The sequence below is a fragment of the Lutjanus erythropterus genome, chromosome 17 (assembly GCF_056507025.1).
Source record: "Lutjanus erythropterus isolate fLutEry1 chromosome 17, fLutEry1.hap2, whole genome shotgun sequence".
Taxonomy (NCBI): domain Eukaryota; kingdom Metazoa; phylum Chordata; class Actinopteri; order Lutjaniformes; family Lutjanidae; genus Lutjanus; species Lutjanus erythropterus.
This window is the reverse complement of record NC_139333.1, coordinates 29,862,944-29,923,891: the sequence shown is the minus strand read 5'-3', so window position 1 is coordinate 29,923,891 and position 60,948 is coordinate 29,862,944. Positions and strand designations below refer to the sequence as shown.

Genomic DNA, 60,948 nt, shown 5'->3' with positions numbered 1-60,948 from the left:
TGATCTTTCCTCCATCCTTCTCTTCCTCCACTTGATTCCTCCTTCTGCCCAAAGCTGTAGAGAAACATCTTGTTGTGTTTAAGGTTTGTATTTTTTTTTCCTTTTTTTGTCAAAGATTTTTTGTTTGTGTTTTTGTCCTTTGAACTGTCTGTATATTTACAATGTATCAAGTTGGTTCTTGTGTAAAAGTATTTTATCAAACAGTATAAAATATCTAATATCTTAGATCTTTGGAGGAAAAAATAACATACCTTCTTAATATATTTTAAGACCTAACAAAAGAGATCTAAAGCAGTTAATCTGTGATATCCAGCATTTCATGTTCAATTTTTTTTCTGACAGACTGGGACAAGCCTCCAGGAACATGTTGATGCCATCAAGAGCCGATCTCAGCCCTGTGATTGATTCATGGTTTCTACCCTGGTAAATTACTATACCTGAAATGTTCTCAGACAGGATGTTGTTGTGCTTTAGGCACTTTTTTGGACTTCTGGAAACACCTAAACAAAAAGCATGCTGAGCAGATTGAGAGTGAAGTAAGAAATGATGTAGAATCATCTCACTTTACCCAGTTTTCCTTTTGGTTTAAACATCAAAATAATATTTAATGTTTGATTCTTGCACAAAACCTTTTGTGTAACTGGCTCCTGACTTGTTATATACATTCTAAATAATATCAACAATCAAGGATTTTTATTTTCATTTTCACGATGCATTTATATACACGAGAATTAAATTTCATTTCTTGATCAGTCACTGCAGTGCCATAGAAACATCAATAAAACAACAAACATCATAATAAAATATAAGCATTATAATAAAGTAATAAATTGGAATAAAATCAGATCAGATAAAAAACAGTCCATTCTCTTAAAGTGCATTCAGTCTCTTGACTTGACAGGTGACTAGGTGAGTGTGGGTGTGTCAGTGGGGATGGGGGACAGTCCGTTATTAAGTCTTACAGCCTGGGGAATGAAGCTATTCAGCTTCTTGCAGCTGATGCTGCTGTATCTCATGCCTGATGGCAAAAGGGAGAGGATGTGGTGGGAGGGATGGAGCAGGTCCATGATGATGGAGGTGGCTCTACTGATGCACCGCAGCTGGTATAGCTCCAGCAGGCAGGGGAGTGGAGCACCAATGATTTTGCTGGCTGTCTTGACCAGTCTGTTAAGCTGTTTTTTGTCCTTCATGCTGCAATCAATCAGACCCAGAGTTGTCTCAAATCTTTAAAAACCCACCCTTGTTTGTACATAAATGTGGACGTAATTTAAGAGATCATCTAGTCCATGCAAATTTCTTTTATAAAAGTAATCAAAAAACTCCACGACAAACTCTTTTAAGCCCCTTGACAAATGGAAATTATCGACGTGGGAGTTGCGCCCAATGCCATAACACGGTTAAATCGACACATTTCTATCATCCCCTCACGGGGAAAAAGTTTCCTATAAAGTCTGTAATTACTTGTGCATCAACTCATGTAATTTATATGGTACGCTGCCCATGTGGTCTTGCATACACTGGTAAAACAACCAGAAAACTTAAACAAAGAATAAGCGAACACAAGAGCGCGATCCGTCGACAGGACAGAGAATATCCGGTGGCAGCTCATTTCAGTGACATGAAACATGACGTAGCTTCCCTCTGCTTTTGCGGCATTGAGCATGTTTCGATGCCACCTAGGGGTGGAGATCATGACCTGTTACTGAAAAGAAGAGAAGCATACTGGATATTCACGTTACAAACCCTATCTCCAAAGGGACTTAATGATGAACTTTTGCTTAATGTAATGTTATAAATTGTTTTGTATTTTTCTGTATTCTTCCATATTGGAAAAATGGTTAGTTATTTGGAAGATTTGAATGATTAGATATCTTATTTGTTGCACTCTGGAGTTGTGTATTAAGTTCTCACCTTGTTTGCAACTGCCTTTGACTAATAGATGTTTTTTGGTGAGAGAAGTGTATGTATGTATATACGTAGGTACGTGTGTGTGTGTGGGGGTATTGTGTGTATGTATGTATGTTGTCACAGCTCCATTCCCCCAGTTCCCTCCTGTCCCTCTGCCCCAGTAAATTTCCACTCTCCCTGTCTCTGCTCCACTCTACCTGTCAGCCACTCCCACCTCATCAGCTCAACTCCACTCACCTGCTGGCACAGCTGCAGCTCGTCCCCAATCAGCCCTGCTCATAAGCCTCTCCTGCACTCTCACTCTTTGCCAGATTGTTCCTCAGCATTCATGCGAGACTCTCCAGCATTCCTTTCCTGCCTGACCTCCTGTTGCCGAACCTGTCTGCCTCTGACCTGCCTGCATCGCCTGTCTCCCGGTAAACTCGCCAGCCTTCTGTCCCTGACCACGACTTCTGCCTCAGCGTCTCTGGTTTCTGTCTGCTCACCTGGTCCTGACTTCTCCGCCTGTTCCCGTCTTCGCTGCTGCTCATCCCCTGTCTGCTCTGCTGCATCATCGGCCTGCACTTTTGGTTCTGGACTCCTCGCCTCGTTGACTTCGTCTCCTGTAAGCCCCTCTCTGTCACTCCTGCCTGCTGTTGATCAGAACTGTACGGGTCTGAGGGTTCACGCCCTCCCCCTCGGTTCCACATTCAGGCTCAGCTTGACCCAATCCTCCAGCCTGAAACCCAGAGACTTTGTGTGGGCCCTGAGCCTGAAGAAAGAACTGTTTTCTGTGTTTTCTCATCTGCTCGAGTTCCTGTTCTGCTTGTGTGTGAATAAAAGTCTTTACCAACGGTCCCAGAATTCCAGAGTGCTGCGTTTGGGTTCTAACTACACCCGTCACATATGTATACTTTTGTATACTTTTTTTATTTAACAAGTCACTTAGACCCTATTTCCAGTTTCTAAATAATTGTGGTTAAAAAATGTTTTCCTTTTGATATTGATATACCTATGTCCTTTTTTGGAGATTGATACACTTTGGAGTATGATGCACAAGAGAATATTGATACTTGTTAGGCTGGATTGGTCTGTATATATGTATATTTTTTATGTGTGGGGTAGTACAAGAAAAAAAAGAAGAAAAAAAAGATTATTGTGATCTCTGTGGGCGTTACCCAATTTGATGAGTTTCCGGCCCTAATGCCGGGCTGATAACACCTGAATTCATTTCAGGTGTTGATCAATCTCAGCAGTCCTCTGATTGGATGCTTGGAACTATATTTTTTAATATTTAATATTCAGCTTAAAGCTTGCAATTGTTACTTAAGAAATCGAAGAGTTAGCTGTTAATGAGGTCTTGGTTGTCAGATTTTAATGTTGGCACTTGAAAACAATAGCATCTTTAATATCATTGTATTTGAGATTTAACTAAATAATTCTACTAATTACTGTTGTAGAAAAGAGTCTTTCACGGATCAACCATTAAGTGCTCTCTCTGATTGTCTGCAAGCTGTGCATGAGCTAAGTCAAGAAATCTATATCGTGATCTATTTATTGAACATACAAAATTTACATTGTCGTCTTTGTCATTTGTACCTAAAGTAGTGGTATGGACACCATGGAGTGAAAAAGAGAAAGAAGCTGTACACAAACACCTGGCAAGATTTCTGGAGGAGCGCAGAGTTCCCTGGAAAGAAGAGTGCGTGCGGGCAATCAACGCGGAAGCAGCCCTGAGTGACAGATCGTGGAGAGATGTCAAGAACTTTGTGTACAATGCAGTCGTTACTTTAAACCGAAGAGCCGCGATACGTAAACTTAATTACTGAAAATTTAACTTGTATTAGAACTTAAGTGTTCAAAGTTTTAATGTTTGAGACAGTTGCCAGATTGACATGTTAGTTACATCCTACCACTGCAAATCTGCATCAGAAAACTAAGCACTTTTGCTCAAGTACTGTGATTGAATGAATGTATTTGCACTTTACTTTCCATTGTTGACTACTGTTGCATTATGTTCATGTTGTGGTATTTAATCAGGTTAATAAGAAAAGACAAACAGGTAACCTGACTGAAACACTTAACTAAAGGTCTGTTCATAGCAACTTAAGTAGTGAAGCAGTATTAATGTATGGTTAAGACAGTAACTGGCTACTGATATTACATTACATGTTCGTTATCTGAAGTTGGTTTGAAGTGGATGCAGTGAAGTGGTTTTTGTTTATTTACATTTTTATATATAAGTTTTGTTTTTATATTTTCATTGCAACAATTAATTTTTCATTTACAATTAAATTCAAGGTGATTGCACTTTACTTTGCACAACTACACTTCACTGAAGCAAATGTCCCAAGCATCAGTAATGTTGGGTCTCTGTTTAAATAAACAGAGTTTTGTCAACTGACATTGGCATTTTTTGCCACTTTGTTGGAAATGGTAATGTTACGACTGATAAATGTACCTGGGTGAAAAAGGAATAAGGGAAAAGTGAGACAAATGTGTAAAGAAAGGTTCTTTTATTAACAAATTAAGTGCAAATTGAAGTTAACAAATGTATTGCAGAGTGACTGCTCTTGCTGCCAATCACTGCAGCTTGAAGGGGGTGGGGGGGCAGAAAACTGAGCAGAGGAGAACACAGTGGTACATAACAGGTATGATATTAATATGTATCACACTGCAGCAGAGCAATATTTGTGCAGTTTAAGTGCAACTGTGTTTTTTCTTTTTTCATAAGTGATGGAGGGATAGAGCAATAATTTTAGGTGTTCTGTTATTTATAAATCTAAACCCATGCAATTCTTTTTAAAACACATCCACAATGATAAAGTATGTCCAATGTCCATAGTAAAATATAAAATGTGAGCAAATAATAACTACAAGCAAAAAACACAAGTTAATTAAACTTGTCTGACCAGAAATGGATCCAGCATCGCCACCATGAATAGGTCCTCTCTCAAGTGGTACCAAACTTTTTCACAAAATATCTTTCCTTTGTGCTTTTTAAAAAGCTGAGGTGGAAACTAGAGTTAGGAGGGCGCCTAGTGTTTAAATATAGTATCACTTTGTCTTTAAATCTAGTAGAAAGGGTGGTCCTCACTCCTAATCTGAATTTATCTGGATCTCACTTCAATGCCTGTACAGGAGTGTGTGTGTGTGTACGTGTTTAATTTATTAGATTAAGTTAACCCTTTTGTTTTATTTAATTTGTTAACTTAATTTTGCACAATTTGTTAATCAAAGAACATTTTTCTTCCTTCCTTTTTCTCCCGGTTAAATTTATTTATTGTTACACCCCTCATCCCCTAGCCCAACTTGGGGGTCGTAACATTTGTCAAATTTGCGTCAAAAGCTTTGAAATTGTCCTGAGACACATTCTGTTATCGAGTTTTCTTCAGTTCTAATCAATAATGAAGAACATATGAATTTGTGAAAATAATCTGATCAAATTAGTTATGTAGGTTATAATTCCTGCTTTTAGTTTTTAAATGTATATGTGTTATATATGTTCTCATTAATAATGGCTTGTTGATATAATATTACAAGTTTAAACCAGATGACAGAATGTGCAGCACCCACTGTGTGTCATGTCCAAGAAGTCAGGATAAGTTATGTTTAGTTTTTGTCTTGTGTCTATGTTGTCTCGTGGCTTCCTGTTTTATTTTGACACCTAACTCTCCTCTCGTTTCAGGTAACTTGCTCCTTCCCCCTTGTGTGATCCCACTGGTCTGATTGTCTGCCCTGCCCTGATTGTTTCCACCTGTTTCCCATTACCTCATGTGTGTGGGTATATAGTCTGTGTTTCCCTTTGTCCTGTGCCAGTTCGTCTTGTCTTGTGTGCCAGAGAACCCATGCCTGTTTGCTCCACAACCTTTGTCAAGTCAGGTTTCGTATTCTTTGATACTTTGTTTTGCCTTATGTTATTTTGATACTTTGCCTTGTTATTTTCCTCGAAAGAGTGATTTTGATTTCTTCTGTGTTTATGGTATTTTTCCTCATCAGAGTGTTTTTTGTTAGTTTGAGATCTTCCTCGATTGAGTGATTTTCCTTTGATACTTTGTTATTAAAAGATATTATATTTGACCTCGTCTCCAGGGTCGTGCATTTGGGTTCAGTCCTAGTTCGGTTGTGACACTGTGGAGGGAATTTATGATGTTAAATGTGTTTAACTCCTACAGTTTGACAATTCTGGGTGCTGAAGAGACATCTAAAATGACAGTAACATCTGTGTCAGGACACTGTGCTTCATACCATTCTCACAATCTGAAAGTGATCTTCATAACACTAATAACAAATTATGTTGCTCTAAATGACTCTAATTTACTCCTTCTGACAGGACGGTTCACCCCAAACCTGTACAGAATTTATTCTCGTAGTCCTTCTAGCTAACAAACAGGGCTCAACCAGTCTACCAGAACCTGCCCATAACGGGGTCTTTACTGGTCTTGATATTGGCTCCCCAATACAAAAATAAATGAAGACTAGATTAACATTCACTAACAAATATAGCTAACTATAGGTTAGCTTTAATACTGCTTGCAAATACTACAGACAGCAGTACAATTTTAGTTGCATATGTGTTCAGTTCTGGATTAAAATCACCAAGCAAGGCAGGTAACCAATGTTCAAATCTCCCAACCTCCCAGAAAGAAAGAAATATCATCCAAAATTTTAAAGTTAATTTTAGCTAAGCTTTACCATCTCTCTCAAGTATATACAATTTTTGTCAATCTCATACCTTTTATGAATATTTCTATTATTCCCATGATGTTTTTGCATTTCCTTTAAACTTAAATAAGGTAATGTTCCAATTGATATTTGTGTTGATTGTTTTTCTATTAGTTTCCATTTAGTTTTCACTTTATTATTCATCCATTTCAGTATTATATCTATTTGTGTAGCATGAAAATAAGTAAATAAATCTGGAAAGTTAAGCCCACTCTTTTCTTTAGGTTGTATTAGCATACTAAGTTTTTTTCCTTTTCCTTTTATAATTCCAGATATAATTTGAAAGCATTTGATTCCATCTTTTAAAACTACATTGTGGAATGGGTAGTGGTAACCTGGAATAAAAACAGGAATTGGGGAAGGATCATCATTTTCACATTTTCTACTCTACTCTGTATTGGTTCTGGTACAGTTTTCCATCTATTTAAATCTTGTCTCAATCAATTTCTTCCAAAACTTGATAATTATTTACATAGAGGTTCTTTATATCTCCAGTAAGGTAAAATCCCAAATATTTAATTTTCTTTAAATCCCAATTTATATCTATTTTTAAGTTCTTCTGATATCTGTTTCCTAAGAGTTAGTGCTTCACATTTACCTTCATTAAGCTTATAGCCAGAATGCTTACTGTATTCTGAAATTGTTTCCATTAAGTTTGGTAAGGATTGGTCTGGAGAGGTTAAGTAAACAATCACATCATCTGCATATAATGCCAATTTGTGCTGTTCTTCCTTTATCCTTACCCCTTTAATGTTATTATTTTTTCTTATATTTTCAGCAAGTGCCTCAATACAGATTGCAAATATAATTGGTAACAGAGGGTCTCCTTGTCTTGTCCCTTTATGGATTCAAATTTTTCTAGACAGTGTGCCATTGACCTTTACTCTTGACATTGGATTTTTATACATTATTTGAAGCCACTTAATAAATTTTTCATGGAAACCAAAACTTCTTACAATCTCAAACATAAATGGCCACCACACTTAGTCAAATGCTTTCTCAGCATCTAACGTCAAGAGTAGAAGTTTTATGCCATTGTTCTGAGCATAATCCATTATATTTAGAGTCCATCTGATATTATTTGACAACAACCTACCTGGTATAAAACCACACTGATTATTGTCTATAATCTCAGGCACAATGGCTTTTAATCTTTTAGCTATGATTGATGTTATTATTTTATGATCAGTGTTCAAATCAGGCAAAGTCATGGTCATCTATAACCTTTAGGACCCAATTGGTGTTTCCTGCTTTTGGTGGGTGCAACAGTGGGAGACATGGTCTGGTAAGTTTTACATTTTTTGATATTTTAATAAAACAATGTTGATATCATCACAGTCACAGCTTTGACATTTCAAATCCATCTTCCCATTATAATAATCTTGTTAAAGAATTTTTAAATAAATGTTACCTTTTTAGTTCAGGTTAGCAGGCTAGCTAACAACTGGGGAAAAAACAAAAAGGCTCCAGTGTACAAGACACTGTTAAAATGTCTGACGGAGGTGAAACGTAAGCTGACGGAGTTGACAAGTGCTTATAGAAAGTCATTATATGTAAAGGATAACAGCTACATATGTTAATTAGCTAGCTAACATCAGTAGGTCATCTCCCAATTAAGGTCCAACTTGTATTTATTGCTTTTATCTGTACTGCAGGCAAGCATGGCTGGAAAGAAGCAGTCAGTGTCAGTGGAGGAGCAAAGAAAGAGAAACAGGGAGTATCAAAGAAAGAGAAGAGAGAAATTAAACCGTGATCCAGACAGCAGAAGGGAAAACCTTGAGAAGGAAAGACAGAGTTCAAGAGAAGAAAGTGAGGCAAATAGGAGAGCTGGGTGAGAGGGAGCAGAGGTGTCAGAGAAGGTATTGGAGGGATGCTCAGAGAAGGTCTAGAAAATGCAGGGCTATGCAGAATGCAGTGCAGCAAGAAGACACACCCCAGATAGTCCACTAGACCAAAGTATTGAGGAGCCAACAATGAGCAGACGTGCTCTTGCAAGTGAGAGGGACAGAAGAAAAACTAGGAAGAGGCATTAGGGAAATAAAGGCTTTACATTAAAGGACCAGTGTGTAATAATTACAGGAATTTATGTACATAAATGAGATATTATATATAAGTATGTATTATTACATATATAAGTATTTATTATTACCAATCAACGTAAACTCATAATCTATATGTTCCCGTTACTTTAGAAATAGCCATTTATAGTTACATACGGTCGGGTCCACTTACGGAGATCATCATCCTGCGCAGTCTGCGGCATCACAGAGCGGACAAACTGCACTAACAGTGAGTCTTGGGAAGCCCATGGCGACCTTACGTAGACGCCGCAGCGTAAACACGGAAGTAGACGGGGAGGATAGACGCAGGTGATTGCTGGCAGACCATTTAGCGTTGTGAACCTTGACTGGCACAGTTTTGACAAATGGAGGATCATACATACACTGTACCAGAACAAAAAGCAGCAGACAGTGAATCCCCGTCATCCAAGAAGCGGAGACGCGAAGAAAGTAAACGCAAGCATGACAGGAAATGGCAAAAACACGAATCAACATCGGCATAGCGTTTACACGATGGAAATTGCTGATGGAGGACAAACGTTTTCACAGTGACGCCAAGGTTGCCTGTTTTCTGCTGGACAGGTAATTCATCCTACACACATAATTGTAGTTTGTTGTGAGATAGCTCGCCATTTTGCTCATTACTGCTTATACTGTAAAAAGGCTCAATTGAAGAGCCACTGCCTCTGAGGAAAGACACAAAGGCAAGTAGAGTACAAAATTCTTCCTCACACCAGATTCCAGTCAGAGAATCATCCATTGGAGTACAAAGGATCATTCATTCTATGCTACAGGATCATGTAACCTCTCACATCAGGAATGATGAGATGATTTGTGCACATGGAGATACATTATTTGCAAAAAAGGGCCGTGAACAAAGTGCCAAGGAGATTGACAAGCATGTCAAAAGTCTTAAAGACATTTGTGATGCAGATTTTCAACTGGCAATTAAAGCAGCCAGGCATGTGTCAAACTATAATGAAAGCAAGAACGAATTATGGAAAGCCATCTACAGCCGTTAAAATTGGCTTTTCACTCAAAGGGGCAACAGAGGCCTGGATAGGCCACTGTTTGATGATGTCTGATGTCAAAACTGAGAAGAAGGCAAAAAAGTTCAAGGAGTTGCTGGATAACTCCTGGTCCACTTACATGTTGACTAATGTTCATGGCACAATTAAGCAACGGAAGTGGGGCAAAGAAGACAACGTACCTCTGACAGAGGATGTAGTCACTCTCCAGAACTACCTGCAGAAAGCTGAGGATGACGCAGAGGCAGAGTTAAGAGGGTATGTGAGTGCTAATTAAGCGAGAGCCCTCTTGCACAAATAATTGTGTTCAATAAAAGCGTGAAGGAGAAGCATCACATTTAACCCTCGAGACATATCTAAAAGCAGACACTGGCCCTGTGAATAAGGGCATATATGAAACTCACCGGTGGAAAAACAACTGAGCGCCAGACTGACCCATTTGGTGACACAAGGAAAGAGAGGCAGTCAAGCTTTTGTGCGCTCAAGAAGTAAGATGGGGACCTTTCTCCCTGACTGACCATTTCTGTTTGCAAGGTTTGGCACAACAACCAATCTTCGTGGGTGTGACTGCCTCAGAAGATATGCAGAAGAGAGCAAGGCCAAAAACCCAGAACTGCTGAGGTCAACAAAGTTAAGGAAGCACGTTGTTACCCTATGTCAGCTTCTCGACCTCAACAATCAGGAACTCAAGCAAGTTGCTCGTTTTATGGGACATGATATCAGAGTCCACTGCGAGTATTATCAGCAGACAGATAAAACATTCCAAGTGGCCAAGATTGGCAAACTTCTGTTTGCGATGGAACATGGAGCAGACTCACTGAAAGGGAAGAGTCTGCAAACACTGGACTCTACTATTATTAATGTATATACCACTGATAACACCTTTTTAAAGTCATCACTCTTCCAATTACACTGTCTGTCTTTCTCTCTATCTGTCTCCGTCTCTCTCCATCTGTCTTTCTGTCCACTATGTGTATATCTTTCTCATATATATATATATATGTATGTCGGCGTGCCACATGGGCAGCATTGGCACCACGGCATGTATTTGTCATGGTTTTGGTTTTTTGTTGGTTATTTCCTGTTTTATTTTGGTAGTTCTGGTCTTCCCTCGTGTGTCTTTTTTTACTTCCTGTCTTTGTCTGTTTTCCCTCTCTTTTTGATTGTCATGTGTTTCACCTGTTTGCCCACCTGTGTCTCATTAGTTCTCTCTACTTTAGTCCCTCTGTTTCTCTGTGTCTTTGTCAGTTGGTTGGTTGTTCCTAATGTCGGTCAGCTTGGATTCCCTGTGTTTCCCTTCGGTGTGTCAACCGTGCTGTTTTTCCCCTGGACCGTTTTTTGAGTTTACCTTTGTGGATTCAGTTTCATTGGTCTTTGAATTTTTACCTCCCTGCATCTGAGTAAGCCTTTGTTTCTTTTGTTTATATTCATTAAACTTTTTTTGAACTGCTCCCCACTGTCTTGTGTTGTCTGTATTTGGGTCCTCCACCTCTTGAACTGTAACAGTATTTCTTTTTTTAGGCGCTGTGGTTCTGTTTCGGTCGTGTCTAGAAGGTAACTGTATTTGCACAACTGCAATTGCAATTGCAAGAATTGTGTCCGTTATTTGACTGAAATGGTCAAGTCACGTGATCTTTCGGTTCTCTTCTAGACAGGACTCCTTGTCTGTGTGAAAGTAATGACAGCAGGCTGTCTGTGAACAGCACGATTTCATATGTGCAGCGTTTTACAGAAAGACATCCTTGGTGCGGGCAGTTAGGTATGGGCATTAGGCATTTGTTTTATCAGGTAAAGATTTGTAGTAATTGTAGTTAAATGCTGAAAGGTTTCAACAAACTATGAAACTGTCAGTGCTAATGGAAGAAATGATTAGTATGCAATTACAATGTTAAATCTGTATTACGGTGTATTAACAAGAGTTAAAATAAACAAACATAGGAAAAGGAGAAAGCAGGACAACAGTAATAGTTGTAATAAAATAATTATTGCGGTGGGTTTGCAAAAGCAATGTATGTGTTTGTAAAAATAATGCTGTAGTTATGGGCAATTGTTTCCATGCACATGGGTGGAATGTGTGGGTGTGTAGAAGAGTAAGGGAAAGTGATCTGGAACTAATCTACATGTGCGAAAGCGGAGCTGTCGCCAGGTAGTCGTGGAGTACAGCACCGTGTGTAGACATATTGTCTTTGCGGCTGTGTGTGTGTGTGAAGAGGTTGTCTGTGTATCAATGGAATTGGAGGAAACACGGATTGGAAATGTGTGATCATATTTTATGCTATGTGTAGACAGGCGGAGTTATGTGTTGTTGTAAATGTGATAGTGAAACATGTCATTAGATGATGTTGTGCTTTTTTTTTTGCCTCTGCAGTGTCTCATGACGGTGAAGTGTGTGTTCTTCACAGTGGGGTTGAGAGGGTGTAACTACAGGTGTGCCCTGCACAGGCAGTGATGTTTTCTCTGTGGAATTAATATGCTGCTCTTTAATTTCATTTATGATGTCAGGAGACAAAAATAAAGGTTTTAGTAACAGTATAAGGGAGAAGCTACAGTTCCAAGTCCTGCGTCAGTACATACAGTACAAGTGAAATTATGAGGCTGATCAGAGCCGATATAGGCGTCTGTCCTCAGTGATTTGATCAGTGTTCAGCTCTCAGTCTATCAGTTTACAGCTGACATAAACCTACATCTGAGCCACCACTTGTGATCATATTCCATTCTAGGCCAGAGGGAAGACCCTCAAAAGTGCTTTAGTTTTTGAGATACTTTACCTTATCTGAAAGACTTCATCATTCCCTGCTGTCCCGCCAGTGCACTTTGCTCCCAGAATGCAGGTCTGTTAGTGACTCCCAGTATCTCTAAAACAGACTGGGAGGTAGAGCCTTCAGTTACCAGGCTCCTTTACTGTGGAACCAGCTCTCTCCACAGGTCAGAGAGGCAGACACTCCATCTACATTTAAGTCCAGGCTTTAAACCTTCGTCTACGACAGAGCTTTTAGTTAGGACTGGTTCAGGTAGCCCTCAACCATTTTATAACTACAGTGCTATAGGCTTAGACTGCTACATGGAGCCCTGTCCTCTCCTCTCACACATTTTGAACTGTCATTATCTGTTGCACCTTGTAGTTTGGCCTTGGTGTCTCTGACTCTGAGTTTTCCACAGATCTCTTCAGAGTTCTATCCCCATGCACCAACCGCTGCCTGCATCATCTCCTTTCCCCTGCTGTTAAACCGGCCTGCACTTCCTGTTCATGAACCAGTCTCAGTCTGCCATCCAGTACTCCCATTAAGCTGCTCTCCCTGCCTTTCCTGCCCACCAGAAACATGACATGTTTTCCATATTCTCTAAGGTCTCCCACATATGAAATGGATTCTTGTTAGAAAAAAGAAAATTTAATTTGTACTGAAATACAGTACTTGAGGCCACCAGACTGAGGTGTGAAAGTTGGTAGGAGTCTTTTTTTTTCATTTATCTCCTGTCTCCAAATCAACTGATATTACTGCAATAATAATAAAGAAAAAAAATCACCTTTGGAGGAATGTGCCACAGGACTGACTCCAGAAGATGCTCGATGCTTTGCTGATGGCTGTTTGTGTTGCTTGCCTGTTGAGGAGTTTTTATTCCCGACAGCACCTGCAATAGTTTCCTCTGCTGATGGTTCTATGAAATACATACACCATTTGCATTATTTGAAGGCGGAACTGTTAATCACATCAGAATACACATCACCTCTACTAGTGCTGCACAATTAATCTGGACCATACAGTCTATGATCCGGACACACATGCTGTGTGCAGCAGGTATGGTCACGTAACTACCCGATCTATTGTGATTTCGTCTAGGTTCTTTCCATGAAGCTCAGCCAATCTCCCGCTCTCAAAAGCCAGTAGAACTTTACTGATCCTTGCCAGCTGCAGTATCTTGTCTGGTAGTCTATAGAACTCGTGGTGGTTCCTGATGTCATGACCAAGAAAGCTGGCTAGTTGATCCATGTCCGTGTCAGTCATGTTTAGCACTGTTGACAGAGTTGCTGCATGTTTTCGCAGTTTGGTTGATGACAATGCCTTGGGACACTTTGCACCACATGCCTTGGCAAAGCCATGGATGCAGTCTGAGCCATGTAGAAGCGACATAGTTGCAGGTCTTGCAAACACATGAATATTGTCCTGAAGAACCCCACAGGCCTCTCTTTGCTGAACGTGGAGTTCCAAAGCATGAAGCATTTTCGGGGTCAGAAGAATTGGAACTGGTCTGCCTTGCTTTCCTCTGGTGACAATTCTGAAGAAATGTGAATGAGAAATTTTTTCTCCACTTCCGACAGCGCCCAGTCCAAATCCTCATGGTATCAACATGTGGTTGGGATCAACATATTGTAATACCAGCTCCAAAGTCCCAAGCAAACTTGAGATATGGTCATTCCAAGGGATAGGGAAAGTTTCCTGAGTCTGTAGCTATACATATATACACATCCTCATCAAATGTTACCTTAACACTATGAATGTTCATAACATTCTTAATAGGGACTCGGAAGGAGCAGTACTTACCATATTTGGAAGATGTGTGGGTGTGAGGACAACTGAGTGCAATACTGGATAAGGACCTTTAGGGGGGGATAGTGAGGGAACAGTGTGTGTGTGTGTCCTGATGGAAAAACATAATTTATGGGCCAAAGCTAAAAACTTCACAGGCACCTTCAGAATGGCTCCTGCGTCCATTTAAAAGGCTTCCCGTAATGAGGACCTCAATTTTGGTCCCCGTGCTGTCAGAGGTCCCCATGGCGTTACTGTGTAAACAATGTCCCCATAATGATAGTAATACAAGCGCACACACACGTGTTTACACACTTACAGACTTAAAAAGAGACTCAAAAATGTGGTCAGTCTGCCTTTTAAGTCTTATCATTGTATTGCATTTATGAATTTTGTAGTAAATGTTCATGTGAATAAAAACATGTAACACTGTCTGCCTTTCTTACTTTTTTAATTGCTGGCAAAATATGTAAATTTCAGCCAGAACAGACCACAGACAATGCAGAACTATTGCCTTCTTTCTGCCACATCATAAGGCAGTGCAGTAGACAAGGCATGTTTGAACTGAACCAGGAAAAGTCTCTTTAGTATCTTTCTATAAAAAATGACCACAATTAATCTTCTATTGAAGCTCACAGCTTCTATGAAATAGCATATTCAGCTAACCTGTCTAAATAAAGTCAGAATTTTCATCACATATACATTAATTCAAGTTACTATATTGAAACCTGTTACATTTAGCTCCCATTCCAATCAATCTCCTAATAGTTCAAAAAGAAGATTCAATAACTTATGGGTAAGAACAATGCAATGCTTGTTGAGACTAAGAGCAGAGTATGAACCTATCATCTTAAACCTCATTTTCTGAAAGAAATTGCAGCAGGTACTGTGAATAAAACAAGAAGAGCGCGGGGTTGAAAAAAACATGCTCATTTAACATTTGGCAGCATTGAGCAACTTAGCATAATCATTTACAAAAGTTCAACTGATATGGAATTGTACCTGGGCCATAGTTTGCATTTTAAAGTTCTATCGATTCATCTTCCTTTTCAATGCTATAATTCTGTTGTAAATGTAGTATTTGATTGCAACCCAGTCTTCCAGAGCTACCAGCTCTGCTTGGAGGCAGACGGCCCAGTCCCCTTTACCTGGTACTTTGCATCTTGTTATGAAATGTTGTCACCTGTCCACTTGCTTCTCGCCTTCCCAGCTGTCATACATGGAAACAAAAAATCTCTTAAGAATTTAGTTTAGTTAATAATGTGAATACAAAGTGCTCTTTAACCTTGCTTTCTATTGAAGAACATTCAGGTTACTTGGGATACACCACTTGAAATGCTGTGTTCTGCTGAGAACCTAAAAGGATAAAATAGAATATGTATTGTGATTAAAGCACACATTTACATACTGTCACAACTGAGAAGAATTAACTTTTAGTACGTTCACTTCAAACATTTTGTATTTGGGTGCCTTTTATATTTTACCATTTCTTGGTTGAGTGTCACTGATGCTTAAGTGCTCACCATGTTGTCCAGGGCGGTTGAGGCAGAAGTGCCCTCCATGTTGTCCAGGGTGGATGATCATCCTCATGCTATTGTACTATAACGCTTCTGCATCCAACTTCCACAGGACAGACTCTGACTATCCCTGGTGTTCAGTTTCTGCTGCCAAATCTTAATTTATAAGCCTTTTCCTTTCTGTTGCATCTTTGTCTTTCAACCATGGTGCATGAACTGGAAACAATACATGAATGAGAGAAATTCAGCTACATTTGTAGGCCCATGGATGTTCTAAAAATAATGTTCTTGTAAAATAAACACCTTGAAAAGAATTAATGTACATATGACAAAAAGAATGTTTGTTTTTTGCTTGGATTAGCATACTCACAGAATTATTCACTCCGGTGATCAGACTCAAAGTCATCTGCTTCTCTCTCTCAAATATCCTTTTCTTAGCCTCATCATAATGTTCCTCACAATGAGCATGATGCCGCTTTACATTTTGCAGATGACGGCTTGCTCTTAACTATTCAAATCAAGAATCAAATGTAAAGAACATTAGTCTTGCTTGAGATTCTACAATATTTCCTCATATAGTAAATATCTCCAAAGAACATGAAATATTTGAATGAATAAGAAGAAATCTGTCTTACCTGCTCTGCAGATGCTGTCTGGTGGAAGGGAACACCTCCAGTGGGCTGGCTGTCCTTAAACTAAATGACAGAAAAGGTTTGTTTGTAATTACAAAGTACTGTAACTGGAAATTATGATGCAATTCATCATAATTCATCATAATTGTTGTTAAGAAATGAAAAAAAAAATCATTAAAATTGACACTAATGATGAATTAACATACGTGTCACACACTTTGTGTCATCTCATATTGAGACAAAAAGGCTGCAGTGAGGTTACATGCAGGGCACACAGACCTTAAGGAACATAATTCACAGGAGGATCTGGGCTCATTATGCCAAACTCTGTAGAACCTGTTAACAATCTACAGTATCTGCTAACCAACAATATGATGACAATGTAACACACTCTACAGACGTTGGGTCAGACCATATGAGGACGTCATCTTAAACACACTCAAATCTTTCACAGGCTAAAACAATATGAAGACATGACGACTGAACACATGTACAGTCCATGTTCCTGACCTCTAACTTGTCTTGTTGTTGTCCAAGAAAGATATAAAGGTTGAAATCAGGTTTAGTAATTGCAGCTGATCAGCTGTTAACAGAAATAGACTTTTAACCAGTGAGAAAAAAGGTCTGAATGATAATGTTTAGGGCTGCAACAATGAATCAATAAAATCAATAAAAAACAATTATCAAAATAGTTGGCAACAAATTTCATTATCCGTTCGTTGTGTTCTGCGATTATGACATTGCTTGCTGCATTGCAGAGCTGTTCACATTGCATGGCGTCTGCTGAGCAGAACATATGGCGGAACACTGGAAACATGCCAGAGGCGGGGAAAACTATTTGTCCAAAAACAACCAAAGTATAAGACCCCTCTTTGTTGATTAAAACTAGGAACTACATTAGCTGCAAATAATCACAGTCTCAATGTCAAAGACCCAGACCACCTCTGTATGGAAAAAAAGAAATACAATTGAAACACTTTTTAACACTGGAAGCTTAATCAGGCTGTAATTTTACTAAAAAAAGAAAACGGAAGTCAAAACAGCAAATGAAATGCATAATGTACAATGAAAAAAATAAAATGATAATGTGAAATTTAAAGAGAATAAATAAAAAAAGTGTCATTTAAAATGCAAACTTGAAATCTGAGCAAAAATTGTAGAGACAGAATTTATTAAAAGAAATTCTTCCAGACAAGTGTGGTCATTTCTACCACTGGGTGTAGTAACCTTTTTTTTTTTTTTGAAGCAAACTTTTTATTTTATTTAATCTTTAATTTACCGAGAATAAACCCACTGAGATTTTTTTTATACCATTTTCACCATTCAAGGAGCAAACAACATAAAAATACCTGTTATTTATATATGTTGTGCACTAACATTGTCAATTTAAAACAATATTTTGTTTTTTAATATAGTAATGGAAATTAAAAAAACATTTTTCTAATCTGATCAGTTGAGTAATCAGAGAAATAATAACCCCAATTATTAAAGTAATCTTAAATTGCAACTCTAGTAATGTTCACATAGTATTCATAGATAATGATCTGTAACATACCTTTATAGTCATTGATCCACTGGACCTTTAAACAAGGCTTGTCACCTCCAGATAAAATAAACTGAGCAGCCTCAGGAGGAAGTCTGGCTCTTCTTTTTGACATGCTCTTCACTTTGCCATGTGATCTGCAACCTGCAAACATCTACATGAGAATATGACAAAAAGTCAGCAAGACAAATACAAAAAAAGACAAGTAATTATTTTGAATCAAACAGGACTTACAAAATGGTATTAATCTTACCTTAAGTCATAACTCATTTGTCAGTCATCACACGCAAGCTGGCACCAATCACGGAAGTTTGGCAGAAGTGGGTGGAGCGCCTGCCACTCATTCACAAACCAGGTTCTGACATCACTGTTGATGAGCGTCTCGTCGGTTTTATGGGATGGAGTCCATTCAAGCAGTATATGCCAAACAAACCATCTAAGTGTGATATAAAGATATGGACAGCATGTGATGTGAAGACAAGTTATGCCTGGAACATGTGAGTGTACACAGGCAAACCAGCTGATGGTGTTCCTGAGAAAAATCAGGGGAAGAGTGTGGTCCTAGAAAAGACAGCAGGGCTGCAAGGACACAACATTACCTGTGATCATTTTTTCACCAGCTATGCTGGTTATCCAAACATGGAAGAAGATAGTTTGTGTCCACTTGTTGTAGTTACACTACAACTATGATTAAAAAAAATAATCAAGTAAAAGGAACACAGATAAAGAATAATATAAAAAACCTAATCATTGAGGTTAGAAGACCAAGATTATAATTTTACTCCCAAATTAATGATTAAAAGCCAGACTAAAAAGATACATCTCTTAAAAATTCCAAGAGAGTTTGCCAATCTAATGTCCAAAGACAAAGAATTCCACAGTTTGTGGGCATAAAAACAGAAGGCACTCTCACCAGAACGTCTGTCGGACACATGAGCAACATTTAAAAGAAAAGCAGTGGAGGACCTCAGTGATCTGGCTGGAACATAAAATGAAAGAAGATCCTGAATGTATGGAGGAGCGAGGTCATTAAAACTTTATAAATGAGTAAAACAACTTTAAGAAAAAGTAGTAGTAGTTCTTGTGCACCACGAGTGAAGGTGCCAACCGACTCTGTGCGTGCAGTAGAAGGATGGTAATAAGATACCAGTTTCTTTGCCACCCCTGTGTGAGCTATGGTCTCAGTCTGGCCACCCCTATGAAAATTGTCTGGCTCCACCACTGGTTTCGCACCGCCCAAGACTATTGTGATTGGTTTAAAGAAAAATAAAGAAGCCAAATAATGTGTGGATCCAGACATTTCTCCAGTGATCACATAGTACTGTATAGGTCTGACTAATGATAATTTAAAAATACTCAGTTGGCATTCAACAATTTATAAAACTGTTTCCTTTATACTTAACTGATGCTATTATTTACAGCAAGATGCAATTAATGCAAACTGATTTCAAGTTTTTTATATGGACTGTAAAATGTCAGCAGCCTTTTATCTCCTGCAAGTAATTTCATTCTGTTTAATGGAGAGGAATTGGCAACCTGACACATGTACTGTGCAAACATAAAAGCCTTTATTAGAGAGTGTGAAAACACAAGACAACAGCACTGAAATTTGAAAGGAGAATGAAACCTGATACAAACAAAGCTGATGTTAAAATTGACTTAGCATTGTTGGTACATGTAATAGTAGACACAGTATGTTCTAGGTGGGTCGCCCAGGAGGCGTGCGAAGAGCTGGTATAATAGCAGCACGGGATTAGTTATCTCTGTGACTTTTGTTATGGTGGCGGCAGTGTAAACACCCACCCACCTGATGTCTCTGGTTGGCTTAACATGAAATCTTACTCTACCTTAGCCAATCATCATTACTTAGGCGGTTATCTTGCCCCTGCCCTCCCCCCTCACCAAAGGGAAAAAAACACACACATTTGCAGCTCCTGTGTCTGTGTGAGCCAAGTCGGATGACAGCTTCAGTGAGTAGCTTCATTAACGCGCAGTAACGGCGTGTTGGTAACGGTAACGGTGTTGTAACGATAGAAAAAGTAATTAGTTAGATTAACCGTTACTGAAAAAAGTAACGCCATTAGTAACGGCGTATTATTTTAACGCCGTTATTCCCATCACTGCAAGAGGACATGGTGTCATGTTCATGTAACATTAACATTATTATCTGTAAGCTCATGGTTTAAAATGACACATGCTATCAATAAATAGAGACAATAAATACACTACAAATTGTACAAAAATGCAACGTGCAAATTGTTCTGTGCAAATTCTGCTAATAAAGTGCAAATGTTGCTATCAAAGTGCTGAGTGCCATTATTAATGTGCATAGTTTAGTTGTTTGTGACTACTGACTGATGACTTCTGCCTTGTGAATATTGCACAGTGTGGTTTGGTATTAATTACACTTTATAACAAAGTGTCCTTTGTTACATCCCTCACCTAGTCACTAACTTTGTCTGCACACACACACACACACACACACACACAATAGAAGACATCAGAATGTCAGGTGGCTGTGATGTCATCAAAGGGAATTTGATGACATCACATACCCTGTCCTTTGATCTAGCATGGACTCTATGATATCATCGGTGTTATAACCTTATCACCATGTCATTATCAACATATTTTGACACAGGAATTTTTGAGAGAATTCACTGAATCTTTGAGTGCACATCAGACCTTCAACCTGATTGTAACTACAACAAGTGGACACAAACTAGAAGATTTATGCCTATAGGCATCACATTCAGACTTCGGCTGTCACTTTTTCAAAAAATTAATGTTGAACGAATTTAAAATGACCTATTATTTGTTTGAATAAATTTAACCCCCCCGCAAAACCTGCCTGCTCCCCTTAAACACCACAACACAACCTCATTATTTTTGTTACTTTATTAACTTTACAGCCTAGAACAAAGTTAAAAGAAATGTGTTACACTTTTCAAGCTTAGTCTCAAAGTGCTACAGTATTCGTAACATAGACGACACAGTAGGATGAAAAGCCTCCCTGAATAGAGACTATACAGCTCTAAAGCTTTGAAATAAAAACATAGCAAGGTAAAACATAGAACCAATAGTCAAGCTGAACGGCCCATCTTAATTTCTGATATTATTTGCCAGAAACACAAGTATATCAACTTGATCGGGATCTGTTTTTATTTACAATATTACCTTCCAACGAGAACACACGCTCAGAGCGCACAGACGATCAACAGTCAACCTGATTGTAACTACAACAAGTGGACACAAAAAAGTATGTTCAATTTACATGAAAAAAAATATGTACATCGAATACATATCAAAGTTATGTTTACTAAAAAATATTTCTTCATGTTCAATATAGGGTGGCATGGTGGTGCAGTGGTTAGCACTGCCATCTCACAGCAAGAAGGTCCTGAGTTCGATCCCCTGGCTTGCTGGGGCGGGGCCTTTGTGTGCAGAGTTTGCATGTTCTCCCCGTGTCTGTGTGAGTTCTCTCCGGGTTCTCCGGCTTCCTCCCACAGTCCAAAGACATGCAGGCTAGGTTAATTGGTGACTCTAAATTGCCCGTAGGTGTGAATGTGAGTGTGAGTGGTTGTCTGTCTCTATGTGTTGTAGCCCTGTGATGAACTGGCGACTTGTCCAGGGTGAACCCCGCCTCTCACCCAATGTCAGCTGGGATAGACTCCAGCAGCCCGCGACCCTTACGGAATAAGCAGTTACAGAAAATGAATGAATGAATCAATGTTCAATATACTGGATTTGGATAGTGTTTTGTTATGTTATCAACCAATCTGTTCAAGTAGGTCTCACACTATTAAGTTTTAAAGCTTCTGCATACTTTTCTATTTCTGTATGTTGATTTCTGTTATTTAAATAAATTCATCCAGCCTAATCTCTCAACTACAGCATTTACTACCATAACATTTTCAAAAAACTGAGTCATGAAGAAAACCATTTGTTTAAACAACAACAGCTGCAGTGTTTCCTCTATCCTGGTCCTCAGAGCTCACTGCCCTGCATGTTTTCGATGTTTCTCTGCTCAAACACACCTGATTCAAATGATCAGCTCGTTGTCAGGCTTCAGCCTATCAGGCAGAGGCTTCATGACGAGCTGCATCTGAATCAGGTGTGTTGGAGCAGAGAAACATCTAAAACATGCAGGGCGGCGGAACCAGAGGACCAGGATAGAGGAAACACTGAGCTGTATTTAGTCAAAGAATAACACAACTTTAACACTGGACTACAAATCCAGTTTTTGGCTCTATAGAAAAAGAAAATACAATCACAGCCAAAAACCACCACATGTCAGTGGTATGTATGTACATACGTATACATGCACACATGTACTATACAAATAAACACATCTCACTTGTTAGAACAGAGAACCCTTTTCTTTACAAGAACAACACTTGTTGACCATGTAATCAAGAGTGAATAGCACAAACACAATAGTTAGAGTAATGCAAATAGTTCTGACTTGCAATTTTTCGTCACACATGCTAAATACTGCCAAAAACATACATGAAGGCAGTGCATGTGAGTTGCACATATGCAGTACCAATGCAGTTTATGCACTCATAGGTCCCTATCTCACGCTGATCGAAAGTGCGAGGGGCAGTGGATTTAATTTATTCAAGGTGTGTCCAAATCCACCTTTGTCATCTTGTGCCAGGGGTGGGAGTGATATTTTGACCTGTCCCGCCCTTTCCTTTCAGGTAAGCTCACTTCGAGCAAATATATAAAACATAGCTGTTTTATAAATATGACATAATAAATACATAATATAGGTGGAGAAAAAAAGACAAAACACGTGAGCCCAGATTGTTCAGTTAACTTATACTATACAATACTATACCCATACTTCACAAATAAACACGTGGTGGATAATATGTTCAAAGGACACTTCACTAATCGACACTCCTGTGGAGAATAAAGACTCATGTAAATTAAGGCGTTTGATGATTGTGGAGCCATTGCACCGCCAGCGCAAGTGACTTTGCTATCTTGCACCAGCACAAGTGCCATTTTTACCATGTGTGTAAGATAGCAAACGCGTTTGCGCTGGGTCTGTGCCGCTGTGGGCGGGAGGTCTAAACATGAAGGTAAAACCAAGGTGTGGCCCGGTGTGTTTGCTATCTTCTGCTCAGCACATTGGAGTAAAACGCGCTTGCGCTTTAGACCAGCCAAACCCTGGTCAAAGCGCAAAGTCTGTGGTGTTTCAGCACAAGATATCACCTGGTGGGCTTGGCTGATACACACACACCTCTTCACAATCACAAAACACCGTCATTTACAGAAAAAGTTATGTGTGCTTCTGTCAGAGCTGCTTAGACAGATCTGTGCGTAATTTTGTGCACTTCAAACTTCAGAAACTGTCTCTGATTGTTTTCACAGCGGGACAGAGGAGGGAGGATGGGAGGAGGAGATGAGGATTAGGTGGGAGAGGAGAAGAAGGAGGAGAACAGACCGCCACGTATCTGCTCCTCCACCTGGCTCAGGTGGGCCAGCGGAACCGGGAACCATTGCAGCTGGACTGGATCTGTTGGCCAACTAAGTTATTTTTCTGTCCATTTTTTATTAATAATAGGATAGCTAGAGAGTTGACAGGAAACAGGGCAGAGAGAGAGGGGATGACACGCAACAAAGGGCCGAAGGCAGACATCGAACCAGCAGCCTCCATACATGGGTCGCACGCTCTACCAAGTGAGCTAAATGTCCACCCCTTTTCAGATGTTTTAACATCCATCAACACTTTGACAAAGATGAAAGCCGTATTTGACCAATCAGCTACTTTGAAACTGCTGGTTCAAACTGAATTAGCCATTCCAGAACCAGAAGCACAGATTTTGGACAGAAAACTCAAAATTAACTCTCTTTGCCACATATTTCATGACTCGTGGTCAGCCATTCATCTCCCTCTTCCAAGTGACATTGAGCCATCCACTGTCCATGACAGCCAGGAGGTAAAGTTACACTTGATTTACAAAGTTTTGTCATGTAAAAGAGAAAACATATCATATGTAAGTGAGTAGTGGGTTAAGTTGAATTGTTAAATGTACATTGAAAGGAGATGTGGTTTTTTTCAGGTTTCCCATTTTGTGTTAAACAACTTTCCTCTCCCCCAGAACATTGCTCCTGAAGCTCCTGAAAAACCTTCATAGTACTCCCTATATTCCACATAACATAGCTAGAATGACTAGTCTGAAGTGGTTGATCAGTCAAAACAGGAGGATGTCTTAAAATGCAGGGGTTAAAATCAGGTTCTTTAGACATAAGTGGAATAGAGGATCTGTAGCAAAGGACAACATTAGGAACAAAGAAACAACAGTCTCCCTTAGGGAGAAATAAATGTTTTGGATTGAATTGAAGGCAAATCACAAGAAGTCACTAAATAAAACAACAAATCACAGAACACAACTAAAAAAAACTACTGCAAATAGCCTATCAATGCAACTAAAGCAGAAAAGACAAATGCATGAAATGCATCTACAGCTTCTACAGATGCATGACAAGAAGAAACTGAAAGTACAAAAAAGCAGTATTTCCAAGTATGCTGCTCAGGGACAGTAATCTCATTTAGCTGTTCATCCAGCAGCACAACTCATTCTCTCATGGAATGTGCATGTGGGACTGACAGTGTATTTCTATGGTTATGGGATCTAATCTGTAAGAAAAAAACATGAGAAACGTAAAAAAAAAAAATTGCAACAGAGAATCTACAAAATTTAACTAATTTATAAATTACAACGTCATGCATTCCAGTCTGGGACACAAACTCTACTTTTTCACGTTAAAGACACAAGAAATCCAGTCATCCACTGGTCAACCAGCAGCTGCAGTGGCATTTCAATGGTGTCAGTTCAATCAGCAATTAGCTGTGTCATTCACATTTAGAGGTTGATGTTTTTCTGCTTTTGTTGTTTTTCTGCTTTTGTTGCAGTTAAAAAGGAGGCCCATCAGAGCAGATGCCAGAAAAATGACAGCAGACACAATGACTGCCAAACTCCCAAGTACCATCCAATTGGAGAGTTTGAACAAATTAGAGGAGACTGTCCTGCATTCAGGAAATAGAGTCCCTTCACCCTCTGTTTTAAAGACACTCACCTTGGAGCAGAGAAAACACAACAGGCTGCATAACAATGACATGATCAGTCTCCAACTGATGCATGAAGAGGAGGGCACAGATGACCAGATGATCCAAACGATTATACTGCAGCCAAAGGGAGTTATGCTGTGGTCTAAAAAGTCAATTAATGTTTTTCATCAAAGGTCAAAGGAAGACATTGCCTTTTTAATTACACTCCCAGTGGCAAAGTAGACAGAGGGGGAGAGCACACCTTTTTACATCTACGAGCTTGTCGTAAGAAATCCAATTAAAGGGTGCTCTCCTCTTCCAGTCGCCACTTTTGTGACCTGTGAACACACCACGGCATCTGTGTCCTATTTTCTTGCTTGCTTCATGACTGACTTCACCAAGGAGCATGGGCCAAGGGCTAGAAAAAGAGCCATCATGTACATCTGTGATGGCTCTGCAGTATTAATGCAAGCCATTGCTATAAACTTTTGCGGCCTTAGCCTTAACAAGCTCTTGGCGCAGTACTTTGAAATTGTGACTGGACAAGCAAAGGAGCACACAACTGCACTGCCTATCCTTCATAGATGTCTTAGTCACATCATGAAGAATGCTAAGGACCTCTGCAGAAAACAGTGAGTGATGCCTTTAACTGAATGTAATTTTGTTATTTTAAATTACAATATAGTGGCATACAGATTGTAATAACTTTGTATTGTTCCTCCTCACAGTGCTCCTGAACATAATCACTTTTGCATGCATGTCTTCGGGCTGATGACACAGGCTTCCACTCTGAAAGACCTGGGCGAAGTGCTGGTTAGTGCCACTGTGCTGCTGTCAAGCCCCTGCAGTGGTGAAAATGTCGAGAAACATTTTCAGAACCTGCAGGTGCTTCTGACAGCAGCTGCACAACCAGACACTGATTACTTAGGTGTTCCTGAGAAAGGTTGTGGTAGGTCATCATTTGGAGAAATTAAAAAATGAAACATGCTATGTAGTTCTTTTGTGTTGGCCTGTGTTCTGTATGCTTGGAGGATTTTCCTTTTGTTAGTATTGCCAACATAAAGGTATGGACTGTTCTGATGAAAGGTAATTACTCTGGGAATTTGTAGTTACTGTAGTGCATGCACAAATTGTGTCAATCCCCAACACACTAATGTGTCTATATAAGGACAACACATTTTGTGTTAGTTTTAACATAATTACCGTTTTGAGAGTTTTAACACAGTGACTGTGTTGAATATAACATAATGTGTGGTCAAAATCACAGATGACTTGTTCTTCTTGTTCACGTAGCCATAATCAAAGCTTGATATTCTATCGTTGAGCTGCTCCAGTGTGAACAGTTTGTCCTCATATATGAACTGTCGCAGCATCAGCTTTACTTCCAAAGGGGCAACACCTTCTAATACATCATGCATAATGTCAAGACAAATGCCCTCTGTCACATGAAAGTATTTCAGAGAATTCAAACAGGAGTCCTGCTTGACACCTGTGGAAGAGGGATCATTCAGCATTATATGTTGTTGATAACTGTCCTTAGTGCGCTTTTCAAGCTCATCTTCTCCAAAGACATGTTGAGCAGTGTTTTTGTCAGCTAAGCAGAAGTGGCAAATGCTGTTAGCTGAGAAACTCTCCAAATACCCACAAAGGGAATGACAAGCAAGGTTGTCAACTGTCAAAAGGCAAATGGCAGTTCAGGTTGACCTTTGTTAAAGGACATTAAATGTCTGGAAAGTCAGTGTATAGTAGTTGATATCAGTGGATGTAGTATTTTATTAAACCCGTAAGTCTCTCTGTCTGTAGAATTAAAAAGAACAGACAAATGAATGTTATACTCTGCGAGCAAGTTCCTCAAAGAGAAATAGACAGCTCCAATTTTGTTGATTTTGGTTTTGGAACCTAAGGGATTAGTGTTTTCTAGATCATTAAAATTAAGTTGTATCTGTAAGGCATCTGGATATCTACAGTACAGAGGATGAGCAGCAAACTGGGCACCATCACAGTAGTCTTGCATTTTACTATCCATACTTCAGTTGGACTCCATGTGAACAGTCCGCATTTTCTCACTGCTAAAAAGAAATCCGATGGTGTCGATGATAGAAATATACTGAAATGTGTCTGAAATCGTAAATCGTAATTAAGCTCAGCTTTCCACCCTGCATATCCAGTCAGGGAGCCTTTCTCAGTCAGGCAGGGATGCTTAGACATGAGAGCCTCTCCGATGTTAAACTGTTTATCAGTGACATAAACTTCGTACTGGACTATTTCTTGCACCAGTCCCTCAAGAACGTTTGACTTCAGTTTAGGATCTGGAGTAAGTAATGTCCCCTTTTCCCTGTATGCTGCATTGCCCCGCTCAAGTTTCAGCTCTGCATCATAACAAAACTGAGGAACATGGAAGCTGCTGGGCCAAGATGACCTGGAGCTGGATGACTGATGATTCTGGTGAAGAGAGTATGTCAGTGTCAACACGCCCTCTAGACAGGGACAAGGATTCTTCAGGAACATGATGGTCCAGAGCAGCAGTGGAGGTGGAACACTGGGGAGCTAAGGCTTCTGTCATGGGAATTACTCTGATTGTGCCTCTATTCTGTACTTCATCCATTGAAGTGAGATTCATAAATTCATTTCCAAATAATGCATCCATAAACTGAAGTCTGAAGTTACAGTCAAGGCCACGTTGTCTTTGTACCTCGCTAACATGGACTTACAGAAAAACTAGTTTCCTGTAGTGTTGGTAAATGTTAATTTCCAGTTCAGGCTACACTAATGTATATTAAAATTTAAGGGCTCAGCTGTGTCTTTACAAGTTTAACCAAAAGATGAATCTACAAAGACAACACTAATGTCCACAGTTCTAATATAAATACTTTGTAATTTACACAAACAGTTTTGGTCATCTCTTTCAATCTTGACAATACAAGTAGAAATGTTGGTGTACAGTCCTGAAAGTTACAGTTTGTAGTGTTCAAACAAACAGACCGACACTTCAACAGCTTATTCTGTCTTCATCAGAGTTTTCTTTGACAAAGACAGAAGAAGCTATCAAGACACTTTTCTGTTTGAACTGAAAGCTAAAAGCTCTTAGTTTCTCATTCGATGGTATCTTTAGAAAAAAAAAGATGATCAGATATACATGATTTATTTATTGCAGTGACACAGATATATATTACACTTGTACAACAAACAGGACTACACAGGTAAAACAGGTATATTAAGTCATGAACAAGTGATGTAGACAGGAAAATATATGATATATACTGTACATCTTAAGTTATTTTATAACTGCAAAAGGAAATGTAGGTGAAATACATTTCCCTGTACACATCTGCACTTTTTCATTACAACTTTTATTTTCTCTGTTGGGTGAAGCAGGGTGAACCGATGAAAGTAGGAGGGACCTTCATCTGCCCGATCAATTCTGTAAAGGACATATTAGAAAAAAAAATTGTAAAAAGAGAATTGTCATCAGGAAGTATTACTTACACACCATTCAAGGATCATTGAAAATATTTTCCTCTATGTCCTCCTCAACAATACTCATGTCATGTAAGCTGTAAAAAAAATAAATACACAAATGATGAGTATATTAAAAAAGATGAGATGGCTCAAAGATGGTATGACAAGTTAGCCGTTAGCTTTGCTCAAGGCTCTGAATTTCTGTGGCTTCTGCAATGACATCCAAATGCTCCTGTCTGTAAAGAATAATCACAGAATGTTTCTTTATATGTATGGACAGTAACAGTAAACATACACTTTTAAAGAAAATGGATTCATCTGCTACTTTATTAGGTTTTCAAATATGTAAGAACCACAATAGTTTGATAGTGAAGACTTGCCTGTCTGTCCCACTAGAAGCACCAATCATAGACAATGCTGGAGCTATGATATTAAAGGGTTTTCCCTTTATAGGAGTAAATGTTGAAGGACTTCTCTCATAGCTGTAAAACATCAAGAAATGAAGTGTTAGGTTACAGAGTGACACACAGCTGTAATGCCTCCTGTTACATCATACAGTGCTGACAGGAATGGCTGGCTGACACATACAACATTAGATTATACCTATATATCATAAACCAGCAGTCAACTGCAAGCGTATCAGATAAAGTCAGCCGCATGTCTGCTCGCTAACATGCAGCTGTAATCATGTGTCACATAAACAACTGACACACTTTTATAGGTGATCATTTTCTGAAGCTGTGGCTTTATCTCAGTAACTCCTCAAATCTTTACCATATGTTTGGTGAATACTTGTAAATTTACAGTCATGGTAATAAATACATGAGGGGGAGGATTACTCGTGTGAGTAAATAGTGTTATGCCTGAGGCTTTGTTATATTGTTAGCTAGAGCGAGCTCACAACAAACTACAATTATGTGTGTAGGATGAATTACCTGTCCAGCAGAAAACAGGCAACTTCAGCATCACTTTGAAAACCTTTGTCCTCCATCAGCAATTTCCATTGTGTAAACGCTATGCTAATGGTGATTCATGTTTTTTGCCCTCTCCTGTCATGGTTGCGTTGACTTTCTTCGCGTTTCCGCTTCTTGGATGACGGGGATTCACTGTCCGCCGCTTTTTGTTCTGGTACAGAGTATGTATGATCCTCCATTTGTCAAAACTGTGCCAGTCAAATGGTCTGCCAGCAATCACCCGTGTCTATCCTCCTCCTCTACTTCCATGTTTACGCTGCGGCGTCTACGTAAGAGTGCAATGGGATTCTCTAGAGTCACTGTTAGTGCAGTTTGTCCACTCTGTACTGCTGTACAAAACACGGTGGCGCAAGATGGCGACCTCCGTAAAAGGCGACCCTTACCAAAAAGTAGTATACTCAAGTATACTTATAAGTATACCTTTTATGAACTAAGTATACTTTCTGTGAACTAATATTTAGGTAAGTATACTTTTCAGATTACTTTGAATGTACTACCAGGAATATACTTAACAAAAGTATACTTAGTTTATACTGACGAGTACACAGACAAAGTTTAAGTATACTAGCCTATATCCAATAGTAGTTCAAACTTAGCACAAGTATATAAAAATGTTGTACCTGCTTGCATGCAACATGGAGTGTTATTTTACTGTATTATAGCTGGCTTGTTGTATAGCTATTTCTCACATTGGCTGCTTTGAGGTAGTTGCCATAAAACATACACTGTGAGTGAACCTGTAGTGTACTGCTTATACTTTACTACATTTACACTTAAATACTACTATATTTACCTACATACTGTTTATAGGTTCAAGGTTGTCACACACAAGGTTTGGAAGTACACAATGCTCAAATCACACTTCAGCTCCTACTTAAAGTACCATACTTCTTTCTTTATAAAACACATTTAAAAACAACAACATTGTGCCAAAGTGCTTTACAATTTAAAAACATGAAAATGCACAATGCACATAAATCATCACAATCTAGTTAAGTTCATGTACATTTGGCAACATACAAATGATCAACTTCAACCAAAACACATTTCTTCTGGACCATTTGGCCAGATGGCACAAACATTACCAGTCTTCTCAACAACATTAATGAAATTACTCTCTACCCCAGAAATGAGCATCAGTGTCGATGTAGGACTGGGTGGTACGTTGTAAGACCTGTCTATATGATGACAGGAGTGTGTGTGTGTGTGTGTTCCCGCATTTATACATGCTTTGGCAGTTATTTTTATCTGTACTGTTAAACTTGACTTGAAAAGATAATCAGTTTAGGTAATGGTCCAAGGTCTCAGTGGGGTGAAAGAGTGTTTTCCCGCCTGGTCATTCATATTTATCTAGTTTGGTTCTCTGTTGGACCTCTTGAGCCAGGCTTGAAGGGGCCCTACACCCATAATGAAGGCTGTATATTATTGATTTTTCTTTTTGAATGTTATAATAGTAACATAATATAGACTTAGTATTATAATACAGACAGAAATATAATATATGACTGATTTGGTATATGTGATACAATAATCCATTGTTAGTATTTGGTATCTACGAATGACTCACACTGGCCTTCTGTTTGTTTTCAGCATCTCACATTCACAAGTTGCAGGGCAGTCTAGTCACGTTCATGCACATTCAGCAATGGGATAACATACAAATGATCAACTTCAACCAAAACACATTTCTTCTGAACCATATTTGGCCAGATCGCACAAACATTACCAGTCTTCTCAACAACATGGATGAAACTACTCACTACCCCAACTTGCGGGTCTTTACACACTGGCCTTCTGTTTGTTTTCAGCATCTCAACTAAAATACAAGAATGTTTTTCACATTCACAAGTTGTAGGGCTTTGATGTTCACAGCTGCTTTTAAAAACCACAAAGTCGCCAAGCAAGCAAAATGTGCCATCATTTAAGCGTGCTGCGTTGTTAGATCTTTTTTTTAGCCTTTCATACCTTTCACTATGGTACAGCACCTCATCAATCAAAAAACGTCTATATGACCAAAAGCAGTCACCAACCGTAAAGCGGTTACCCAAAGATTGACACAAGTTTTGAATGGCATGCCTATTTGTCACATTTGCTCTCACAGGGGGATGCCCAAACCCTGTAACACTTTCATTCAGTACCTCACATTTTTCAGTTCTTCGTTCATTAAAGTGCATTTTTTCAACAAAGGACTGAACCTTTGGAAATGTTATCTGTTTGAACCTTTTTGGCAACTCTCTCCACAAGAGGAACTTCGAAGCAATTTGGGAGGGGACATATTGGGTTCCGTGAAAATACTTTAGCAGAGTGCCCATATTAGATTCAAATACAAATGTTGACATAGCCCATAATGGACCCCAATTTCTTACACTCTGGTGGACATGTGTTAGCAAATGTATGTTGAATGACATGTTGTGTTCGCCATAGAGTCTCTGGAATTGTATCACAAATTTCTTTAGAGACAGTTCAGACATGAATGTACAGCTAGACTTGACCTGATCTTGTAAAAGTGTATACATGCTAAAAACGAGTAAGAAAAAATGGTTCCAAAACCGGGCAGGGAGTATGCCTTTTAAAGCAGGCAGAGCATAAAAGAGGAGAAACGCTTGCCACTCTGAAGCTTTCCAAAATTTCCTCTCATTAAGCGATCTTGGGGTCCTTGTTACCTCAAGAGGAGGTTTTATTTGTTTCAGTCGTCGATTCACTTCCTCTATTTGTCTGCCGATATACCAGGGGCTCTTGTGGTTTTTGGTATCAAACCACAATGAAGCTATCTGACGAGTGACTCCCAAGCACACATTGTGTTGGTACTCTGGGACAAAACCATTTATCAACTGGAAGTGCTCATTAAAGGAGATGGCCCTTTGACTCCATACACTGGGGTTTTCTCTGTACCAACCATTGCATGCCTGTAATGATCTTTTTAATTTCTAAATTTAGGTTCTGGTTGTTGGTAGGGATAGTTTTTACCGCCTTCATGGTAACAAAAGTCACAACCATAGCGACCATTGAACTGCTTTGTGTTATGCAGCATCGGACGAGCAACCGAGTCACAGCTGGAGATTAGAACAAACACTTTTGAGATGCGATTGTTTCCCTGAACATCTCGCCATTCAACACCTTCCTTCTCTAACAGTGAGGCCTCTTTAACAAAGGGTGTTAGTAATGTAAAAGATGGTTTACCTTGCCCAAACCATAAGGCTGACACCAAAACATGTTTTTTCCTCACTTCTGGTTTTAGTTCTATTACCTGACACTGGATGGGCCAAATGCTACATTTGGAACTCTTGAAGACTGGTGCACCATCACAGTTCCAAATATGAGACAAATCATCCTTTCCGAGAACTCCTGTGTCACACAGTTTTTGATATTCTTGACCAGACTCTATGTCAGAAAAAACCCCAGTGATTGTAGTTTTCTCATTAAGAGTTACAGCATGTTCTTCTAGAAGTTGCTTAATCTGTCCATGCAGTGGCAAAACAGTAAAGTAAATGCCCTTCTTTAAATTTGCTTCAGCGTCAAAAACTGTGTTACATGAGTTACACTGGAAGTACTGGAGCTGGACTACAATTATGCCGTAGTCTAATTAGTCTAACCATATACAGTTGGTTAAAACTCATTCCTTAGATCAAATGTTCTTTGGAGGAGCTTGTCACCTCCAAGTCGGAGGTGCACGATCGAACCCTGATGTTTTCAAATTAGTATGTAAGCACTAACAAGATACACTGTGAAAGTGTCTGTGAATTGTAGCAGATTGACAAGATACCTCTGAAGATCCAGACATTGCACCCCTGGAACCCTTGCCCAGGTTTCCTTGGGAATGCGCCAAGTCCTCCTCTCTCTTTCTCTACAGGTTTACCAGTGAAAAGAAAATGAATTAAAGAAAGTCACTTAATTACAAGGGCATATTTAACACCAGGACATATGAATGGCAAATTCAGAATCCAACCTTGCTATACTAGCTTGAAGCTACCTTACTTAAGCATTTCAGTTAGCTGGGTAATTAATCATTTTCATTTATTGACAAGACACTTGCCCATTGGTACTACTTTTGAATTGAAATTTCTGGAATAAAATATCAGGGCCATGGGTGCAAAAGTGCAAATCCATCATCTGTGAAAAAGGTGACAAAGAGCCCTTACGCACATAGATCAAATTAATTTGGATTGAAAACGTTTATTTTCACCAAAAGGTAACTAATTTGCACCCCTGCATATTCAGTGGAGACCAATATGTCCTTTTAGGCCAAAGTCCTAGCCATTTTAGTGCCATAGTATCCAAATGAATAGATGAAATGATGTTCTATGCAGTAGAGCCAGAGAAATGCACAAAGCTGGAAACTCTGGGACTACATTTGTTGTTAACTAGGATTCTTGTATGTACATCAGCAATCACACCATTTGATGAGGACGATGATGACATACAGCTGATTGTGTATTAATTTGTGTGTCTGGATTGGCTAGGTGTTTGTATATTATACTGATACTGATGTGAGATGTGTTGAGGTAAAGTTAGTAAGAATCCCTGGTTTGACAACCTAACGTTAGTCTAGTACAGTGCCATGGTTCTCAACCTTTTCAGGCTGTGAACTCCCAAAATCATATTTGAACTTGGGACCCCCCCACCCCCCTATTTGTTTTACTCTTTTCCACAGATAAATATTGTGAAAATAGCAGATCTACAGGCTCACAACGCCTTGTGTTGCATGTCATTGTGAGCCTGTAGATTGGCTATTTTCAATTTTTGCCTTATTATTATTTTTATTATTATTATTATTATTATTATTATTATTATTATTATTATTATTATTACAACAATTTGGCCAATGTTTTTAGCAGAGTTTGTTGATTACTTAATCACTTTTGAAGCAGTATTTTTCTTTGAGGGTCTTACAAGTCCTTAAATTATCAGTTCACTGTCATCTGGGGACCCACCCATAATCCTGTGGGGACCCCCCTGGGAGTCCAGACCCACAGGTTGAGAACCACTGGTCTAGTACGTCCTTTTCAATGTTGGTTTTCTCTGGAAAATAAACTCAGCTCACAAAATGTGGCACAGGTCGCTGGCACTAGCTGGCTAGCAATAACAGACAAAAACGATGGGGTCTTGTAATGAAAAGAATGTGTGATCGTTGATACCGATTTTATAGGGTAACACACTTTGGCTAACACCGGGCCAGCGCTTTCGGACGATGTGTGTGTGACACATGACTCTGATCTATCGGTCATGTCACCTGGAATATTATCAACGTAATGTACCTTTCTTTCCCATCTGTACTTGGTTCTTCTAGGAATCTTGTCTGATTCGCTCTCCAAATACTTCTGATAACCTCCACGTCTTTGAGCCATAATAAACTGTGCTCTAGCTAGGTAGGCTAGGCTAGTGTGAGCTGCGTGTCGGGTCTTGTGCACTGCGCATGCGCCCCAGAGTCCTTTGCTACGAAAACTGAGGAGTAGGGAAATTGAGCGGGTAATTCTAGCAAAGACGGTTATCTTTGATTCTAGCAAACGCGGCAACTAGCTACGCTTATAATTTTGACTTCACACTTGAACAGTCATGGAATATGCACTGTTTTATTTCAAATCTAACAAGACCGTGGAGGTCGGACCAATAAAATTCATCAAGGATGAAGATATGAGTAAAGTTGACACATTGGAAACTATAAAAGAATGCCCTAATCTGAGGGATGATGATGGGTGGATAAATGTAAAGTGGACCAGAAAGGGGAAAAAAAAGAAGAAGGAAGAATATTATCTTGCCAAGGTCTTGCTGTTCAGTGGTAAGTAACTGAATATTGAATATTGTCTGACTTATTGTACTAGGGTGACGAAAAACCTTATCTTTTACTAGCTAACTGCTAGCTTTTTTTTTTAAACACATTGTGTTCTCCCTGCTCTTCTCGAGAGTGGGGCAATGTAGAATACTACGCACTGCATGGACATCTCCCAAGCCGAGGGTCGATGCAGCTCGGGTGGATGTCACGCAGCTGCATTCCCACTGTCGAGCATCAAACCTGGTATGAGCAGGTTGCTGCTGCGCCGTTGTAGATAGCTAGGCTCATAACAGAGACTGACACCGATTTCATAGAGTAACGCACTTTAGCATAACACCGTCCCATCGCTGAGAGTGAATGCCTCCAGAGTCTCTTGATCACCAGATCATTTTCACCTGGTGCAATTAACCAGTGTCACCAGGCTGAGAGGCACACCCAGACCTACAGCACTCAGCCAGAGGGGCGCGGCCTGCAGCTCAGCTGAACAATAATGTATTGGACCATTAACATTGATTTTACAGATGGGGGTCCGTGGGTGTCAATGCACTGCTTTTCAGTTTATCACCCAAGTTTGATATTAACTACAAAAAGATTAACTACAAAAAAACATGCAATTAAAAACAATTAAAAAATTTTAACCTTTCATTATTATTACATATATCATATTATCTATTAAAAGAGTCAGCTTGATGACTGGTTAGTCAGATCTGCATTCTGCATTTGGATTTAATAACTCTAGCTAAAGTCACTTTTTCTCCATCCAGATGACTACAGTGACCTTTGCAAAAAGAGGGAAGACTGGTGCCAAACCGGCGCAGATATCTGGGAAACAGGAAAAAGAAAAATAACACCCCCCAACAAGTTGGCTGACCAGGAGGACACACAAGGGAAAGAAAGGTGATATAGGGTAATTGTATCGAACATAATGTTATGATCTAAAAAGAGAACCATGAGGAATGATCATGGCATTTTTAAGCATATTGGTATTAGTAACACAAAGTTACTGTAAGATCCATAAGGCTCTATGCACCAGATCCACTACTTCCTGAAAGGAAGACTGTATATACAGTATATTTCCTGTCCTTTACTTAGGCAATAAGGCACGACAGGCAGTACTATATGGGTTAAATAATGTTACAGCTCAGGGGTTTCAGGGGAACCCCTGAGCTGTAACATAGTTGGTAAATGGACTGCTGCTTAAATACCGTTTTTTTTTTTTTTTTTGGCACCCAACGGAAAAGAGAGAACTTTACGATGACCTCTCATTCACCCATTCACAGACACATTCATACACCAATGGCAGCAAGCTGCCACGCAGGGCGCTAGCCACGCCCCATTGGGACTCATGGTGGGTTAAGTGCCCTGCTCAAGGACAATTTGACATGCAGACAGTAGTAGCCAGGATTTGAAACAGCAACCCTTTGGTCTATCATCATCAAAGAGTGGCAAAAAACGTCTAAAATTGGGAAAAAAACCAAAACGCTTTTTTACAAGCACGCGCGTGCATGAGGGCTGGTCTGGTGAAATCCCCGGGCTGAAAATGAGTCCCACCCTGACCCTGCTGCCTACGTAATATGGTTGGTTGCTTCAGGGCTGCTTAAACGCATTCCTATGTAAAAATAGCGGAAGATGTACTTCAAACGCCTTGTGAGCTCTTAATAAGTCACATTTCTTATTATTTTTGAGCTGACATGATGTGAGAACTAAGCAGTGACATGGCAAAAAAGTTCTGAAGCCGGTGCTATGTGGTTATGAGAGGATCAACATCGCTGTGCGACTGCTGAGTGGCGAAGCCCACAGAGGCAAGAGGCAGGTTGGCCGGCCGGGTCTGGCATTACTCTGCATCACCATGGAGCACACATTAAGCATACTGTGCTGGGAGGTGGACGTGTTGGAGGTGACAGTGCTTTCACTGAAAGATGTCTGTGCTTAAAACACCTGGAGCATCCTGCTAATAGCAGGTAAGTGAAACTCGCTGTTGCTGCTAAGAGGGGCCAGGAGGCGGGTGGTGGGTGTAGTGTTAGCTACAGGCTGAGCACCAACCGGCTAATTAATTAATTTAAGTAATTTATACAGTAGGAATATGGTGGTTTGCAGTTGCCCATGTGCAGTTTGTGTACTTAAAGTTGTATGACCGATACACAGTCTTATCAAGGAATTCTTGAATCAGCAATTTTAAATGTGCAAGCTCATCTTTTCTCACCTTTGTAGCCATTATGATATCCACAATTTCTGAACACAGTAAGAACACATGCCTTTTTTAATGGCTCACCATATTCCACCTGGTAGTCCATATTGGCAAGAGCCTGAATAGGCACCATTTTTGACTGGCTGATCCAACTATGTTAGAATTTCGAAGATTTTTTTCAGTCAGTGGCACTGGTTTGTTTGGGAATTTTCCCAATGTTTAAATTTTTTAGCTCATCATTGATTTCATGTACGGTTATGTGACTTTCATTATGAGCTTTACAAATGACTAGCTTCATTACCAGAGGCATAACTCCCTCCAGCAAGTCATGCATTACATCTGGGGGAAATCACATCAAAGTAAGGCAGTGCATCAAATGAACATTTACCATAGACACCGTACAAAGCAGCACTTTCTTTGTCATTTTTTATACAGTCTATGTGGTATTTATGTACTTCAGTTGTTCTAAGAACAAAACTATCCTCACAAAACTTTTGTTGTATCTCTGAATGTGAGGCCATACAAAATCGACATATTCGGCCAGTATTGAAAGACATCGAAAACTGCCCAATCATATGAGCAGAGAGGTTGTCACATGAAATGACTGCTAGAGCAGCATGAATTGTGTGCTCTACTTCCCTCTGTAGCTAGCATCTTGAGGTCAGCTATCAAGGGTTGTAGTATAGTTTCAAGCCCACATAAATGTGAATGGCGAACCATTAAGGCTAAATGAATGTGACTCAACTTTGATCGATATTTTGCACTTATGTTCCTTACTGTAAAATAAAAAGCACAGATTTTGTACTTATTTCTTTTAGCACCAAGTGGGTTCACAATTTCAAACTCGTCTTCATAAAAATGAGGTCTTTGAAGTGATCTTTGAAAAATGAGTGCTCTTTAAAATACATCCCATCAATGTAATTGGTCAGAACGTCATCATCATCTTGGTTTCTGTGGTTATCCAAAACAATCTGTTCCCACACATCCTCCAACTGACAATATTTTTTAATACCTGTGTGATTGGAACATAAGAATAAGTATGAATTTTCATTCCTGAAATGTCTCTTACTGTGTAACTGATGGGTTCTGTCATGTTCATTTTTGATTTGCAATGTTCTTTTATCATGAATGGTGACCGAATTAAATCACATGCTTTCTGAAAAAAGTCTGAAATAGACAAAACCTGCTCGAGTTCTGGACAATCACTGATGTGGAAACCATTCTTATCCGAATGATAAGAAATAAATAGTCGTAGTTTTCCTTGAAAAAACACAACAAAAAATTAAGATCATGAACAATGTCTTGTTGGACTGAGAGGGAGCGATTTTTTTTTTTCAGTACACTTAAGAATGATGCTAAATAAATGGTCTCTTAAATTCTCAAGCAAACTGTCCATACTAGGTGGTGTGGGCTGCTGAACTGTGTGTGTGTGTTCAACTTCCGCGTGTGTGTGTTCTTCAAAATGTTCTTCACTTACTTCAGAGCAATGACAAATAGCATCTTTGCGTTTTCGATGAACATGCTGCCTAAAAGAATGATACTTGGAAAAAGCCGACTGGCAGTTACTTATTCCACAGGTTATGTTGAAATGAGGTTTGCGGGCATGTACAAGTCCAACATGCTGAATCCGTTTCTTTAGTGTAAAGGTCCTTTCTGAACATTTTGAACATTTATGCAGCCCAGGCATGTTCAGTAAAGGTGGTTGAGCAGGGGTTTGTCTCCCTGCACGATGTTTGCGATACAAGTCTGGAGAAACATCGTCTTTCTGAAGTATGCAGGATATGTCATGTTGAAGACAAAGTATGTGTAGAAGGCTGCGATGTAGGCCTCATCAAGTGAGCTGCAGGAACAAACCTCAATTCCTTCGACTTTCACAACACTGTGACACTGTCTGGACAGGGCAGTTTTCCAATCCTGGCCATTCACTTGAATGGTTGGGTATGGAGTTAGAGGATTAGTCTACATAAGAAGAAAAAAATGTTAGTATACATAATGAGGTGGATCTGATGAGGCATGTACAGTGATCCAAAAGAACATTATCTTGTGGCCAGTGGCTATGCATGGCACCAAATATTTACCTCTCCAAGGATAATGAAATCTTCAATTTTCTCCTTGAATATTGATGGCAAGAGGACGAGTCCCCCCTTGAAGTCAATTCCTAGGTCATACAGATAGTACAATTGTAAGTTCATATGCACTTCGGCAAATTTTGATTGATATTAATAATGTGCAAATTCCCACAGAGAGACTAATGCATTAGAGTCATTATGTTACTTCATGTTACTTCATGTCATGTAAGAAAGAAACTGAAAAACATTAAGATCATCAGAAGACATCTTAATATTGTTCCATGCAACCGTTCCTATCCTCTTTAGAAGGGACTGCACACAAATGACACAATAATGTCACAAAATTGTATGTATGTGCTCAAATCTGCACCTGTAATATCCTCAGCCAGTGTATCCTCTCTTTCCTCCATGTAGACTTTCTTTAGTGGCAAATCCTTCACGAGTTTAAGAATATTTGGAAGAACACGTGAAGTTCTCACTGAAGCGGTGGCAGATGTTGACTGCAGAGGGGTGCAGAGCATCAAGCTTGTCACATAACTGAAAATTAAAAAAAAAAAAAAGCAAAATAGGGGAAAGAGACATTTTATGTGAAGAATTTCAACAAACTTTAAGAAGTTAAAGATCCTCTGAAAACATGCTTTAAGATGCTTACAAAATATTTATACTGATGTTTTTCACAAAAAAGTTCAATTTGCCATCTCCCCCTTCTCTCATTAAAATCCAGAATCTATGAATATGCAAATATATTTCATTTCAAAAGTTAACTAAGTAACTGTTGGGCACAATATGCCTCCTGCTTCACTATGATGTCCATTCTCAGTGTACGTGCAAACTGTCTATGATGTCACAAATCATACTGATAGACATTATCATTTCTTTCCACAATTATTGTTAATGATTGATAGTAATTGTGGGGTGGGGGGCTTGAACTATTTTTTAGCAGCAGCTAAGACAGTTGCAGTAAAAATATCTCATAAGGAAATAATAACAACTGTAATAGAAGTCTACATGGACCCTGTTAAATTTGAATATACAGACTGGGATAAATTTAAAGTGCTTTAATTTGTCCCATTCGTAGCTCAAGTTGGCATCAGCTTCAGAGCTGCAATGATTAATTGAATAATTGATTATTAAAGTAATTGCCAGCTATTTTGATAATCATTTAATCAGTTTGAGTATTTTTTAAAGAGAAAAAGTAAAAACTCTCTGATACTAATGTCTAAATTGCAAATATTTTCTAGTTTCTGAGGACGTCGTTTGGCATTCGCATTTTTGACATTTTATAACCAGCAGTAATGGAAACAAGTAAGCAGTTATTTTGTTGCGGTTCTTTTGTTCCTTGTGGACTGGTTCTTTGGCATCTAAACGGCTCTGGACATCTTGTGGGAATTGTGGAAGGAAATGACTGCAGGCAGTGTTTGGCAAGTAGGTTCTGAACTGCAATACAGCAGGAGAACAACGTTATCTCTGCCATTTTGCAAGCACTTTAATGCAGATGCAAAATAGCACATTTAATACATAATACCTCTGGTTTGCTGTGGACACAGGAGCTTCACATGTTTGTTGTTCTGGGTTGACTGCTTGTAAATTGAAGATGACTTCCTTGTAGCGGTCTGTGAAGTCTCTGAACTTCAGCTGCTTTTTGAAAGACTTGTCAAAGAGATATACAATCATACTTTCTGTGAGTCCGCAGTCAACCGTCTCTCCGTCCACATCATTGTCTGAAATGTAAATGACAAGGCTATTAAAGACACAGAAACACAGAAACTCTGGACATGCAAGGCACAATGACTAGACTGAAAACACATAAATAAAATGTTCATTTTTTGCAACTATATACAATGAAGCATTTTATCTTCAAAAGTATACTGCTAGTAATGAAGGAGTCCTAAGCCTATTTCTCAGTTTACTGTGCTGGTAGCAAAAATGTGGTTTACTGTATAACTATATTTTAAAATAAAAATAAGACAAATATCTATACTTATCTATATCAACTTTAAAACCAACAAGAATCTACATCAGTCAGTTCTCCCTTACTTGACTAAAAACTCTTCATTTTGGTCCTTGTAATATTTATTGAAAAAACAACACATGACATTGTTATTTTTCATGGTATTTCCAGATATTAGCAAGACAATTGACACAACACTATTGATCGTTTATCTAGGTAGTAACATACAAACAGGCCTGTATATAAAATCAATGTAATTTTAACCCTCAAGTCCAACAGATTTCATGAAGGATGGAATGGCCAATAACCTTTATTATATTAATTTATATCAAATGGGTTATTGGTTAAATATCTCTCTCTCTGAGACACATACACACATGCTCTCATGTATGGAGGGGCCAAATCCTCTGCATACATCTGCAAAGATAAAAATAATGATGTAACCACAGTACAATCTAATAACAAAAAGTACAGTGTCTGGGGACATCATAAATTAAGTGATTCCACTCTGCATCCTCTCTGCCCTGCACTGCTCAGATATAACTTAAGCCCTGCTGAATGTTGCTTCAGCTTGGACAGTCCTGCATTATTGACAGAAAATACTGCATGACAAACTTCACAGTTTACCTTGTACTCATCTCCACAGAGAGGACTGATCCACCCTTGGTCTGTCACGATCTGTATCTTATGTCTTTTTTTTTTCTTGTAGAGATGAGTTGTTTGGGTCTAGAAGAGAACCCTAGACCTTTAGTCACTGTAATACTGGATAAAACAGCTAGCTAGCTATTCACCCTGTTAAAGATAGCTCTTCAGATACTTGCTAAATTTAGTTCATTTGTTAAAATTAATGTTGTAAAAATCACAATCACACTTAACTTACTTCTAAATTTTTGAGCCTCCTCCTCTGAAATGTCAATGGCTCTTTCCACCACCAACTTTTCTAAAAGCTCCTCCGTTGATAGACCCCTGAGCGCCATGCTGAATTTCCCGTCATTTGACCTCAGCACTGGAGTCTGAGCCACCAGCCTCTTTAGCCTTTTAGCCTGTGGTATCAATGCGCTACTGTTGCTTGGTAACCATATTGCTGTCTAGGGGAACTGTCTAGGGGAACTAGGCTTGGCGCATTTTATGTAGCTGTGTATTTATTTACCATTAAATAAAAGCTACTTGATATCAGGATGTGACTTTAGAAGAACTGGGTTTAACTCTTTAATTAAACTTTATTCATATAGCACCTTTCATACAAATACACAGCCCAAAGTGCTTCACATAGCAGGAAACCTAACTGATAGTGCCAGGATGGTGTAAAAGCGTGCTTGAAGCCGTAATTAAAAAGGAGCAAAATACACAACAATAAGTAAAATCTGGAAGGATAAAAACCACAATAAAACAAGATCATGTTAAAAATGACGCATACAAGTTAATAAAATAGAGATTATGACAATAATCAAAGAAGCTAATAATGAAAAAATGGCTCTAAATGCCTTAAGTATAATTTTACTACTAATACTATTAGAAGTGCTACTAATAATAGTTATTGTCTAAGAGCTACACACATTTTTCAATGCCACAGGTACCCTTAGGTTTGAAATAGTACAGATTTGTACTTTAAATCACTTTGTACCCTTTCTGTTTGTTAAAGGTGCACTTCTGTGTACTTTTTAGAGAACATTCTTAAAAATTGTACCTATAGGTACAGAAATGTTCTTGTCTCGTACCTCTATTTTTGAGAGTGTGGTTGTCCTTCCTTGGAAAACATTTGTTGGGCTTGAACCACTGCAAACCAGGATCACCTCACAGACCTGCTGTCTAAGCAATGGTCTGCCTCAGTTATCACAGTTTGGTCTTTTGTCAAAGCTGCTCACATCTTGTCTATTTTTCCTACTTCCAACACATTCACTTCGAGTACTGGTTGTTTACTGGCTGCCTCTTTCATCCACCCTTTGACAGTTTAAGGGAATAACATCATTTATTTGTTACAATGGCACATGTCAGTGGATGTAGCAATGTAGTTACACAATAACACTGTATTAACACACTATATTTACAACCCCTTTTCCAGAAAGTTGAGATGCTGTATAAAAAGCAAAAAAGAGCAAAACAGTGAAACCCTGTATTTTATAGAAAATAGCAGGAAGATGACAAATCAAATTTTAAAACTGAAAAATTTCATTGTTTTTTAAAAATACATCTTCATTTAGAATCTGATGCCAGAAACATATTTCAGTAAAGTTGGGTCAGTGGCAACAAAAGGCTGGAAAAGTAATGTTGAAAGAAAACAGCTGGTGGAACATCTGACCATTAATGAGATTAACTGTCAACAGGTTAGTAAAACAAATGAGTATAAAAAGAGCATCCAGTGGACTGGAAGACTGTCCAGGCAAATAGTGCAAAAATGAAAGAATAATGTCTGTCAACAAAAAATTGTAAAGAATTTTAGGGATTTTGTTGTCTGTGGTTCATAATATCATTTCCAAAATGAAAACATTCTATGTGAATAATCTGCACATCTGCGCTTTGAAATTGGTGTTGTAATTATTGTTAATTTGAGGCTGTGAATTCCACTACAAGAACAGACAGTAGACTATGTGTTACTGACATAGTTTTAGACTTAAACTTAGACACTGTAAAATATATATTTTGAAATGACAATTAAAGGATAGAAGGAAGTTCAGACCCAATTATCCTTTCCGCCATCTTCACCACCAGTCAGAGACACTGCAGGCGCCCGACGAGACAGAGATGCAGCTGGACAGTATGCTCTCCATGGTGCCTCTGTAAAAGGAGGTGAGGATGGGAGGGTGGAGGTGCAGTCTCTTCATGCGGCGCAGAAAGTGCAGGCGCTGCTGAGCTCACTTTGCCAGACATTGGGTGTGTTGGGACCAGGACAGTGTGTCGGTTATCTTCACCCTCAAGAATTTGGTGCTGTAGACCACCTAGACTGTTGTGTTATTGATGAGTGATGAGGAGTGGTGCTTGACTGTGCTGTTCCCTCCAAATGAGAAAATTATGTCAGGAGTCTGGAGGTGATGTGGTCTCTCAACAGTCTCTTGAAGCACTTCACTGGGATGGGAGTGAGTGCTATGGGGCGGTAGTCATTGAAAGACGTGACTGCAGGCTTCTTTGGTACTGGTACCGACTATGGGCACGTTTTGCTATCCTTATTACAGGGTTCAGCTCGGCTTTTGCTGTATGAAGCCTCAGCATGTTGCCTGATTTGAAAGCAGCATCACATGCTTTGACCATTTCACGTACCTCCTTAGTGATCCTCCATGCGCTTCTGTATGTTGCCAATACAGACTCAGACTTTAATTACATGGTTTGATGTTCTTGTTTGTGTTGATCAGCATCCTGGGCACAGTGGGCTATATCTGCTCTTCCTCTCTCATCTCAATCACCTCATCTCTGTCTCCTCATCTTTTCTTGCATCTCCTGTCTTTCAAAGCTGAACTTTGACTGATGCAGTAATGTTTCTGTCTCTTTCTCCTTTTGCTGTAAAAGCATATTAAACATGTAATATAAAGCCTGTTAAGCATGGTGTCCCATTTTGGAACATGCCCATCTTTAAATGAGTGTATCTCAACCACAAGGTGTCTTTGAACAAACAAGGCCTTAAAATAAAGAGGAGACTTATGAGATTTGGGGCCCAGTAAATGAGGTTGGCAACCAGCAGACATGAAAATTTTCATTCTTACCTAGTGAAAAATATCATATCAAAATAAAAATCCCATTGATATATCAAATAATGCTGTAGAAATCCACAATAGAGCATCTAAACATCCCGTGTCAAATTTTATGCCTCTAAAGTGAATCAGTGAAAAATTACAGAGATCTCAGTCCTAAATGTCCGGGCACAGGAGTGAGACCCCCTGTTCCTTTCTCCTATCTTTGGTTGACCTGAGTAATTACAGAGCAGCTGCGTAATTCACTACATGCGTCCTTTGTGTGGCCATATCTCCAGAACGGATTGGTCGAGCTGGATGATTGACACCTCTATGTAGTCACCGGAGCCAATAGAATTGAGGGGCAGTAACTAAATTGAGCTAATCAACACCATTGGCTAATAATGAGCCATCAAACACATGGAGTGAAATTCGACTCAAAATGACTGACAGAGAAAGAAATTGATTCAAAACTTTAAAGACAATCATGTTTCTTTATTTTCTTAAAAGACAGCTAGTCAGTTGAGCCCAAAGCAAACAGAAGGATCAGCAGTCACACCTGTGATTTTTAGCATAGCAAGGTTAGCTACTATTGCTAGCAAAGATGCTAATGGAGACGAGAGCAACACAGATGATTTCTGGGCTGAATTTTTCTCTTGAACAAAGGCAAGGATCCATTTTAATCACGATGACAAAATATGACAAATATGCCCCACAGCAGAGCAAATGGCTGTTTGTGCTGTGAAATCATGAACTTAACTAATGAGAACTTGTAAGTCCCATTGTTGTGGGCATGATATGTGCATGTAAAATTTTAGTACTGTAAGCTCCACGGCTGGTGAACATTTGTGCTGTGAATGTAACTATCACAACAGTTAGATGAGCAACAACCAGAGGACTGGTTGTTCAGCGTTGCGGTTTAAGTTTCTCCCCAGTTTCCCCTTAAATGCCAAATCAGAGGCTGTGAATCACGAGCAAACCTCAGTATCGTCCATGACTCTACCTGCTGCAGGCCAAGGCTAATGACTTTAATTTAAATATAATCTTGCATTTTGCAAGTATGCATAATCTAATCATAATTTAAAAATGCCAGATTAAAGGTGCATTAGTCGACTTTTCTGTATTTAAAACATATTTTAATCACTTTGTTTTTAATGCCAATGAGTTGACAGGCTTTTACATAAGTTAAAATATGAGATATTGATCGCTAGCCCCAAAGCTAGCTGCCAAACACTGATATGGAGTTAGAAGATAAATGACCGGCGTCCTCCACAGCACCAATCTCAACATACGCTCATGCCGACGTCCTATTTCCAGGAAAGCGATACCCAAGCACTTCAAAATAATAGCTGGCTAGAAGCTGATAGACAAAATGAAAGAGGGTGATTAATAGCTCATATTATAGTTATATTATAGTCACCTTTAACATGTGAAGTGGTCTGACTCCAGGAAAATGTTGATAATTCACTGTTTTAAAATGACTGGATTACAAAGCATCTGGGAGGGCTACGATCATGTCGGACCTGGTTTTCAAACGGCTGAAACAGCTTTCAGGCCCTTTTTAAAGTAAGTCTCTAGCACACAGTACTGCCGAGTTATAATCCAATTAGTAAACAGAGTGCTCTGGGGTTGTATCCAATCCCGTCGACCTGAGGGGGTTAAAACAGAGCGGAAGAGATCCACAGACAGATAGAAAACTTTTGGTTTTGTTTGTAAATAGGCATTACATGATTTACATTACAGACGACACACCAATTTTTAGTTTTACTGCATTTGGGCCTTTTGTAGATATGGATTCTATTATATGAAAAACACATTTTTTACTGTATACAAGATACTTTGCATACAAGTATGTAAAGTAACTAGGAAGTTAGTCTAACGTTACGTCTTGGGTGTCAGTAGATGATCCTGTGCCACTTGGAATCAGCACATGGCTGGCTGCTTCAGCCTGTGCTTCTTCAGCACACTCCTCTGGCTCCAATGGCCTCATTTGCATGGATTGATGAGAGGGACTTAGGCTCTGCAACATCCCCACAAACCCCAAGCAACATTGGTTAAGATTTATATATGGCATTCAGGCTCATAATTTTTATCTGGGTTACCACTTGAAAAGGTTGACATGCTCTGAAGTTCATAAAACACATCTAAATTCCCAAGGTGGCCCTGTAGTGCAATTCACAACAAGCTACTCAACACAACAATAGAAAAAAACACAACTGAAAATACCTTATCTCTGCAACAAAAGCAGAAAAACAGCAAAAGCAGAAAAACATCAACCTCTAAATGTGAATGACACAGCTCATTGCTGATTGAATTGACACCATTGAAATGCCACTGCAGCTGCTGGTTGACCAGTGGATGACTGGATTTCTTGTGTCTTTAACGTGAAAAAGTAGAGTTTGTGTCCCAGACTGGAATGCATGACGTTGTGATCTATAAATTAGTTAAATTTTGTAGATTCTCAGTTGCAATTTTTTTTTAACATTTCTCATGTTTTTTTCTTACAGATTAGATCCCATAACCATAGAAATACACTGTCAGTCCCACATGCACATTCCATGAGAGAATGAGTTGTGCTGCTGGATGAACAGCTAAATGAGATTACTGTCCCTGAGCAGCATACTTGGAAATACTGCTTTTTTGTGCATTTGTCTTTTCTGCTTTAGTTGCATTGATAGGCTATTTGCAGTAGTTTTTTTTTAGTTGTGTTCTGTGATTTGTTGTTGTATTTAGTGACTTCTTGTGATTTGCCTTCAATTCAATCCAAAACATTTATTTCTCCCTAAGGGAGACTGTTGTTTCTTTGTTCCTAATATTGTCCTTTGCTACAGATCCTCTATTCCACTTATGTCTAAAGAACCTGATTTTAACCCCTGCATTTTAAGACATCCTCCTGTTTTGACTGATCAACCACTTCAGACTAGTCATTCTAGCTATGTTATGTGGAATATAGGGAGTACTATGAAGGTTTTTCAGGAGCTTCGGGAGCAATGTTCTGGGGGAGAGGAAAGTTGTTTAACACAAAAAGGGAAAACTAAAAAAAAAAAACACATCTCCTTTCAATGTACATTTAACAATTCAACTTAACCCACTACTCACTTACATATGATATGTTTTCTCTTTTACATGACAAAACTTTGTAAATCAAGTGTAACTTTACCTCCTGGCTGTCATGGACAGTGGATGGCTCAATGTCACTTGGAAGAGGGAGATGAATGGCTGACCACGAGTCATGAAATATGTGGCAAAGAGAGTTAATTTTGAGTTTTCTGTCCCAAATCTGTGCTTTTGGTCCTGGAATGGCTAATTCAAGTTGAAGCAGCAGTTTCAAAGATGGTAAAGTAGCTGATTGGTCAAATACGGCTTTCATCTTTGTCAAAGCGTTGATGGATGTTAAAACATCTGAAAAGGGGTGGACGTTTAGCTCAATAGGTAGAGCGTGCGACCCATGTATGGAGGCTGCTGGTTCGATGTCTGCCTTCGGCTCTTTGTTGCCTGTCATCCCCTCTCTCTCTGCCCTGTTTCCTGTCAACTATCTAGCTATCCTATTATTAATAAAAATGGCCAAAAAAATAACTTCGTTGTCTTTAACTACTTATTGAAAATATGATTTTTATTAAAGATCAAAGTCGGACGAATGAAGTACCTTTCTAGTCCATATGAGAGACTTTGACATAGGATTACTGCAAAAGTATACAGTAAAAGTACTTGATAGTAATAAGAACATGTTGTCTAAGAAGTACTGAGTCCAATAGTACAGGTGCCTTGGATTACTTATTGAAAATATGATTTTTATTAAAGATCAAAGTTGGACGAATAAAGTATCTTTCTAGTCGATATGAGAGACTTTGATCCCTGGATTACTACAAAAGTACACCGTAAAAGTACTTCATATTATTTATACATGTCGTCCCTGAAGTCATCTGTCCAATAGTACAGGTGTCTTTGGACACAGTTTTTTATTTCCTTATTATATTCATTCTACTAGAGGCTCTGCCTGTCACCTTACGGCACCGTATTAATGCATTTACTGTAAGCATTACAATACGCACGCACTCCAAATTGAGAGATGGCTGACTTGACTCCAGTGCAAGAGGAGGCAGCATGATGGTGGATTTGCCAGGAAGAAACAAAGAGATAAGAATTTCAAAGTGAGGAGACTGATCTCCTGGTTCGAGAAGAGAATGTGCAAGAGCACGCAATATATGGAGACAGCAGAATGTCTCCAAAACAGCTTCACGCCGAAATAGTTTACTTTATAGCAACACCTGCAAAAACCAATACAATAAATATGAACCGCAAATGTCATGCAGATATGTAACTGCTTATATTTTACACTGAAGCACATTGAAATTGTGTTTTATTTTATAATTAATTATTAGCATCATCATCATCATTAATTTTACTGGCTGAGGAGCGGCGAGAGAGGTGGTGCAATAGAGAGTGGAGGCCAACAGATCCAGTCCAGCCGCAATGGTTCCCGGTTCCGCTGGCCCACCTGAGCCAGGTGGAGGAACAGTTAAGCGGCGGTCTGTTCTCCTCCTGCTTCTCCTCTCCCACCTTATCCTCATCTCCTCCTCCCATCCTCCCTCCTTTGTCCCGCTGCGAAGCAATCAGAGAAAGTTTCTGAAGTTTGAAGTGTGCAAAATTACGCACAGATCTGTCTAACCAGCTCTGACAGAAGCACACATAGCTTTTTCTGTAAATGACGGTGTTTTGTGATTGTGAAGATGTGTGTGTGTTTCGGCCAAGCCCGCCGGGTGCTATCTTGTGCTGAAAGACCACAGACTTTGCACTTCGACCAGGTTTTGGCTGTTCTAAAGTGCAAGCACATTTTACTCCAATGTGCTGAGGAGAAGATAGCAAACACGCCCGGCCACGCCTTCGTTTTGCCTTCATGTTTAGACCTCCCGCCCACAGTGGCACAGACCCAGCGCAAGTGCATTTGCTATCTTACAGACATGGTAAAAATGGCACTTGCGCTGGTGTAAGATAGCAAAATCACTTGTGCTGGCGGCGCAATGGCTCCACAATCACCAAACTCCTTAATTTACATGAGTCTTTATTCTCCACAGGAGTGTCGATTAGTGAAGTGTCCTTTGAACATATTATCCACCAGCAATAAAGTGTAAATATGGAAGTTAATAGCGTGCAGGTATGTGTGTGTCTTGCCCTTGGCTGAGGTGTGCACACTCCAAAATCACCAAACACCTTTCATTTATGTTTAAAAGTTGTGCACACGTGTGTGTCTTTGAAGTTAATCTCACTAATAAGTACAACAGTATTATTATTATTATAACTATAAAGCCCAATAAATCTCAGCAGACCTGCAAACAGGATCACAGCTGTCTGATTGTTTTTAACAGATGAGTCAGCATGACAGCTGGAGCAGCTGTAGTGTTTGTGTCTGCGAGTTTGTTATGATCCAGAAAAACAATGTTTAAATAATTATGATCTATAACATATAAAATATACAAGACGCTATATTTGACCACAGGACTCCAGCCCAACAGAGAAAAAAGTTATGTGTGCTTCTATCAGAGCTGGTTGGATATATCTGTGCGTAATTTTGCGCACTTCAAACTTAAAAAACTCTTTCTGATTATTTCGCAGCGGGTCAGAGGAGCGAGGATGGGAGGAGGAGATGAGGATTAGGTGGGAGAGGAGAAGAAGGAGGAGGAAAACGGACAGCTGCGTATCTGCTCCTCCACCTGGCTCAGGTGGGCCAGCGGAACCGGAAAGCTTCACGGATACAAGCTTCGCGGTTCGCCTCCCCTCTCTATTGCACCATCTCTCTCCCCGCTCCTCAGCCAGCAGAGTTAATCATGATGATGATGATAATAATTAAGTATAAAATACAACAAACTTTCAAGGTGCCTCAGGTTAAAATATAAGCAGTTACATATCTGCATGACATTTGCGGTTCATTTATTGTATTGATTTTTGCAGGCATTAATATAAAATAAATTATTTACACATGAAGCTGTTTTGGAGACATCCTGCTGTCTCCATATATCGTTTTTTCACTTTTCGTACCAGCCCAGATAGCACGCATACATCTGTAAATGCATCTGAGAAGCATCGGCCCATAGCAGGGACATGGTTTGCCAGAGGGTGGGATTATGTGCGCCATTTCAAAGTCTGCGATAGGTCGGCTATGGATCGATACATTGCACGTTATCCAATTGGTGCCAACGGAACTGAAAGCAGGCGTTGGAGACGGAGAGGCTACTTCATGTCAGCCAGGACTAGTCTTCAGGTAAGCTCACTTCAAGCAAATATATAAAAAATAGCTGTTTTATAAATATGACATACAGGTTTAGCAAGATAAGTCGGGATTTAGCAGCATAAGTTGTTAAGCCCTGACTGGGTATGCTAGCACAGGTGAAGAGCCTAGATGGTGACTCCTAACAGGCTAGCTAGCTTAGCAAATGTTAGTTGCTTATAAGTCACAGACCTGACCAGCAAATCTATCAACTAACTTAATTTAGCCATTGCTAGGTAGCCATAAGTCTTTCCAGCACATGAACAATCTCTGTCTGGACAACAAATCAGTGTTGAATGTTGGAAAGGGTCAAGTAACGTTAGCTAGCGTTAGCTGTTAGGTAGTAGCTGGTGGGCTTCATGTTTTTACAGCTGCGGAGTTAATATTAGCGGTTAAGTGGCAGCTAAAGAAGGGAGGCTCTGCTCTGCTCTATTTGTAAACATGGCTCGGTGTAACATTTTCTCGTAGTTCAGTACTGGTTATGGGCTACTGTTGGCGTGTTTGCACTGTACGTGAAGTTAATATCCACTTCACGTAGGTGTGAGTTTAGTGCAGCATCTCTGGAAACACAACAGACTCCAGTTGTTTCTGTCATGTCCCTCCAGTCAAGCCCCCCCTCCGCCTCGCCTGTAGAGCTGTCCGGAGTTCAGCAGCTATCCGCGGTCCAGCCGGGGCTGTCAGACCGCACCGCAAAATAGTACACACAACAACTTTTTGTGGTTCATATTTTCAAGTCATGCTTTCTGCTGGTGCTTCATACAGTTTTGCCTGTGACACTGTATGAAACATGGGTTATTTGGAGGTCTTGTTGTGGTGCTTTTTAACATGTTTGATAGCTAAAGAGCATAGGGCTAATACTATTAGCTACAGGTCTCTTATCAACTACGTTGACTCTGTAAGGTCAGACAGCGGCCGGGAAATAAGGCACAGCTACGTTTTCCTTCCTTGGTGTGTCTATTTGTACGTGTTTATTTGTGAAGTATGGGTATAGTATTGTATAGTATAAGTTAATTGAACAATCTAGGCTCACGTGTTTTGTCTTTTTTTCTCCACCTATATTATGTATATATTATGTCATATTTATAAAACAGCTATTTTTTATATACTTGCTTGAAGTGAGCTTACCTGAAGACCAGTCCTGGCTGACATGAAGTAGCCTCTCCGTCTAGGTGTATCCTGTTTTGCGCTGGTGCACAAAGGGCGGGACAGGTCAAAATATCCCTCCCACCCCTGGCACAAGATGACAAAGGTGGATTTGGACACACCTTGAATAAATTAAATCCACTGCCCCTCGCACTTTCATCAGCGAAAGATAGGGACCTATGAATGCATAAACTGCATTGGTACTGGACTTATGCAACTCACATGCACTGCCTTCATGTATGTTTTTGGCAGTATTTAGCATGTGTAACGACAACTTGCAAGTCAGAACTATTTGCAATACTCTGACATTTAACCTTTGTGTTTGTGCTATTCACTCTTGATTACATGGTCAACAAGTGTTGTTCTTGTGAAAGAAAAGGGTTCTCTGTTCTAACAAGTGAGATGTGTTTATTTGTATAGTACATGTGTGCATGTATACGTATGTACATACATACCACTGACATGTGGTGGTTTTTGGCTGTGATTGTATTTTCTTGTTCTATAGAGCCAAAAACTGGATTTGTAGTCCAGTCTTAAAGTTGTGTTATTCTTTGACTAAATACAGCTCAGTGTTTCCTCTATCCTGGTCCTCTGGTTCCGCCGCCCTGCATGTTTTAGATGTTTCTCTGCTCCAACACACCTGATTCAGATGATCAGCTCGTCATGAAGCCTCTGCCTGATAGGCTGAAGCCTGATAACGAGCTGATCATTTGAATCAGGTGTGTTTGAGCAGAGAAACATGGAAAACATGCAGGGCAGTGATCTCTGAGGACCAGGATAGAGGAAACACTGCAGCTGTTGTTGTTAAAACAAATGGTTTTCTTCATGACTCAGTTTTTTGAAAATGTTATGGTAGTAAATGCTGTAGTTGAGAGATTAGGCTGGATGAATTTATTTAAATAACAGAAATCAACATACAGAAATAGAAAAGTATGCAGAAGCTTTAAAACGTAATAGTGTGAAACCTACTTGAACAGATTAGGTTGATAACATAACAAAACACTGTGTGTACTTCATATAAAAAACTCATGTTGCTTTAACAGATGACTGAATACACTAAACATAAAAAAAGTCATATTGGTTTAACAAATGAGAATTCAGTATATTGAACATTGATTCATTCATTCATTTTCTGTAACCGCTTATTCCGTAAGAGTCACGGGCTGCTGGAGTCTATCCCAGCTGACATTGGGCGAGAGGCGGGGTTCACCCTGGACAAGTCACCAGTTCATCACAGGGCTACAACACATAGAGACAGACAACCACTCACACTCACACCTACAGGCAATTTAGAGTCAACAATTAACCTAGTATGCATGTCTTTGGACTGTGGGAGGAAGCCGGAGAACCCGAGGAGAACTCACGCAGACACGGGGAGAACATGCAAACTCACAGAAAGGCCCTGCCCCAGCAAGCCAGGGGATTGAACTCAGGACCTTCTTGCTGTGAGGTGGCAGTGCTAACCACTGTGCCACTCTATATTGAACATAAAGAAATATTTTTTAGTAAACATAACTTTGATATGTGCAAACGATGTACATATTTTTTTCATGTAAATTGAACATACGTTTTTTTGTGTCCACTTGTTGTAGTTACAATCAGGTTGAAGGTCTGATGTGCACTCAAAGATTCAGTGAATTCTCTCAAAAATTCCTGTCAAAATATGTTGATAATGACATGATGATAAGGTTATAAGCTAACACTGATGACATCATAGAGTCCATGCTAGATCAAAGGACAGGGTATGTGATGTCATCACATTCCCTTTGATGACATCACAGCCACCTGACATTCTGACGTGTTCTATTCTGTGTGCAGTGTGTGTGTGTGTATGTGTGTGTGTGTGTGTGTGTGTGTGCAGACAAAGTTAGTGACTAGGTGAGGGATGTAACAAAGGGCACTTTGTTATAAAGCGTAATTAATACCAAACCACACTGTGCAATATTCACAAGGCAGAAGTCATCAGTCAGTAGTAACAAACAACTAAACTATGCACATTAATAATGGCACTCAGCACTTTGATAGCAACATTTGCACTTTATTAGTAGAATTTGCACAGAACAATTTGCACGTTGCATTTTTGTACAATTTGTAGTGTATTTATTGTCTCTATTTATTGATAGCATGTGTCATTTTAAACCATGAGCTTACAGATAATAATGTTAATGTTACATGAACATGACACCATGTCCTCTTGTTCTGCTATTTTTTGTTTGAGTCTATGGGTCTTGAAAAGTGAAATAAACAATATTTTCTGCAGCATTTGATTAGCTCCCGCCACCCCTTTAGCTGACCCCGACCGTTACATTTTGACCTGACGTGATGATGTCACGCCAGAGCAGGGGAATGAATTAAATTCACACGTTTTGAACACCTTGTTTCATACATTTTCTCACAGGAGCCTTATTATGTGCTTTTCAAAATTTAATACAAATGTTCAGATACCTCATGCGTTATATTGTTGTTGTCTATTTATACACTGTGTGTGTGTCTCTCCCTAGAGTCAGACAAGTCCAGATTTTCAAGGAGCAGTGAGCAATTCTGGAGAAAGATGTTTGATTGTTGAGTCTCATTCTCAGATCATCAGATACGGAGACTTTGGGTTGGTTACTTGAGCTGAAATAAGAAGCCAAAGAAACCGAGGCACTAAACCTTCACACTCCAACATCTCAAACATGCAGAATCAACTTTCTGTGAAAGAGTTCATGGACCTCTGACCTGTTCTTCATATGCAGTCTGAGGTAATGTGGTTCAGCTCAGTGTAGTTTTGCCTAATTTGATTATTCTTGAAAAAATTAATTGGTTTTACTGTGAATGATTTATTTTTACTTCATAGATTTGTTCGCAATAAAATATTGAGTTTATGTAGTGACTTTTATGTTATAAACATTACTAGTACTGCTACAAATAATATTTAGTCATAATTAGAATATTCTGTTCTATTCTAAATTTATTTTTTTTAAATAAAACGATTTAATGATACACAAACCTAGAACTTACTATACTTTTTCTTTTCTTAAATGTAGCTGTTTGCAGAATTCCAACGTCTACAGAACCAGCTTGACACACTTTACACTGAGCTTGATTGCCACACTCCTCAGCTGATGACCTCATTCCAAAACGCGATGCACGATGAACAGGTGATTATGCATTTCACAATTAAATCTTTGTGTAATGTTTTATTGTAATGGTTCCACTGAGCTTTAATTCCACAATTGCTCCATTCCATAATCTGTGTTTTTGCATGTACATGTTCTGTCTCTGATTGCACCAGATAAGTCAGCACATCACTTGTGGATTTATTTCAGATGTTGTAGTGGCTAGTTGGTTGGAACGGTTTGGCAATGGGTTTCATGAATAAACTTGTCACTTTAGTTTACACTATTTTTTATCCTCTTAGGAACTTCATGATATCAACACAAGTTGTACCGCTGTTCTCGCTGCCCTTCCTGTTTTTCTGTGTGAGGAAGTTTTTATAGCGTGTGGTAAGAAAATATGGCCCATTCTGTATTAATACATTCATATTTTCATTTATTTCTAAGGATAACCTAATCAACATTTCTGTACATGTGCCAATGTTAGCCAACCAGTAAGCAGGCTAATTTTCAACTTACAACATTTTTATGACAATCAACCGTAATCAAACTTCTATGTTCACCACAGCCTTAGTTTCCATGACTTTTTAATGGATGTGATTAGTGAATGATCATTCTTCCATTCTTTTAGGATGAATTGGGTGAACCAGATCTTTGGGATACATCAGTGGGACTACGTACAACTGTTAGGAACGATGCTATGAGTCTCACTCTGGTTCATTACCACCCTGTGAAAATCTGTCATCCTAAGTTCAGATGTCAATAATGACATATATATATAAAACATGTGGATCAAAATCACTGTATTCTCTGTAGAGCTATCTGCTAAATAAACTTCACCAATGCAAAACATGGACCAAATGTGTTTGTTTTTGATAAAATCTATATCTTTGAGAAACATTAATGAAAATGTGTCGACAGATAGATAAATTGATAGATGTAGACAGATATATTTGTACATGTTTGTTAGGGAATTTTCCAATCTTTAGGCAACATGCTAAGGCCTTGGACGTATTGAGAGACCTAAACTAACTTTTAGCAGACATACTGTCTCCTTCAGACAGTAGATGCAGCTGTCTTCTCCTGTCAGATAAACAAGGGAACAACCTGATAGTGTTGCTTTGGCGCCTGAGGTTGAAGAGGCGTTGTCTTGTCTCTCTGAACGGAGAAGACGTAACTGTAATCTGGTCTGGATAACACTGACCCTGAGCTGTGGAGCCAGGGACATGGACCTGTGGTCTCAGACCTTGTGTATTCATAATTCCTGTGTTTGGATTTACAGACCAATAGGCTAGTTCAGTGCGTTGGGTCTGACCTTATTTGGGCATAGGTTCAACACGACCTTGTCCGTGAATGATTAAAGACAATCTTGGAGGACTGAAACTCCAGAACTGAAGGGAACATCAATACCAACTGTGCACTGGTTATTCCTTCATTCTCCTGAAGGAATAAGTATTATTAAACCAGTTTCAGTGTAAGACATATTGGACTCCTGTGTACTTCCTTCTTCTGATGTATGGGGGAAGGCTAAAATCCACAACAGTCTTTATAAGTGAGTGTGTAATTTTTCTTCTTCACTTTGGGGTTCATGGCAGATTGACAAAATGATGAGTAAGACCCTAACCCTAACTCTTAGCTGGGTTTGTGGTGAATAAATGGATAGGATGCAGGTGTGTTAAGTACAGGTCAAAACATGCAAAAAAAATGACTCAAATTAACACTTAAAAAGTCACAAAAATATATCAAACAGACCTGGGACTACACTATAATTCATTATTTCCGAGTTATTGAACAGATTGCTCTTACCATACTGTACAGGTGTGTCTCTGATCATCACCAGCTCTGCCTATTTCCTCACTTCCAAATAAGGAGGTGGAATATTTCCTAATAGCTGCAATTTCCCAACAATACTTTATGCTGATGACATGACATCAGCTCCTGTAACTGTATAAAAGAAAAGCTCAACATTCAGAGCAACACAATAACAACCTCCTCAACCGTCTGAGAGACAGTCTGCTGAAGTTGTGAAGACTTGAAGGTAAATATATGAATGTTTTGTTTGTTTTTGTGTAAGGTTGGTGAAATGGTGATGTTGCTGATATTTTGGAAAAGCTGTTGATGTGAACAAGTCTTGAATGTTCTCATTTCAACAGGTGTGATCTCTGTAACCATGCTGAAGGTTTTCTTTGTGCTTGGATGCCTCCTGAGCCTCACTCTGGCTCATCCTGTAAGTGTAACAGTCTCATACTCAATATCAATACCAGTGTTCTTATATGTTCATACCATACAATGCTGTAATAGTATAACTCAGGCAATATCAGACTGTGACTTATGTATTTTCTCCAGATGGAGGCAGAGCACAAACGACTTGCTCGATCAGACTCTAACTCTGGCTCCAGCGAGTCCAATGAGGTGAGTGCTTTCTCTAGAATTCAACATTCAACACACCTGAATGTCAACCATTGTAAAATTTCTGAGAAACTCTGCTGTATATCTGACAATGTATGTTTGTGATTTTCTTGAAGGCTGCTGCCACCATAACAAAAGAAACAGAGATTACTGATCCTGTGCTGCTAATATACCAGCTCTTCGCACGCCTCCTGGGCGGCCCACCTAGAAAATACTGTGTCGCTTCCTGGATGTACATAAAATGCTTCAACGTAACTGAAATTTAACCATTAAGTCAATTTTAACATCAGCTTTGTTTGTATCAGGTTTCATTCTCCTTTCAAATTTCAGTGCTGTTGTCTTGTGTTTTCACACTCTCTAATAAAGGCTTTTATGTTTGCACAGTACATGTGCCAGGTTGCCAATTTCTCTCCATTAAACAGAATGAAATTACTTGCAGGAGATAAAAGGCTGCTGACATTTTACAGTCCATATAAAAAACTTGAAATCAGTTTGAATTAATTGCATCTTGCTGTAAATAATAGCATCAGTTAAGTATAAAGGAAACAGTTTTATAAATTGTTGAATGCCAACTGAGTAATTATATTTTACCTATATAGTACTATGTGATCAATGGAGAAATGTCTGGATCCACACATTATTTGGCTTCTTTATTTTTCTTTAAACCAATCACAATAGTCTTGGGCGGTGCGAAACCAGTGGTGGAGCCAGACAATTTTCATAAGGGTGGCCAGACTGAGACCATAGCTCACACAGGGGTGGCAAAGAAAATGGTATCTTATTACCATCCTTCTACTGCACGCACAGAGTCGGTTGGCACCTTCACTCGTGGTGCACAAGAACTACTACTACTTTTTCTTAAAGTTGTTTTACTCATTTATAAAGTTTTAATGACCTCGCTCCTCCATACATTCAGGATCTTCTTTCATTTTATGTTCCAGCCAGATCACTGAGGTCCTCCACTGCTTTTCTTTTAAATGTTGCTCATGTGTCCGACAGACGTTCTGGTGAGAGTGCCTTCTGTTTTTATGCCCACAAACTGTGGAATTCTTTGTCTTTGGACATTAGATTGGCAAACTCTCTTGGAATCTTTAAGAGATGTATCTTTTTAGTCTGGCTTTTAATCATTAATTTGGGAGTAAAGTTATAATTTTGGTCTTCTAACCTCAATGATTAGGTTTTTTATATTATTCTTTATCTTGGTGTTCCTTTTATTTGATCCTTTTTCTTATCATAGTGCCTTTTATTGTGTTGAATACTTTCATTTACTTCATTACTTTTGATGATTATTATTATTCTGACATTTTTCCATGCAGAGAGGTGAAAGTACAGTTTGTTTTGATTTATTTGGTGTAGTGGAAATTCTGAAGAATGGTTCACTCAGACACTGAAGAAGAGTTCGGGAGTCCCAGATGACTTACACAGGAGTATTTAATGAAGCTCGATCGAGGAGAATTCAGATTAGCAATACACTGAGAATATTGTGACTGCCAACCCAATTCTGAAGGTTACTTCTCGAGTGAAGGTATTTAACTGTCCCCTGACATTCCCTGGAATTTAACACGCCACCATGTATGGGCCTGATGTGTCTATCTATGTGTACACAAATTCTATTGGGCATAAGTGAAAAACAAGAAGCTATGCTTACCTCTTTGCTCTAAATCACTGTATCTGTCGGCCTTGCTCATGTATTGTGCCCTGCTAGAGAATGTGGGGACAGTCTGTCTGCCTGATAAACCATAACCTTGGGACCTCAGGAGAAAGTATGTGGGGGATGCACTACTCTCCTACTTGTGCAGCTGTGGACTGTAGTTGTGCAGAGTGATCAACTACTAGTGTGCCTGTTCAGGTTAGATGACCTATGACTGGACCCTTCACGACTGCATTGTCACCCATATAAAGAGAGACTCAGGGAACAATCTAAGAGCTAGTGAGGCAAGTGAGGCAAATTCCACAACATTTGGATATTTATCATTCTGTTTGTTTTTATTTATTTCCTGTCTATTGTTTTAATTTTGCTATGTGGAGAACTTTGGGCTGCATGTTTGTATGAAAGGTGCTAAATAAATAAAGCTGAATTGAGTAGAGTTGTGTCATTAGTGTTAGGTTATAACCCTATCATCATGTCATTATCAACATATTTTGACACAGGAATTTTTGAGAGAATTCACTGAATCTTTGAGTGCACATCAGGCCTTCAACATGATTGTAACTACAACAAGTGGACACAAACTATCTTCTTCCATGTTTGGATAACAGCTTGAAAGACAGAAGAAACACAACAAAACATTCTTCTAAATGGCAATGCAGGATAGATCTATGATGCCTGCAGGCATCACACGGGGACATTGCTATGAAGTGGAGGCTTCAGGGTGGCTTTGGTTTTGTATCCCAATGCTGCAACACTCAAACAGGTGAGAGGGTGGCCATCAAGGTTAACAAAAGTCACCCCGATGTTGTTCGTATCCCAGATAGCAGTCAGTTCTGGGTTGATTCTTCCACCAGTGTCGGCTGATAGCTGGACAGATCATCTGTGTATGCGCCAGACTCGGTTCAGATGTGGATGCCTCATGCTAATAATCTTCTAGTATAGGTTTTATTGGGACAAGAATTTTTATACAGTTTATGGCCCATGACCATGATGTTACTTTTGGCCCACAGTGTTTTCTGAGTGTGACAATACACAAGCAGGATGCTGTTGCTGAGCCAGAACAGTGAACAACACGACAGGTGGAACCCAGCCAGCAGTTTTTAAAACCCCAAAGGCAGCATGGAAGGTGACATTGTTTTTTTTACCGCCTGCTCCTACAGCCTGCTCCAACTGGGGAAGGGTGGTGCTACAATAACAAACAGATTGCCAGAAAGTGCATATAAGCCGTTTTACTATTTTTTATTCCTTTATTCCTTCTTTTAAAAATCTCCCTACTTTTTCATATAGTCCTTATTTAGGCGTGCCTGTGTGGGACACACCTGTAGTTACAC

At 39.3% G+C, this 60,948-nt stretch overlaps 1 pseudogene; it reads left to right on the top strand.

The window, feature by feature from the left end:
- Nucleotides 1-9,749: 9,749 nt before the first annotated feature.
- Nucleotides 9,750-58,977, top strand: LOC146312461 (uncharacterized; annotated as a pseudogene).
- Nucleotides 58,978-60,948: the final 1,971 nt, after the last annotated feature.